At 36.4% G+C, this 72,089-nt stretch overlaps 1 protein-coding gene across 3 annotated transcripts; it reads right to left on the reverse strand.

Annotated features, from left to right (window-relative positions):
• Positions 1–11,385: 11,385 nt before the first annotated feature.
• LOC122478837 (UDP-glucuronosyltransferase 2A1-like) lies at positions 11,386–40,018 on the reverse strand. 3 transcript variants are annotated; one of them, XM_043572546.1, is made up of 6 exons: positions 39,217–40,016; positions 31,721–31,869; positions 26,644–26,775; positions 17,983–18,070; positions 15,971–16,190; positions 11,386–13,817 (listed from the first exon to the last, which is right to left on the reverse strand). In XM_043572546.1, the coding sequence occupies exons 1-6, from the start codon at positions 39,935–39,937 to the stop codon at positions 13,538–13,540; spliced, it is 1,590 nt and encodes a 529-aa protein (XP_043428481.1). In that variant the 5' UTR covers positions 39,938–40,016; the 3' UTR covers positions 11,386–13,537. The 3 variants fall into 3 exon arrangements, with proteins under 3 accessions (XP_043428481.1, XP_043428483.1, XP_043428482.1); XM_043572548.1 differs by having other exon boundaries at positions 39,782–39,891; XM_043572547.1 differs by having other exon boundaries at positions 13,784–13,817; positions 16,111–16,190; positions 39,217–40,018.
• Positions 40,019–72,089: the final 32,071 nt, after the last annotated feature.

The following is a 72,089-nucleotide window of genomic DNA, read 5'->3' on the forward strand; positions in this document are numbered from 1 at the left end:
CAATGAAGCAACAGAAAGACAAATAAAGAAACTGATCCCATTCACAATGGCACCAAGAAGCATAAAATACCTAGGAATAAATCTAACCAAAGATGTAAAGGATCTGTATGCTGAAAACTATAGAAAGCTTATGAAGGAAATTGAAGAAGATTTAAAGAAATGGAAAGACATTCCCTGCTCATGGATTGGAAAAATAAATATTGTCAAAATGTCAATACTACCCAAAGCTATCTACACATTCAATGCAATCCCAATCAAAATTGCACCAGCATTCTTCTCGAAACTAGAACAAGCAATCCTAAAATTCATATGGAACCACAAAAGGCCCTGGATAGCCAAAGGAATTTTGAAGAAGACCAAAGCAGGAGGCATCACAATCCCAGACTTTAGCCTCTACTACAAAGCTGTAATGATGAAGACAGCATGGTATTGGCACAAAAACAGACACATAGACCAATGGAATAGAATAGAAACTCCAGAACTAGACCCACAAACGTATGGCCAACTCATCTTTGACAAAGCAGGAAAGAACATCCAATGGAAAAAAGACAGCCTCTTTAACAAATGGTGCTGGGAGAACTGGACAGCAACATGCAGAAGGTTGAAACTAGACCACTTCCTCACACCATTCACAAAAATAAACTCAAAATGGATAAAGGACCTAAATGTGAGACAGGAAACCATCAAAACCTTAGAGGAGAAAGCAGGAAAAGACCTCTCTGACCTCAGCTGTAGCAATCTCTTACTCGACACATCCCCAAAGGCAAGGGAATTAAAAGCAAAAGTGAATTACTGGGACCTTATGAAGATAAAAAGCTTCTGCACAGCAAAGGAAACAACCAACAAAACTAAAAGGCAACCAACGGAATGGGAAAAGATATTTGCAAATGACATATCGGACAAAGGGCTAGTATCCAAAATCTATAAAGAGCTCACCAAACTCCACACCCGAAAAACAAATAACCCAGTGAAGAAATGGGCAGAAAACATGAATAGACACTTCTCTAAAGAAGACATCCGGATGGCCAACAGGCACATGAAAAGATGTTCAACGTCGCTCCTTATCAGGGAAATACAAATCAAAACCACACTCAGGTATCACCTCACGCCAGTCAGAGTGGCCAAAATGAACAACTCAGGAGACTATAGATGCTGGAGAGGATGTGGAGAAACGGGAACCCTCTTGCACTGTTGGTGGGAATGCAAATTGGTGCAGCCGCTCTGGAAAGCAGTGCGGAGGTTCCTCAGAAAATTAAAAATAGACCTACCCTATGACCCAGCAATAGCACTGCTAGGAATTTATCCAAGGGATACAGGAGTACTGATGCATAGGGACACTTGTACCCCAATGTTCATAGCAGCACTCTCAACAATAGCCAAATTATGGAAAGAGCCTAAATGTCCATCAACTGATGAATGGATAAAGAAATTGTGGTTTATATACACAATGGAATACTACGTGGCAATGAGAAAAAAATGAAATATGGCCTTTTGTAGCAACGTGGATGGAACTGGAGAGTGTGATGCTAAGTGACATAAGCCATACAGAGAAAGACAGATACCATATGGTTTCACTCTTATGTGGATCCTGAGAAACTTAACAGGAACCCATGGGGGAGGGGAAGGAAAAAAAAAAAAAAAAAGAGGTTAGAGTGCGAGAGAGCCAAAACATAAGAGACTGTTAAAAACTGAGAACAAACTGAGGGTTGATGGGGGGTGGGAGAGAGGAGAGGGTGGGTGATGGGTATTGAGGAGGGCACCTTTTGGGATGAGCACTGGGTGTTGTATGGAAACCAATTTGTCAATAAATTTCATAAAAAAAAACAGTAGAAAAGGGAAGACTCATGTCATGGAATAGGTTTGTTTTCTTGCTATCAATAATCTGTTGACTTGAAATGAGAGGAGATTCTCTCTTAAAAAGGATTTGGACAGAAGATTCTAAGCAAAGCATTGTCCACAGAGTTGCAACATCCTTTAATATGGCAATGCCCTTTGGTGGATGTTTGATGTGTTACCCAGATTCTCCTTTTGGGAATATAGAAGTTATTCCTCCGCTGATGAGAAGATTGACAGCTCTCGTCTATCAGCTTCCTTTAAGAGCTGCTTCTGCTGAACAGAACTGTGTAGTCTAAAGTGATGTCTTTTTCCTGGGGCAGCCCATATCCAATGCCTGCCTCTTTATTTCAATTTGGGGAAACTCTTAAAGGTGATCTTACTTTCAGATTGGGTTGGTTGAGACTTAGGCTGAAGCTTCATTGCAGTAGTCTCCCCACCCCTTATCTGCAAGGATATGTTCCAAGACCCTAAGTGGATGCCTGAAACCACAGATAGTACCAAACCCTGTATATGCTATGTTTCCATATCCATACATACCTAAGCTAAAGTTTTAATTTATAAATTAGGCAACAGTAACTAAATAACAGATAGAAAAATTAAAACAATATACTGTAATAAAAGTTCTGTCTTTTTCTCAAAATATTTTACTGTACTGTGCTCATCCTTCTTGTGATAACATGAGATGATAAAATGCCTATGTGATGAGATGAAGTGAAGTGAATGATGTAAGCATGGCGATATAGCACTAGACTACCTTTGATTTTCTGATGATATGTCAGAAGAATCATCTGCCTCTGAACCGCAGTTGACCAGGGGTAACTGAAACCACAGAAAACAAAACTGTGGATAAGGGGACGGATACTGTAAGTCTCTTTTTTTTCTTTCCATGTTTTTAAATTTTTTTTAAGTGTTTATTTTTGAGAGAGAGAGCACGAAAAGTGGAGGGGTAGCGAGAGAGAGGAAGACACAGAATCCAAAGCAGGATCCAGGCTCTGAGTTGTCAGTACAGAGCCCATTGCAGGGCTCAAACTCACAAACTGTGAGATCATGACCTGAGCCAAAGTCAGATGCTTAACCAACTGAGCCACCCAGGTGCCCTGTCTCTGTTTTTTCCACTGTTCAATCTTTCTTCAAATCCTTCATTTTCACAGACTTTGTTTCCAAGATCACTCCTTAATAATCTCCCTGTTAGCTTATCTTCAGCTTGATAATGGAATCAAGAATGGAATCAGAGTAGACACTGAGATTGGATTTTGGAGCTGGATCATTCACCGCCAGTTGTAACGAGGAAGATATTACTCAAACTCAAAAGAACTGGAGGACATAGGCAATATCTCCTAGTAGGAACTGGGAAATTATATAGAGAACTATATGCTGAGGGACTGGATTTAGGAAAGTGGAATATAAGCTTGCAGAAGGAAGCATAGTTTTATTTTGGAGCACTCTCTCTCAGGACATAGAATTCAATACCTTTGTTCACACTTCAGGAAGCGGTGGTAAGGAATGGCCCACACAAAGTGAAACTGACATGCTGGAAGTGCCATGGGAAACAGTGGAAGAAGGAATCAAAGGGCTTGGAGAAGTGCATATATTAAGATAGAGATGCTACATAAATCTGGAAAATCTGCCAGTGATTGTATACTGACTGAAGTTATGAGGAATGCTCAGTGTGGTGTCCTCTGATGGCCAGGTCTGTTTGTAGTTACAAAACAGCTCAAAAACAAGTTGATAGCACTCAATTGTTAGAAGCCAAGTGGTCACAATGATCACAATGAGCAGTAAGGTCAGAGTGGCAACCAGGCAGTCCTAACCCATGTAAAGCTATGGATATGGTTATATACAGCAGGCAGAGCTAAGGGTAAAATATATAGGCAGCCAAAAAGGCTTTGCACATTCTATATGTGTGGAATCTCTGGCAAGCCTAGGAGAATAACAGCACAGCCAGACGATGCCATCTGGACTGAAGAATTACATGCATTTGAAAAAAAGAAATCCTGGCATGTTTCAGGACCCTGTTAGAACCCTTGACCATGAGATGCCATGTTAATGCCCACCAGAGAACATCCATCATGGAATAGGTGCTAAACACTAAAGTAGGCAAAATCACTCAGCCAGTCTCTATAAACAGCCATCCCAGTGCTGGCCCCAATAACAAATTAATGAAGTGACCATCGTAGCAGACAGTAAGGCCATGTTTAGGCATGCATGTATGGACTTCTATTTACCAAAGCTGATCTAACTACTATTTAAACTGAGTGTCAAGAATATCAAATCTGCTAGCTATAGAGTCGAACACTGTATCCCTGATATGGAATAGTTGAGGGTGCCAGTTTCCCAAATTGGATCTTTTCCACTCTGGCTATTTTCCCTGACAGCAATAGCCACGTATACTGAGAATTACTTTATCTTTCTTATCTGCATGGGCTCTGTGGAAAGGTCACATTCCATTAACCTGGAATTTTAGCATTTAAAACAGTTGATAAGGCTGAAAGATATAAATTGGTATTAAAATCAAGATAGTTTAAGATCATGTGTGAAAACTGACTTTTGCGTGTCAAAACAAAGCCCTTTCTCAGTACCTTAATTTTCAGTAGAAAATAGTGTGGGCTATTTTGAATTTGCAAATTACATAGTGGCTATAGTCAGAAAACTGGAGAGACCTTAAGATTCACTTCATTAGTTTACCTTCTTTTAGTTATCATCTTCCTGTGATGCCTAATATTCAATGTCTGAAAATAATTGTTATATATAATTTTCGCATTTTCTATTTATTTACAGTAGAGGTCTAGTCTGCCCACAGTAACACCATAAGGACCAGAAATGGAAGTCCAAACCTATTTTTAAGCAGTGCAAACAACTAGGAATAGTCTTGAGTAGACAAATTAAAGCAGAAACTGAAGAAGCTTTGTGGCAAGGGAATATTCTTTTTTTTTTTTAAATATTTTTAATGTATATTTATTTTGCAGAGAGAGAGACAGAGCAAATGGGGAAGGGGCAGAGACAGCGGGAGACACAGAATCTGAAGCCCACTCCAGGCTTTGAGCTGTCATGAACCATGAACTGACTACATAAACCATGAACTCACGAACCATGAAATCATGACCTGAGCCGAAGTCGGATGTTCAACCTACTGAGCCACCCAGGCACCCCAGGAATATTCTTAATATAGATGTTTGGTGACTTACTGAACTGAGAGAGTGAACACCCTCTTATTTTTCCAGACTTCCTAAGATTAAGAAAACAAAGTAAGCACCCTTTTCCCCTAATAAAGAACAAAATAGTTTACAGTCATGCCAGGATGCACCTATTAACATTGCACAAATAATACTGATAACAGATTAAGTTCACTGGCTGTAGATCAGTGGTTTTTAGCAATTCTGTGGTGAATAACAGATATAATCAAAAGAATGTCTGATTTAGGGAATTAAAAAAAATGAACCAAAGCATAAAGTTAGAAAATAAAATTTGTGATTTGAAATGCCTCACTTTATTTGAGTAATGATTTCTTCACATTTTTAGCCCCAGTTTCAGAAAAAAGTGCTATGGTATGTTAGCTGGGGGCTGGTGAATTAGATACATGGTCATTTCCTCTAGAGCTCTCCAGATTATCTGAGGAAAAGAAAGAACATTGTGTGTGTGTGTGTGTGTGTGTGCCCGCGTGCGCGCGTGTGTGGTTGAAAAAGCTAATTACAGTGTTTTATTTTTCTATTTTATGCTTATTTGGTTGTCTCCTTGTTTAAGGAAACTCATGTCAGATGTCTTCAAGTGTAAGTATATTTTTCATTAAATATGCTGGTTCCTTTGAGTTGGGAGTTTATATTCTTAAACGGGATAAATACTTTTCCATATATTTCTCATTCAAAACTATTTTTTAAAGCATGGAATTAGAATTCCACTGAATGCCTAATTACTTTAAGAAGGGTAAGAAATGGGAAAGGACGTTTGGTTAAGAAATAATGACAAATTTGTAATTAGAAGATATTCTTAAGGACAATCATTGGAAAGATCTTTAATGATCTGAATTGCAAAGAAAATACTAAGTAACTGTAATCCTAAGGGTTTTGTTATAGTTTAAGTTGGAGTGAGATAATTTTTACTGATAATTTTAATTAGGAAATATACCAAACTTATATGTACCAGTTTAAAAATGTTATTATTTCCCTAAAATTACCTCATACTTTTTATATGAACTTAAAAAAATCCTGTTGTAAACTTTCCTGGCAGGAACATATCATTAGAGTTTTATTTTGAAATGAATTTAGGCTGTGAGACTATTTTGTTATTATAGATCTTAGATCATGAACTTCTTGATCAACTGAGATATTTACACGTCTCTCCTTATAGAAAACTCATCATTAAATAATTTTTGTGAGGAATTGTTAAATCTTTGTGAATTAGTTTCTAATTTTTCCCAATATCTTTATAATTTTTTATTTTTTCATTTATTAGAGATTTATGTTACTTAAAACACAGAGGAGTCATTTTTAATATCACCTCTGCTGAAAGACTCAGTGTTTATATGTTAAAGAGATGAGATGAAAAAAAGCTTTGAGAAAACATAGAAAGAATGAGAAAAGAGAACCTAAATTTTGTTTATGGGGAAAATAGCTTTATATACAACTTATTCATAAAAATACTTTCAATAACACAATATAGCCTACAATTTTGAAAGAATAATTATTCAAAGACTTTAACTTCATTAGATGAATTGCCTTTGAGAACTTTCACTATTGAAGGATATGTATAGAGGGAGAAGATCTAAGTAAAATATCTTTAAAGCCACAAGGAAAAATTACTGTAAGTTGTGAAAGAAACAACTTTCCTAAATAGCTCCATATACCATAATAAAATTTAAAATCTAATGTAATCTAATTTCTTTTTGAGGTGATTTATTTTTGAAACACAAAATTCTGGCCATTCCCTTTGGAGGAATTTGCCTTCATGAGGAGGGATTCTAAGGATGTATGTAGCACTATTGATCTCTCCAAACCTGATCAAAGCTGGACTCTAAGATTCAAATCTAGAATTTCTGTTTTCAGTGAGTGATGAAGCTGTAGGAAGTAAATCACATTTAATTAAAATATGGTGAGCATTTGCCAACAAATATTCTTTAAACTAGTTTGAGCACTTACACTTCAATAATCAAAGTACGTTTAGCACTTGAAATGATTTTTATTTATTTTTAATTTTTTTTCAGTGCTCAAAGGCCAAACTCACTCTTCCCCCAACTCTGTGAATGGCTACTTGGACATACATCTGAGATTGGCAGTAAAAGTAAGCTCTGTTAGAAAAGGATTGTGCACAGAAAATTAGCCAAGGTCTATGGGCAAGGGAGAAACCACAAACTTGAACTGTAGTGTCTCTTTAGGAAAACAAAAGCAAAGTTTCAAGCAACTGGCCTGATGAGTTTTAAGATCTGGAAAAGACATAAGAAACTTAAGGTTTCTGCCACAAAAGGGGGCAAGAAGCATGAAACAAGTGTATCCATACAACACTGAGAAAGCCCCAGATATAAGCAAAACCAATGTAATGTATCTCTCAGTTGTTAGCAGCTGTAAAAATTGGAGGAGGTGACCGATAACCTCAAATGCAAAACTCCAAGGAACATCAAAAATCAAGGAAACATGGCATGACCAAAAGGTCAAAAAATTGTCCACTAACTATCACAAAGACTCAAAATTATGCAACTTACCCAATCAAGAATTCAAAATAGCCATTTTAAGGAAACTTTACTGGCTCCAAAAAAAACATAAATAATTCAATAAAATCAGAAAAATGATACATGAAGAAAATAACACATTTAACAAAAGGTGGAAATAAAAAAGAATAAAATAGAAACTGTAGATCTGGAGATCTGGAGATCACCAAACAGAAGATAGAATTAGTGAGTTAGAAGATAGGAATTTGGACATAAGCCAATCAGAGGAGAATTAAAAAAAAAAAATACAGTAGAAAAAGTCTATAGAACATCAGTAAAAAGAAAACTTATCTACATATAAATGAATCATTGGAATTCCAGAAAGAGAAGAGTGGGAGAAGGAGGCAGAAAGTTCATTTAAAGAAATACTAGCTGAGACCTGCTCAAACCAGAGAGAGACTTGGATATCCAACTTAACAAAATAGATCACCCATAACTACAATTCAAAATAATCTTCTCAAAGACATATTACAATGAAGCTGTCAAAAATCAAAGACAAAGAGAGAATCCTGAAAGCAAGGGAAAAGAAGATTGTAATCTATAAAGGAACCTCCATTAGGCTACCAGCAAAATTTTTTCAGCAAAACCCTTTCAGGCCAGGAGGAAGTGAAAGGATATATTGAAAGTGGTAGAACAAAAAACTGCCAGCCAAGAATCCCCTATCGGGCAACGTTATCCTTCAGAAATGAAGAAGAAATAAAGACTTTACCAGACAAATAAAAGCTGAGGGAGTTCATTATTCCATATTTGCTTTGTAAGAAATGCTGAGAGGAGTTCTTTAGCTGAAATGAAAGGAGTTCTTTAAAATAAAAATTACTACACATCCACATTACAAGAATAGTGAAAAGGAGTACTTTAGCTGAAATTAAATGAAAAAGTCCTTTACCCGGCATGTTTTCAATGAAAACATATGAAAATATACAACACAGTAGTCCAATAGTAAATATACATATAAAGGTTAAAGGAAAAGAGAATTAAAAATAAATATGACAACTATAATTTGTTAATGAATACACAATATAAAAAGAGGTAAATTGTGACATCAAAATAAAAGGGGTGAGTAAAGGGAAGAACTTTTTATGCAATTGACTTTAAGTTGTTATCAGTTTAAATAAATTGTTTTTATTTATCAGATGTTTTATGTAAGCCTAATAGTAACAACAAGGCAGAAACCTATAGCAGATTCACAAAAGATAAAGAGAAGTGAATCAGAGCACACAACCATGGAAAATCACCTATCCACAAAGGTAGGCAGAAAGAAAGTAAAAGGAGGACAATAAAACTACAGAACAGCCAGAAAGCAATTAATAACATGGCATTACCAAATCATTACAAATTAATGATTATAATAAATATAAAGGGATTGTTCTCCAATCAAAACACACAGGGTGGCCTGATGGATAAAAAAAAAAAAAAGACCCAGCTAACTATACGGTGCCTAAAAGCTTCTTACTTCCACTTTAAGGATACACATAGGTTCAAAGTGAAGGGATGGAAAAAGATATTCCATGCAAGTAGAAACCAAAATAATAATAATAATAATAATTTAAAAAGAGAGAGGGGGGACAACTACACTTATATTAGACAAAATACACTTTAAGCCAAAACTGATAACAAGAGGCAAAGAAGGTCATTATATAATGATAAACGGGTGAGCTCATCAAGAAGATATCACCGTCCTATACACATATGCACCCGAGAGAGAGAGAGAGAGAGAGAGAGAGAGAGAGAGAGAGAGATGGAACGCTAGCAGAGAAGGCCAGAGACAGAGGGAGACACAGAATCTGAAGCAGGCTCCAGGCTCTGAGCTGTCAGCAGAGCCCGATGCGGGGGTCGAACCCACTAAGGGCGAGATCATGACCTGAGCTGAAGTTGACGCTTAATCGACTGAGCTACTCCGGTGCCCCTAGGGCATTTTTTAAAATTACAAGTTGTTATGTACTATATGCTAGGTCATTTCTAAAATACACTGTGATAAAAGTAGTGTAGGTTTCTTGGAAGTAGTTTAGACCAGGCATGAGCCTGGCATGTAGTTCAAAAACAATGAGAAAGCTGATCTTATAATTTTAGAAAAACACTAAGATTGCAGAGGGAGAAGAGTGTTTGTTTCTTTTTCCTAGGTTAGACATAATTCTGCCCACTTATTTTTTAACCAAGTGTATATCTGTACACTCTTACCCCAGCTAAGAATGTTCGAGTTGTTAACCTTATTTTTTAGAAGAAATTGGATTGATTGGCTTGATCACATTCTGGATGGGCAAGTGAGGAAACATTAAATTCAGGAACCTATGTCCCAACATTTTTGTTGCCATATCCCACCTGAAACTAGAAAAAGGACTAGCGATTTTGGACTGGCTTTGGTTTTCTCCTCTACTGGCTTTTGGTTTTAGTGGACTCATCATGGCCTATGAATCTCTCTCAGGAGATAAAATAAGTATGCTATTCCCAAATTTTACACTGCATTTGGTTTGGCAAAAGAGGGAATATGAGCAAAGGCAGGAGTTAGAGGTCATTTTAATCTAGAGTTAGAGCTTGTAAACTCAACACTTTGCCAATTCTACACTGGTTAACAGGTAGTGGGAGTAACATGACTCCCTCTGAAACTTCTTGCAGGTTTCACACTTTATCTAGAAACTGCCCCACCCCCTCCAATGGGAATAAAGCCTGCCTGATGGATGAATTTAGAAATTCTTTTGCTCCTAGCCATACTGCCCACATTTTATCCTTAATTTATAACATATAACTTCCTGAAAGCAATCCAAAGCAAGATTTGCAGAATTTAAGCAAATGAGTAAAAAGATATCTGGTTACACGTGCATTTTGAAATATTACCTCCTTTTGTAGAAAGCAATGTATATAGTATGATAGAGTTTAAAGTTTATTTAACTTTCCATAAGATCTGGGCAAGGGCCACTGATTATGTTTGTGTTTTCTTCTGTGAGATTTTTGATTACTGATCTCAATGAAAGCATTGCAATACCATCTTCCCCAGAGCTCTGGGAAAATTCTTCCATTTCCTATAAAGAAAGAATTTCCTCATCTGTGAAAGAAAGTCAACATAGGATTTTTTTCAAAAAAGAAATGGGAGCATATACTTGGAAATAAAGTGTTAATACAAACTCTTATGTCTAGGAGTTCTTGGAAAGGAGACAGGAACTAAAATGAGGCATGCTAATCAGCATAAAGGATCCCCAGGACAGAGGGGGTAGCTTCCCTTAATCACAGAATCATGATTTGGTAATCTGACAATCACTTTAAAAGTAAAAAGTAAGTGTTTGCATTTCATGGTATCATACGGATTCCTGGTATCATATGTGAAGGGAGTTCAACTGAGCGGATGAAAGGACCGTCTCTGGGAAAAATAATTGACAGAAATTAAAGTGAGAGATTAAGATTTCAGTCTCTAGCTGCATTTAGAGCCAGAATCAGAACAATGGCAGAACTGAAGTGGGATTGAGAAGCAAAGAACCCAGGGAGAAAATAAAAGTGAGATTAGAAGGCACGTAGTGATTCAGTGTAAATTGTGGAACTTACATTTTTCTGTTCCATAGGCACCAGACACATTTTAGTCTTAACTATAACAGTTTAAAATATCATAAATATAGAGGTGCCTGGGTGGCTCAGTCAGTTAAGCCTCTGACTTCAGCTCAGGTCATGATCTTATGCTTCCTGAATTCAAGCCCAGCCTCAGGCTCTGTACTGACAGCTCAGAGCCTGGAGTCTGCTTTGAATTTTCTGTCTGCCTCTCTTTCTGCCCCTCCCCTGCTTGTGCTCTCTCTCTCTCTCTTTCTCTCTCAAAAAGAAGCATTAATTTCTTTAAAAAATAAAACACCACAAATACCAAAAAGAAATTCACAAATACTATTCCCTTTAATGTAGGGAGTATGGTAGATCTGAGCCTGCAGGTGAATCATTACTTTTGGTAAAATATGTAGAATATAACAGAAACAAATCCCTCATTGAAAAAGCCAAACAAGTTTAAAAATCAAAACATACAATATGAATGAATTTTTATTCACAACATGTAGAACATTCTTTGTGTTAACATATGTGCTCATGTACAAAACAATTACATCTACCTATTAGCATTTTCAATTAAATTATGATCTACGTTTTAATTGACTAGAAAAGCCAGAAGTCATTCAACTCCTGAAAAATGTGTTCTTATTAAAACTTAAACTGGAAAAAATATAATGCTTCAGTGGTTTTATTTAGCCTTTGTATACCTAAAATTATTATCAGAGTTTATATATTTAATATTATGCTTTATAGATTATTTAAATAGGCAAATATTTCTTTTTAAGAAAAGCTTTCATCTCCACAAGGTAGAATATATTCCTTTAATTGTTAAGGTAGTTGTTTTGAATAAACTCGGGAATTGCTAACAAGGCATGCAAATCTTTACTTTAACTCCTTTATATTATGTCATTTTATAACAAAAAAGAGAAGGAATATCTTTAAACTATGATTTTAAAGACTATTATAGGAAAGCACATTATCTAATTGCCAGATAAAATAATTCAGCACTATGATACATTGCTTTGATAGATCTTAAACCAAGCAGCATTACGGTTTACATTTTGAAACTTTATTCTTCAAAGCATCATAATTATTTTCAAACCTCATCAAATTGAGAAAATATGTTGTTTCTTTATATTTCTTTATTGTTAATTTAACACCTAAGAATTGTTTGCCTTGCTGTTATTTAGGCCACTATTCCTGTAAAACACAGATAATCCTCCAAATGATTTATATTGTTCTAAGATGCAGCTATAATTTTAGGTCTATTAAACTTGGATTATAAATATCAAACTGTGGTAAATCATTTACTGAGCTTGTTTAATACATAATTCCAGTTGGATTAAATAATTCTTCAACCTCAAGGGTAAAGAATTGGCAGATGTACTGGAAGATGGTTTTTTTTAGAAAAGAAAGAGAGAGAGAATCCTTACTTCTATTGAAATTCAATGTATATCCTCATGCTTACTGCAGATTTCTGGCGAATGCTAGTTATCAAGAAGCCTAAGTATTTGTGCTTGGTATAGTGGTCACAGTACAGTTTTTGAGAGGACCAGGAGAAGTGCTGGGGCAAGGGAAAGGATGAAATGGGAAAACCCACTGCATTTCTGTTAGATGGAGAAATCATCCCCACAGCAGACAGAATTCCGAGAAATGCATATCCCCCCCCCTCAAATTATCTGCAGTGCAGTTAAAGAGTTATAGTTTTGTCTCTTCTTTCCAAACATGGATATTATAAGTAAAATTGGTGGGAAGAGTAAAGGGCAGGTATTAAATTATAATTGTTTGGTTTTGTTCCACCATACCATCTATAATTCTAAGTAATCAAAATCAACTAGTTCTCTAAAGTCACAAAGTATTACGGTACAAATCTGGTACTATTATTATTAATTTTTAAATCAAGGGCAATCTTCAAATCAAAGACAAAAAATAGTGTTTTGTACTCCGAGGGGAACAAAGACCGATGTGTCATATGAAATGAAATTAATGGTTTTAAAACATGATTCACAGCAGTAGAAACTTTGAATCTCCTAATATTTCTATTAGAAGGGAACCTCTGGCTATAGCATGCTTTTTTCTACTTTGTCTAGTTTAGAGAATATGCAGTAATTATAACATACTGGATGCAAAATGATGTTAAGTATTTAGAAAACGTTTAATATGATTGGTACTGAAAATAGAATTTATTATTGCATTCCTGAGTTCTCAAACACCATCCTAATTTGTTGAGCTAAAACAAGTGAATAAAGTACTAGGATTTTAGTAGTAGGAACCTGCATGTGTTTATCTTCTCTTTTTAAAGAATAAGGTATTATACATCTTAACTCCAAATCATGTGGTGAAATCCTTGGGTGATTCTTTGATCTTTGACTTCATAAGCTGAGGAATGGACAAGAACTGGGAAAACTAGGAAAGGAATCTGTTCAAATCACTGGCTGGTTAATTCAGATGGGCCCTGTTTTCTATCTAAACTATTAAAGAAAACTATTCTCTCTTGTTCTTCTTCCCTGTCTTACCACATTTCCAGCAACAAAACAGGCAACATTTTGTGACCAGGAATATAGTAGTAGCCACACAGGCCAGCAGGAACCCAATCACATCCAACGAGTGGTACTGGACCCAGGTGAGGTCATGGGAGGTTGGCCGAAGGTGTTTGGCTCCTTTGTGGCGCATGACAAACTCAATCCAGAAGACTGCTCGATCCAAGGGCTTTGTAGGCTGATCATGGTGAATTCTTGATAACCTCATAGCGTTCTCTTTATAGCTAAAGATTGGATACATAGATAGCAATTTGAAAAAATTCATTAAGAACATGAGATACCTAAAATTATGTTTCTATCATTAAAAGGATATTACATAATTATATAAGAAATTGTCATAAATGATATCGAGTACAGAATGCCTATGACAATTTATTTCCTCTTGAGAGATTACTAGATACGTTGGCCCTATCAGCTGAATTGTTTGTAGTTTAAGTAATAATTGGAAGTAAGGGAGAAAAGACTTGCTAATTGGAAATACCATTAAAAAGTTTAGAAATAGAAATGTAGAGGGACACCTGGTTGGCTCAGTGGGTTAAGCCTCTGGCTCCTGGTTTTGGCTCTGGTCATGATCTCACGGTTTGTGAGTTCAACCCTGAATGGGGCTCCTTGCTGACAGTGTGGAGCCTGCTTGGATTCTCTCTCCCTCCCTCTCTCTGCCCCTCCCCTATTCATGTGCACTCACGAGCTATCTCTCACTCTCTCAAAATAAATGAAACTTAAAAAAAAAAAAGAAATATAGAATATGTAGGTTGAGAATACAGACTTTTGATCTCATTTGCTAAGCAAGGTATTAGGAATGAGCTAGTGATAGGAAGCAGTATTGAGGGGCAGGCCAATGATAAGGGGCCCCCTCTCCCCCTGCCTGAGTTTGAGCTGGAGTGTTAGTGGGATGATGCAAGCAAAATGAATCTGTGTTCCTTTTCCTCTTGGGATGTTATTTTCAGTTTGTTGTTGTTGTTGTTGTTCTGACGTGTTGCTAAAATTTGTTAAGTGGACTCTAGTTCTTTTCTGGAGCTGTTTTCTTTCCTGGAGGGCTCTATAAGGTTGACCTTTGCCAGGCAACAGAGAGGCTAGGGTCTTCTATCTTGCTGTTTGGATCTCTCAATTGTATTGCATCTTCTTTCTCTTGTTTTAAGTTAGTATATACCAATATAGGATTTAAAGAAAAATTTTAATGTTTATTTATTTTTGAGAGAGACAGACAGAATGCGAATGTGGGAAGGGCAGAGAGAGAGGGAGCCACAGAATCTGAAGCAGGCTCCAGGCTCTGAGCTGTCAGCACAGAGCCGAACACAGGGCTCAAACTCACAAACTGTGAGATCATGACCTGCGCTGAAGTCAAGACGCTTGACTTACTGAGCTACCCAGGCACCCCAATATAGAATTTTTTTTAATTTTTTTTTCAACGTTTATTTATTTTTGGGACAGAGAGAGACAGAGCATGAATGGGGGAGGGGCAGAGAGAGAGGGAGACAGAGAATCGGAAACAGGCTCCAGGCTCTGAGCCATCAGCCCAGAGCCTGACGCGGGGCTCGAACTCACGGACCGCGAGATCGTGACCTGGCTGAAGTCGGGCGCTTAACCGACTGCGCCACCCAGGCGCCCCTAGAATTTTTTTAATCAAAAAGTAGCATGATCCAATTTTTATAAAATTATTTCTTTTTCTTCCCTATTTATAGATTAGCAAAAGGAAATATCTGAAGTAATATTTCTCTACTGCTAACTAGTTATATCTGCATCAGGAAAGTTATTTTTTATTTTTATTTCTCTATTTTTTTGTTATATTGCCTAATTCTTTATACTGGTAATATTTGCAATTTTTAAGAAATAAACAATAAAATTGTTAGGAAAAAATAAAGATCTGCATCTCTTCAACAATAACTTATTTTCTTTAAATAAACAGTATTTCTTTGAGGTTGTAATCTATTACCTATTAACAGTAGGTGAATCAAAGGGCCTACATAAAATTTGAGGAGTATAAAACAATTGAATCTGATACTAGTTATTTGCTGTTGATTACCTAAAAGTGTCAGCTTAGGGCACCTGGGTGACTCAGTCATTAAGCATGGGACTTCGGCTTAGGTCATGATCTCACGGTAAGTTTGAGTCCCACATCCAGTGAGCTCCAGCCCCACTTTTGGTGAACACGAGCCCTGTTTCAGGTGAGCCCTGCTTCTCTCTCTCTCTCTCTGTCTCTCTCTCACCCCCTCCTTTCTCTCCCTCTTTCCTTCCTGAGATTCTCTCTCTCCCTGCCCCCTGCTCACTTGCACCCTCTCTCCATCTCAAAAAAGTGTCAGTTTAAAAATTGAATGAAACAATTTACTCCTTTTAAAACACCAGATGCTTCTCAGGAAAGAATATATTCTATACTCACGAAGGGTTGTTAATAACTGCCTTCAAAGCATTAAGTAGATCGGAACTTGTCATTGTATGTAAGTCTACTTTAAGAGCTGCCCCTTTGGCTTTCATACGAGCAATATTATCATACTGATCACCAAATATGGGAATTCCCACCATAGGGACCCCATGGTAAATAGCTTCATAGATCCCATTGGTTCCACAGTGAGTGATAAAAGCTCTGGTCTTGGGATGACCTAAGAGGAAAAAACATATCATTATTCAAAGTTGTGAGAGTTTCAGAAACAGAAAATCGTGACACCTATAAACCATTGATTCAATTAGGTAACATATACTTAAATTCAAGTTAGTTAACATGCCATGTAGTATTGGTTTCAGGAGTAGAATCCAGTGATTCATCACTTTCATATAAAACCCAGTGCTCATCCCACAAGCATCCTCCTTAATGCCCATCACTCATTTAGCCCCCTCCCTCCCTCCCTCCCTCCCTCCCTCCAGGAACCCTCAGTTTGTTCCATTTTTTTATGGTTATTTATTTTTGAGAGAGAGAGAGAGAGAGAAAGAGAGAGCATGAGCTGGGGAGGGACAGAGAGAGAGGGAAACACAGGATCCAAAGAAGGCTCCAGGCTCCAAGCTGTCAGCACAGACCCCTTACATGGGGCTTGAACTCACCAAGCGTGAGAACATGACCTGAGCCAAAGTCGGATGCTTAACTGACTGAACCACCTAGGCACCCATTCTATGTCTTTAAAAGTCTCTTATGATTTAGGCAGCATCTTCTACACAATTCTGTGCCATGAGACTATATATAAATTCCTATAAGATCTAAAGAAAGCAGCAATTCGTTATTCCAGGCTAAGCAGCAATTACTTACTCTAGCAAGTAAGTCATTTCACAAACCTCTAAGAAGGTCTGTGTGGACTTTAAATGATGGAGAGTAGTTGCCAGTTGGACAAATTGGGGTGAGGAATTAATAAAAAAAAAGGATGGAGGGATTTAAAAAATGAAATTCTTGTATGGATAAGGGAAGGAGTGGTGGGAGGTACAGGGTTTCAGTGGGAGAATGTTGGCATAACAGTCTAGGAAGATAAATTAGGGAAAGTTCATGAAGCACTCTGTTTAATAAAATGGGATTTTACATTTGATTTTATAGTAGTATAGAGACATTTATAATATTAGAGATGGTGAATAGGATTCTCACTTTTTTTTTTTTTCAAACAGAGGAGGAAAGAAGAGAGGTGGGAGTAAGTGGATATAGAGAACCAGGAGGCTGCTGCAGTATTTTATGCAAGAGTTAATGAGAGCCTGATCTAAAAGTGTGTTGACTCTGACTCTGAGGAGTCATAAATGGGAGAATTATATTTTGATTGTAATTTAGAGCTCGGGAAAGATTTGCTCCTTGACCAAACTCTAGTCAAATTTCTTTGAACTCTCTTCTCAACTAGGCTCTGATTTTGGAGCTTCTGAATTTCTCTCTGCATTGCCCAATTTTAGCAAGAATCCTACTAAATCAGTTTAGCTAGACTCCCCCAGTTTGGTATCTGATCACCCATATTTATATCTGATTTGTTTCCTCATCCTTCACTTTCCCCAGGTGGTGTCTGATGACCCTGGTCTGTTTTCAGCAAGAATCTGCTTAGGTTGGTGTAGCCAGAATCCCTCCCTTGCCCTGATGTTTCCTCTTAGTATTTTTCTACCCAGTGACCCCCACTCTGCTCCTTGGCTATAAGATCCCCACTTTGTTTTATTGTATTCAGAGTTGACTCCAGTCTCTCTGCTTCACTGCAAAAGTCCATGAACTAGTATCTATATTCATCATAATGGTCTTGAATAAAGTGTGCCTCACAGTTTTTAACAAGTATCATGAAGAATTTTTTCTTTAACAAGTTCCAGAAGAAATGCGAAGAAGAAATTAAGGAGTTTTTTGCTTGTTTTTAACACAAATTTGTTGGATTGATCCGTTACTAAATTATCATTCAGAGGATCCCTCATTCAGCTCTGTTGAGTTTTGCTTCTCTTTGGTCTTACCAAGAAGATCATTCTGGGGAATCCATTCATATAGCCGGGTATTGGGTCCTAACGTGTCTGGTTTCTTTCCTGTGTATCTCCACAGAACCTGTTAAAATAAATACCTTTAATCTATTAGAAGATTTTCAGAAGCACATCCTTTCAAAATGAGACACTTACTCAGAATTAGCCTAGTTCAATGCCTCCCTGTAACAAATGAACAAAATAAGGCCTTAAATGATTAAGTAATGAACGTTTAAAGCACTGAAACGGCAACTATGTTTTCAAATGCTTGCAATAATCCTAATAGACTGTCATCATCAGGGCCATTCTCAGTAGGTGAAGAAACAAAAACAGACAATCTGTATATGGAATAACTACATATTGGTGTTATTAGGCCTTTGTGGTTAAGGGAATTTTTTTAAACAATGTTTCCAGAGGCAAAGGAGAAGGATGTTACATTCCCTTTAGGAATTTGTAAGTGTTTTGAACTTTTGTTATACACTTGACAGTGACATAGAAGCAAATATTGTTGGGGTGCCTGGGTGGCTTAGTTGGCTAACCGTCTGACATCAGCTCAGGTCATGATCTCATGGTTCGTGAGACTGAGCCCCACGTTGGGCTCTGTGCTGACAGCTTGGAGCCTGGGGCCTTCTTCGGATCCTGTGCTTCCCTTTCTCTCTCTGCCCCTCCTCTGCTTGTGCTCTCTCTCTCTCAAAAATAAATAAATAAAACATTTTTTAAAAAAGAAGCAATGTCTTTTTTATTGTGGTCGAATATATGTAATGATATTTAGCATTTTAATGTATTATAAGTATATAATACAGTGGCATTAAATACATTCACAATATTGTAGAACCATTACTACTATTTTTAACTCAAATGTGTCTGTCCATCATCTCCAACATGAACTCTGTATCATTAAACAATTAACTCCCTATTCCTCCCACTTGGCAGACTTTGGTTACCTTTATTCTACTTTCTGTCTCTATGAATTTGACTGCTCTAGGTACCTCATCTAAGTGTAGTCATACAGTATTTGTCTTTTTCTGACTGCCTTATTTCACTTAGCATTATGTCCTCAAGGTTCATTCATGTTATATCATATCAGAATTTCCTTCCTTTTTAAGGCTGAATAATACTCCATTGTGTGTATATACCACATTTTGTTTATCCATTTATTTGGTGGTTGTGAATAATGCTGCTATGACCATTGGTGTACAAATATCTCGTTGAGTCCCTGATTTCATTTGTTTGGGGTTTTTTTTTGGATATGTAGGTAGGATTGTAAACACTGGGTCATATGAGAGTTTTATGTTTAATTCTTTGAAAAACAAAACTGTTTTTCATAGCTACTACATTATTTTGCACTCCTACCAACAATGTGCAAGAGTTCCAATTTCTCCACATTTTCACTAACACTTGTTATTTCCCAATTTTTAAATAATAGCTATACTAATGGATTTGAAGTGTTATATCTTTTGTGCTTTTGATTGCAATTTCCTTAATGATTAATGATGTTGAGCACCTTTTCATGTACTTATTGGCCATTGTATATATTCTTTGGAGAAATATCTGTTCAAGTCCTTTTCCATTTTTGAATTGGGTTTTTGTTGTTGAGTTTTAGGTGTCCTTTATGTATTGTAGACATTAATCCCTTATCAGATACATGATTTACAAAGCTTTTCTCCAAATCTGTATGTTGTGTTACTTTCTTGGTAGTATCTTTTGATGCACAAAAGTTCTTAATTTGATGAAGTCCATTTTCTTCTTTTGTTGCCTATGCCTCTGGTGTCATATCTGTGAAATCAAAGCCAAATCCAATGTGATGAAGTGTTCCTCCAATATTGTCTTCTATAAGTTTTATAGTTTTTCTTCTAAAGTTTAGGTTTCTGATCCATTTTGAGTTAGTTTTTGTATACGGTGTAAGATAGGGTTTTAACTTCCTTCTTTGGCATGTAGATATCAGGATTTTACCAGCACTTTTTCAGAGACTCTCCTTTCCCCACTGGTCTTGTACCTTTGTTGAAAATCAACTGATCATATATGTGAGGGTTAACTTTTATTCTGTCTTTCATGCCACTGGTTTATATGTCTCTTCTGCCAGTTCCACATTGTTTAATTTACTGTGGTTTTATAGTAAATTTCAAATTTCAGAGTTGAAAAATGGGAGTCCTCTAACTTTATCCTTTTTCATAGATTGTTTTGTCAATTTATGGCTCTTGCAGTTCTATATGAAATTGAGGATTGGATTTTCATTTGTACAAAAAAGTCTGTGAGAATTTTGATAGGCATTGCATTAAATCTGTACATTGCTTTCGATCATGTTGACAACTTAACCATGTTAAGTTTTTCTATCCATGCACATGGTATGACTTTACTTATTTAGATATTCTCTGGTTTCTTGAAGAAATGATGTTTTGTTGTTTTCAACATACAAATATTTCACCTCCTTGGTTAGATTTATTCCTAAGTATTTGATTTGTTTGGTTGCTCTTGGGAATGGAATTGTTTTCTTAATTTTATGCTCAGATTGTTCAAATATGTGTGTATAAACACAGCTGATTTTTGTGTATTGATTCCACAATTTTGTTGAGTTTGATTATTAGCTCTATTAGCTCTTTGTGGATTTTTGGGGATTTTCTATGTATAGGATGATGTCCTCTGCAAATAAACATTATTTTACTCTTTTGTTCCAATTTGGATGCTTTTTCATTTCTTTTTCTAGTGTAATATGCCCAGACCATAACTTCTGGTACAATGCTAAATAGCAGCAATGAGATTAGGCATCCTTGTATTGTTCTTGATTTTAGGGAGAAAACTTTTAGTTTCTGCCATTAAGTGTGATGTTAGCTATGGGTTTTCGGAGTTTACTCTTTATCATATATTGAGGAATTTACCCTCTATTCCTAGATTTTTGAGATTTTTTTATTATTAAAGAATGTTGCATTTTATCAAATTCCATTTTTGGGTAAGTTGAAATAATCATGTGATTTTTTTTTCCTTCATAAATATTAATGTGATGTATTGCACTGATTAATTTATTTCGGCTGAACTACTCTGGCATTCCTGGGATAAATCCCATTTATGGTGAAACACCTTTCAATATTATAGTGGATATCATTTTTTTAAATAATTAATTTTTTTCTAGTGGATTTTATTTGCAAATATTTTATTGAGTATTTTTACATCTATATTTACAAGGGATCTTGGTCTGTAATTTTATTTTCTTTTACTGTCTTTATCTGGTTTTTGTATAAGGGCAGATTTGGCCTCAGAACCATTTAGGAAGTGATCCCTCCTCTTCAATTTTTTTGAAGAATTTGAAAAGTATTAGTTTATTTAATTATTTCTTAACTGTTTGGTAGTATTTACCAGTGAAGCTATATGTCCAGGACCTTTTGTCATTGAGAGGTTTTTGATTACCAATTCAATGTTTTGAGTTGGTATAGGTTTGTTGAAATATTTGTTTCTTTTTTAAAGTAAATTGTGTTTTTCAAGGAATTTATCCATTTCTTTTAGGTTGTCTAATTAGTTGATGTACAATTGTTCCTAATAAGCTCTTATAATCCTTTTTATCTCTGTGAAGTCAGTAATCTGCCCAGGTTCATTTCTGATATTAATTATTTGCATCTTCTTTTTCTTTTTTTTAATTCCCCTTTGCCAGCCTGGCTAGAAGTTTCAGAAATTTGTTGATATTTTCAAAGAACCAACTTTTGGTTTCATTGATTTTCTTTATTATTTTTCTATTCTGTCTTATTTCTGCTCTAATGTTATTTCATTCCTTCTGGTACCTTTGGGTTTAGTTAGCTTTCTTTTTAGGTGTTCTTTTTAGGTGGTTCTTTAAGGTGTAAAATTAGGTGTTGACTTTAGATCTTGCCTCTTTTTCAATGTAGACATTTATAGCTATAAACTTTCCTCTGAGCACTGCTTTCATTGCATCTCATAAATTTTGGTGTATTGTCTTCATTCATTTTCAAAGTATTTGTAATTACTCTTGTGATTTATTTTCTGGCTTATAAGTTGTAAAGTACAATAGGATACGTTAACTCTGCTCCTTCATAGCTACATCCCCCACTCTCTGTTCCTGATGACACAAGATACACATTTATACATTATGTTTATAAAAATAGATTAGATTAATAATGGCTATTTATGCATTTTAAAAAAATCTTTGAGAAGGTTTTAAAAAGTAGAATACAATTAAATTTTTGAGAAGATTTTAAAAAGAGGAATACAGTGGCACAAAAACAGACACTCAGATCAATGGAACAGAATACATAACACAGAACTGGACCCACAAACGTATGGCCAACTAATCTTTGACAAAGCAGGAAAGAATACACAATGGAACAAAGACGGTCTCTTCAGCAAATGGTGCTGGGAAAACTGGATGGCGACATGCAAAAAAATGAACTTGGACTGCTTTCTTACACCATACAGAAATATAAACTTAAAATGGATGAAAGACCTAAATGTGACAGGAAGCCATCAAAATCCTCAAGAAGAAAGCAGGCAAAAACCTCTTTGACCTTGGCCACAGCAACTTCTTACTCAACACATCGTCTCCCGAGGCAAGGGAAACAAAAGCAAAAATGAACTATTGGTACCTCATCAAAATAAAAAGCTTATGCACAGGGAAGGAAACAATCATCAAAACTAAAAGGCAACCGACCAGAATCAGAGAAGATATTTGCAAACGACATATCAGATAAAGGGTTAGTATCCAAAATCTATAAAGAACTGATCAAACTCAACACCCAAAAAACAAATAATCCAGTGAAGAAATGGGCAAAAGACATGAATAGACACTTCTCCACAGAAGACATCCAGATGGCCAACAGACACATGAACAAATGCTCCACATCATTCACCATCAGGGAAATACAAATCAAAACCACAATGAGATACCACCTCACACCAGTCAGAATGGCTAACATTAATAACTCAGGCAACAACAGATGTTGGCAAGGATGCGGAGAAACAGGATCTCTTTTGCATTGTTGGTAGGAATGCAAACTGGTGCAGCCACTCTGGAAAACAGTGTGGAGGTTCCTCAAAAAACTAAAAATAGAACTACCCTATGACTCAGCAATTGCACTACTAGGCATTTATCCAAGGGATACAGGTGTGCTGTTTCAAAGGGACATATGCACCCCAATGTTCATAGCAGCACTATCAACAATAGCCAAAGTATGCAAAGAGCCCAAATGTCCATCAATGGATGAATGGATAAAGAAGAGGTGGTATATATATACAATGGAGTATTATTTGGCAATCAAAAATAATGAAATATTGCCATCTGCAACTATGTGGGTGGAACTAGAGGGTATTGTGCTAAGCGAATTTAGTTGGTCAGAGAAAGACAAAAATCATATGACTTCACTCATATGAGGACTTTAAGAGACAAAACAGATGAACATAAGGGAAGGAAAGCAAAAAATAATATAAAAACGGGGAGGGGGACAAAACATAAGAGATTCTTAAATATGGAGATCAAACAAAGGGTTACTGGAGGGATTGTGGGAGGGGGGATGGGCTAAATGGGTAAGGGACTTTGAGGAATCTACTCCTGAAATCACTGTTGCACTATATGCTGACTAACTTGGATGTGAATTTAAAAAATGAATTAAATTTAAAAAAATAAATAAGAAAAAAAGTAAAAAGTCGAATACAATTACAACTACAATAATACTAGCTTTTGTAATTGCCTTAGTTTTTACCTTTGCTGCACATCTTTATTTTTTCACGATTTTGTGTTACTGTCTAGTAGCCTTTCATTTCCACCATAAAGACCTTTCATTTCTTGCAGGGGAGGTCTAGTGGTAATGATCTCCCTTGCTTTTGTTTATTTGTTAATGTTTTAATTTCTGACCTCATATATGAAAGAAATGTGCCTGAAATGAAATTCTCAGTTGGCAGTTTTTTCTTTCAGCACTTTGAATATATCAACCCATTACCTTTTGGCCTCAAGGTTTCTGTTGAGAAATCGTCTAGTCACCTTTTATGTGTTGAGTTGCTTCCCAAGATTCTCTCATTGTCTTTGTCTTTCAACAACTTGATTATGTATCTTAGTGTGGATCCCTTTGAGTTTATTCTACTTTAAATTCATTAAGCTTCTGGGATTTTTAGATTTGTGTCTTTCATTGAATTTGGGACCTTTTAAGCCATTATTTCCTCAAATTATTTTTGCGCATTACTCTCAGGGACTCTCAGAGTGTGTTTGTTCTTCCACTTTATACTATCCCATAAGTCCTTTAGGCTTTGTTCACTTTTGTTTTTCTTTTTGTCCTTCTGTCTTGATAATTTCAATTATTCTTTCTTCAAGTTTGTTGATTCTTCTGCTGGCTCATATCTGATTTTGAATCCCTGAAGTGAATTTTTTATTTTAGTTATTGTAATTTTTAGCTGCAGAATTTCTTTTTGGTCATTCTTATGATATCCTTCTCTTTACTGATATTCTTATTTTGTTCCTACATCATTTTCTTCTCTTTATCAGGGTCTTCCTTTAACTATTTGAGCATCTTTAGGGCAATTGCATCTTTAGGGCAATTGTTTTCTTTATCTAGTACTTCCAACAGCTAGGCTTCTTCAGGAATGGTTTCTCTCAGGGTGCCTGGGTGGCTCAGTTGGTTAAACATCTGATTGGGCTCAGGTCATGATCTCACGGTTCATAGGTTTGAGCTCTGTGTTGGGCTCCACACTGCTGGTGTGGAGACTGCTTAGGATTCTCTCTCTCTCTCAAAATAAGTAAATAAACTTAAAAAAAAGGAACGGTTTCTCTCAATATATTTTGGTCCTTTTGATAGGCCATAGTTTTACATACCTTTGTATGCCTTGTCACTTTTTTTGTTGTTGAGAACTGGACAAACGATTTTTGTAATCAATATAATAACTTTGGAAATCAGATTTTTTTAGGCAATTTTTTTTTTTAATTTTAGAGAGAGAGCATACAGGCAGGGTATTGGGCAGAGGGGGAGAGGGAGAGGAAGAGAGAGAGAGAGAGAGAGAGAGAGAGAGAGAGAGAGAGAGAGAATCTTAAACAGGCTCCATGTTCAGCATGGAGCACAATGCAGGGCTTGATTCCATGACCTTGGAACACGACCTGACCTGAAATCAAGAGTGGGATGCTCAACCAACTGAACCACCCAGTGCCCCTGGAAATAGGATTCTCTCTTTCCTTAGGGTTTGAGGCTTATTTATTTTCATTATTGAAAAGTGTCTCTTTGCTAGGAATCAGACTGAGGTGAATGCTTTAGATCTTCTATATCTAAAGCATTTTTTTTGAACCTGTATCTTTCCCTTGACATGGACATTGCTTTCTAAATTCCATTGTATGTCAGGTTGTTTTGAATGGCCTCATTCCTTAATGTCTGGCTCACAGGCAGAGAAAAGAGGGAAAAAGAAAAAAAAAAACAGTGCTGCTTCAACTAATGGGTGTTGAAATAATTATGACCAACTTTTGTTTCTACATATCAGTGGATGGAAGGCAGTAGTTAGCAATCAGAATGCAGAATCATAATATTTAGAGGATAAGATCCTTTTTGTCCATCTTGGCTCCACCAAATCACACAGTAATACAGGCAGGTTAGCTGCCATGAGGCTGGGTGATACAGGATCTGAAGCTCCTGCAATGCCAAAATTAACTACAATTGACCAAAATTAATTACAATTGATCAGCCAATATTTCTCCGCAAACTGCAAGTGCTCAGATAGACTGTAGAGTTCTAATATAGTTACTTCAGAGTTTTTGCTAGTATAATTGCTGTTTAGGTGCTTCCTTGGTGCTTCCTACTTTACCTTGATGTCACCTCTAAACATATTTCAATACAATTAAAAATTTAATACTTTTATGAAGATTTTTAAAAATTAAATATTTAAATGGGTACTGCTTCCACAAACAATTTTCCAAAGGAATTTAGTTATGAATTTAAGCACTGTCATGATTGTTTGGAACTTAAAAATACATGTAATTGTCTATTTTGACTAAAGCTAGAAAACAAAAAAATATCCCTGGTAGTTTAAGAACATTATTAAGTTATAACCTAGAATGTTATTAACTTAAAAATCAGATTTTGCTAGGAACATCATAGAGTGAACTGCACAAATTTTTTACTGTATTACTAAAATTTTTAACTGTTTAAGAGAATCCTTATTTAGGAGTATTCTAGGAAGCTAAGTTGTCAGTTCCAGGCTAAACCAGGATCTGGTTCAAAACCATCAATTAAAAGTCCCAATTATATATAGTCCCAATTATGAATTAAGTTCATATTTTTAAAATATCTTTTCCTTTACTATCATATTCATTATAACTGGCATGTGTGCCTCAGACTTAAAAATAAACAAGAACAACAAAATAAGATTAGATTACATAGAAGCCTTAAATCCTAGACATAGAGCCAACAGATTGCTTCAGATTAGTGAATGATTTATTTTATCCTATTAGTAAAAATAAAAATACTACAATATATGTTCCTGATAGTAATGCCAAGTTTAAAGCAAGATAATAATCAAATGTTTTTAGTGGCCCTCTCTAGCATTTAATGCTTTTTCCTCAGAGTTCAGTTAAATTGATATTAACAATACTAATAGCTTTTCTTAACATTCGTTAAGTAGATTTTTAAGGAGAACTTCATGGATTTTAAAATGGCTGCCCCTCAAAAAAAGATAAGATTATCTGACCTTCTGTGGAATCTGGGCAAGGGCTGATGCAATTAGATTAGACTTTTCTTCTGTGAGGTTTTTGATCATTGAACCCAGAGTAAATACCACAACTCCATCCTTTCCAGAGCTTTGGACAAACTCTTCTAACTCCTGTAAAGAAAACAGTCTTTGTAATAATGAAAATTTAGAGCTTACAAGAACAAGAAAGCCATATAACTTTAGCACTGTGTTTGAATTACTGAACAGTTCTGTCTTTCCATGTTAACCATTTTGGAGTATGAAATATGATCACTGGTTATCAGGCAAATAAAAATAATTTACTTTGGAGGTTCCCTTCCAATGTGTTCTAAACACTTTTGAGGTATGTTTGTGTGTGCCTGTGTTTACAAATTATTGACTATGTGTTATCTCCTGCCATGTGCTGAGGTCTTTGGATGCATTATTTAACTTAGATATATATGGTGAACTTAAGAGATACGTATACATTTCCACATGGGAGAGCTGTTTCAGAGAGGTTAAGTAATTTGTCCAACGCTACACAGCAGTAGCCGGCAGAACCAAATTTCTAAGTGAAGCTTGTTGACTGTACAGCCAGTGACCATACTTAGTACTCTCGACTGCCTCTAACATCCTCTCCATAATGCCCCAAATGTGGCATTTGATTACTGCTTTAAGTTAAATTCTTCTGGTACTTCACTTTATATTTAGCCTTGGATGCTAAGAAGATTATCATGAACCTTTATTTTCATTCACAGCCAGAATAATGATATGCTAATGGCATACTTACTTTTTTTCTGTTTCTAAATTTAAATTTTCTTTTGGTTACATTTGTACTTTATATAAGCTTCCAGTACCACATTTAGAAATCAGGTAGCCATTCAACTTATCAGATAAGTAACACAGAAATACCTATAATATAATACCTATAAGTGACAATAATATTATGGAAATATATGGCTTTGCATTAAAGATAAAAATGGCATATTTAATCATGTTGAAGTCAAAAGCAATCTTTTTATCCCATTTTCAAGTACTAAATAAACTAAGCCAATCAAGTAAGACAAGAAAAAAAAATGTATGATGATTGAAAGGGGAAGACAGGAAAGAGATTCATTTTAAGGAATTGGATCACATGATTATGGAGGCCGACAGGTCCAAAATCTGCAGGATAGGCTATCAGTCTGGAGACTCAGAGAAAAGCCAATACTGTCTTTCAGGTCTGAAGGCTGTCTGCTGTCAGAATTCTCTTTTGCTTCAGAATGGTCAGACTTTTGTTTCATTCAAGCCTTCAGAGGTTCACCAACATAATGGAGAGCAATTTGCTTTACTGAAAATCCACCTATTTAAATGTTAATTTTATCCAAAAATTACCTTGCAGAAACACCCAGAATAACAGTTGACAAAATATTTAAGTATTTGGCCCAGGCAAGCTGACACATAAAATTAACTATCACACTGTGATGATAGATGGATTGACTTAATATGTAAACCCAACAGTCTCTTTAATTTTCAATTACAGCAAAATCTTCTTGAGAAATCGGCAAATATTCTATAATGTATGTAGAAGAATATCTTTCATAAATAATTAATGAACTTTGGAAAATAAAAGGAAATACTTGGGAGTACCTCAGATAATAACACGTAATATGTAACATGAAATATGTAAAATGATTGCTCTGATCTCCTACTAGATGATGTGAACAATAGAACAAAATAGTAAGACCAGAAAAAGAACTGAGTATATGAAAGCCTTCCATGGGATAAGAGTGATGTCAGAAGTTAGTGAGACAATCAGTGAGAAAAAAAATCACACTGAGTAGATTATTAGGAGTGGTGTAATAATATATATATTATTGAGACAAAAAAGGGAAGTGAATATTTATCTCCTACATATATTTATATGATATTGTAATAATAATTTAAAATCTAAATAAGCCTGTTCAAGCCTTTAACTGACTAGATCACCCACATGATGGAGAGCAATTTGTTTCACTCAGAATCCACCTATTTGTTAATTCTTTAATATGCAAGCATTTTCACAAAATTTCATTCCCTGGATAATTCAGGTGTTTAGTTTTGGTATTAGAATATTGCAGGATTTTCAGCAATATCCCTAATTATAAAAAGCAGATTAAGGACACTAAATGTATGTTACCTACAAATAGAAGAGTCAATGTGAATGTACAAAGTAACCCATAATGAGGATGAAAAGTGAAGTAATCATGAGGTTTGAGGCTCTAACAGAAAGAAACATGACAAAATCTGATAAAACTTGATTCTTTCCACAAATAATAACCACATTTGTGTGCTGTTTTTGAGTTAGTGTTTGTACACTTTTGTAGTGTCCCTGGGGTCCTACTATGCTCTGGTGGGAAGAGATAGGGGAAATAAGATTGCATTGGAGAAACATATATTACTGATGAAATAAATAATTATGTAAATACACACAAACATAGATTATGTAAACACATATGGTATGTTATGGTATCAGTAATAAGGCAATAGGAGGGTTCTGAATAGTACTGAATTATTAAGATATAGCAAATATGCCTATAAGTAAATCTTACACTATCCTGACAGTTTTTTCTTTGCCTTTAGAATTGAATCTATACAGTGCATGGGTATTTTATCAAAAACTATGAAATAACATAAAGAAGGCTCAGAATATTTAAGTGATTACTTATTTTTTAATGTTTGTTTATTTTGAGAGAGCAAGTAGGGGAGGGACAGAGAGAAAGGAAGAAAGAAAATCCCAAGCAGATTCCACAAGGTCAGCACAGAGCCCAAAATGGACCTTGATCTCATAAACTGTGAGATCATGACCTGAGATAAAATCAATAGTTGGAGCTTAATAGGCTGAGCCACCCAGATGCCCCTAAGTGATTACTTTCTGAGCAAAAGCAATAGTTTAGAATAATATAGAATGGATTTCCAATATTATTTAAGTTGTCAAAATATTAATTTATATAATAAAATAAAGTAAAACTTCCTGTTACACGGTTTAAAAAATTCCCAAATATTCTGTCTCTTTGATGAGTATTCCATATACTTTCTGGTCTTACTGAAAATTGGATTTTGCCCTATAATCCTTTAAGTATACTCTATTCATTCTACCATACTTATATCAGTCAGGGTCCAGATAGACACTTGATCTGTGTTCTCCTCTCTTCTGACTGTATTTCCAACAGTTTCCTCTACTATGCCTTAAAAAAGTATCTTCATCTTTATGTTTTTAATCATAAAAACATATCAATATCAATAACCCATGATTCCTAATGCCAATTGTCAATCTTTTAGGAACAGCCCCCGTTCACAGAGGCATCTAGTTCATAGTCTTATGCTCCACCCCAACTTCTGTTTTTACTCTGGGTAACTTAATGTTCACGATAAGCACCCAATATGAAATCATGTTTTTTTTATCCCTTGACATCCCTAATTTAAGACCATTGCTTATTTAAAAGGCAAAACCATGGAGGCAGTAAAAAAGTGGTGATCCCAGGGATTTAGGGATAGGATAGATGAATAAGTGGAGAATAGGAGATTTTTAGGGCAGTGAAACTGTTCCGTATGATACTATAAGGGCCGATACATGACATTATACATGTATCAAAACCTATAATATATATAACATAAAGAATTAACTTTAAGTTATGGAAATTGGTTGATATTGATTGTAACAACTGTGCCCCACTAGTGTGGGATATTTATGGTGGAAGAAGCTGTGTGTAGGAAAGAGGCAGGAAAGGGTGGGAATTCTCTATATTTGCTGCTAAATTTTGCTGTGAATGTAAATGGCTCTAAAAACAGTGTATTAAAATTAAAAGAAGAAAAACACAAATACTGCCTATCCCCTGAGATTAAGACACTGTATTCAACAGCTGCTTACTTAACATCGCACTGGTACCTCAAATTTAGCATGCCCAAATATGAACACATTATTTTCCCTCACAGCTGCTCCCCTTTAATTCTTCACTTTAGTAAATGCCACTATTCTCTGCTAAATTGCCTGTAAGAAACCAACAAAGACATATACACAGAAACAACAAGCCAAGGATTCATTCTCGAACTCCCTCCCTTAATCCCCACCTCCAGCCAATCACCAAATCATAATGATTTTTTTTTGTAAGTACTTCTTAAATCTCTCTACTTCTACTCAAAAATTACTATCATATTATAGTTTGGATCTCTATAGTCTCTTGCAGGAATTATTGCAACTGTATCTCAGCTCATTTCCCTGTGTTAAATCTTGCTTCATTCCAAACAATAGTCAATGTTTATGAAAAGGTAAGCTGTATCACATTGCTGTTTAAAAATTATACACTGATCTTTCATTGATCTTAAATTTGAAGAATACTTAGTATTGCCCATTTGTTGTTTTTTTTTTTTAATAAACTATCTCCTGATAACCTTTTCAGTCTAATTTCTCTTCTTTGTTAAAACCAAACAGTTCATCATTGTTGAACTTTTGCCAGGTTTTGTGGATGGGCCATTATAGCTCTATATGAAATATTCTCAGAGTATTATAATTTCCCCACTATTATCCATTTCTAAGACTAGGTTATGCTATATAACATGCAGCTACAAAATCTCAGTGGCCTAAGACAACAATTTATTTTTTTCTTATGTTGAATCCTTATCTATTGAGCTGCAGCTGGTTTATCCATTCTTTAATCGGGAACTCGGGTTGATATATTATCTAGAACATTACCTGTAGCTACTATCTGTAGCCCTTTGACATAACAAAGGAAAAGAGAACTCTGTAGTAACCAGATCTGACAATTAAATAGTGGGCCTAGAAGGGATACATACCACTTTAGCTCAGTCTCATTGTGCAGAGTACTCCATGGTTCCACTATACTCAGGGGCTAGGAATCTCATCCTTAGCAAATATGTGGCATAGCTGATGAACAACATCACTAGTGGTTGCCATGATAATGTTATAAGATACCTATGGTAGTATAATAGTCTAAGAAAATAATGTCCATTAACTGCTGTGTCTATGTTTTCAGTTTAGGGATTAAACATTATAAATAATAAACTAGAAATAATTCCAGGAGATAAAAAGTTAAACAATCAAAAATAAACACTTATTTACCTTCGGCAGGGGCTTTGCAGGTTTGCAGTGCAGTCCTCCAACAAATTCAATGTTAGGTAAATAAGGGTAAGGAAATTCAATATCCCAGTAAGTTCGAATCAACCACATTTCAGCTTTCCCCATAATCTCACATAATGTGGCAGGTTTTCCTGAATAGAAATGAAGGATAATGGAAAACTGGTATATTAAATAGGAAATGTTTGACCATCTAATTTTCTAAGAAAAACCTTTAAAGAACCAATATTGGGCCCATGCAAACCACACAAAATCAATTCACCTTTTCCCCCTGAAGGCACATAATAGTGAGATTTTGAATAACCAAGCAAGGATTTAAGTCTAGAACAAGACCAAAAGCCTGCTGCTTTCTCCTGCCAACGGAGTCTCTCTTCAGCTAAGCCTGAGCCCTACTTCATGCTCAGAATTGGCAAATACTCTCAGCAAAGGATAAGAAACAAGCAGTGATCCTTGGCTCATTGTAGTAGGGTCTCTGACTCTTCTGGAATTACAATTTGTCTCATTCTTGTTGCTCCAAAAGCCTTTTGATTTCTTTAAAAACTGACCTTTGAAATTCATCTGTCTTCTCGTGTTTTCGAGTGTGCTGTAAACACCTACTCACACCCAGCCAGGAATAGAAATCTTTTAATACATTTTTGAAAAGTCTTATCTCCCTTGCTATGCAAAATTAAAGTTCCTGTTTCACAAGAGTTTGTCCTCTTTGATAGCAAAATATTAGCTATTCTGACATATTTAGTTGACTGACAGCAACAAAGGAGTGCCTTTCAACTGATGTGGCAACCAATTGAACATTAACAGAATAAAAACTCAAATTAGTGGCTGAATTAAATGATTTTCCTTATTTAGGAGCCAGAGCTTTATTTCTGAATTCTAGTCAATTACTATGGTATAAGGAAACTTACCCAGAGGTTTTGTGTCCTTTTGAAATATATATTCAGTATTGCTGATATGAGGAAATTGTAACTATATAGTTTTCCACCATAAGGCCTTTTAAATATTCTCCTTGATAATTCTAAATATGCTAAAATTTTGATCAGAAAATATGAGGGATTTTGAATTGACCAGGACAATCTATCTGTATAAGCAATCACAAACAAATCTCAGTAATTTATGGGTTTGATTCTGGTAATGGCAATGGTATTGAAAATCCAACTTCATACTCAGTACATACTCCATTTTAGTGACTTCCTGGTGTCAGCCATGGATGTAATCTTCTTCTCTTTGTGTAATGCTTCACTCGCCCCACCTTTTTTATAACAGTTTTGCAATTTATATGCCATACAATACTTCTTTCTAAAATACACAGTTCGGTAGTTTTTAGTATATCCATAAAGTTATGCAGCCATCACCATTATTTAATTTTAGAATATTTTCATTACCGCCTCTAAAAAACCCTGTATCCATTGGCAGTCATTCTGTTTCCCCTTCTTCGCAGCCTCTGACAACCACTACTCTACTTTCAGTCTGTATTGGTCTGTTCCAGAATAATCTCACTCATTTCATATAAATAAATTACAAATGGTCTTTTGTGCTCCCATTTTTCACTTAGCATAATGTTTTCAAGGTTCACCCATGTTGTAGTCTGTATCAGTTCTTCATTACTTTTTATCACTTAATAAGATTTCTTCATATGGATATGCTTCATTTTCTTTATCCATTTATCAGTTGATGATCATTTAGGTTGTTTTCATTTTGGGCTACTATGAATAATGCTGCTATGAGCATTCATGTATATGTTTGTGTGGGCATATGTTTTTATTTATTGTGGATACACAGCTAAGAGTAGAACTGCTGGGTCATAATGGTTGATTCACTTCTTCATGACAAGATAATATCTTTTTGCTGTTGAATTTCCATTCCTGAGAGATTAATTTAGGACACTTAATGCAATTTATTGAAATGAAGTCAATATAGTACAAGGGAAGTAAAAATAATTGATTTGGATAAAGAGATTTTTAGAAACCATTGTCTCAAATTTGGAAGTCAAAAGAAACCACAGCATGCCTTTTTGATGTCATACTGAGACACTCTTAAACAATAAATGATGGAAGAATTATTTAATTCTTTAGAAGAATGTGCCTATATTTTACTTTTTTATTACTGATTCCCTATTTACTTTTGAGTCCACATATAGTTAGGTTAAATGTTAGCTTGCATATTTCTGTCTGGTAGAAAATATCATTCCCCAAATTATGATTTTATTGCTCTATATGACATTAAGCAGTTTTGTGTCTAACTTTAGTAGTATTACCCTAACATTACTTTTTTCCCCCAGTTGTTTACAAGTAGCTCCTCAAAATATATTTGAACCACACTTGCATTCTTAACTGGTTTCCTCCTCAATGATTGAATATATATATATATATACACATATATATATATGTATATATATGTATGTATGTATATATATATGTATGTATATGTATATATATGTATGTGTATGTATATATATGCATACATATACATATATATATTTATGATTCATTTAATGATTGTATAAGAATTATGGGTTGTATTTTTTTCAAAAATAATTCAAAAAATACTTGGAATACATTACATAATGAAGATCCTAAATTCTGAATAACCTAAATAAAAAATAACTTTATTCTACTAAAGTAATAGAATTTTTAAACTTCTGAGTCAAAGAAATGTTTTCCATCTACCTATCAAGCCTTCACATTCTTCTTTCTCAGATTACTGATATATTCCCAAAAAGAATATTCTAGGGTGCCAAGAGCTAAGAATCAGAGACAGTCATGTTCCATCAATGATGGTTCACTATAAAATTTTTTTTTCAACGTTTATTTATTTTTGGGACAGAGAGAGACAGAGCATGAATGGGGGAGGGGCAGAGAGAGAGGGAGACACAGAATCGGAAACAGGCTCCAGCCTCTGAGCCATCAGCCCAGAGCCCCACGCGGGGCTCGAACTCTCGGACCACGAGATCGTGACCTGGCTGAAGTCGGACGCTTAACCGACTGCGCCACCCAGGCGCCCCAATGATGGTTCACTATAAAAGAGGTTCCAAAACTTCATGTTAAGTTTCTGGAACCAGAAATAAACAGACAACTTAGATCCAGCAACAGATCACTCACCGCTTTATTCATGACTCAGAAAATGTCTCCAAGATGAGATACTGTTACCTTTGCTCAGTTTTGCCTTTTGCTGTTTGGCCCCTGACCATGGGTAAGTGATGGGCATAGCAGTTTCTGTCCACATGTTTTTAGGGCCAAATCTAGAAGAAATAAGCACCTGCTTCCATCCACAGAAGGCCCAGAAAAAGTCACAGTGCTGTGTGTTAGATCTTATACTATCCTGAACTAATCACTGGCATATCTTGGGCAGCATACTTCATCAGCAAAGGCAAATGCTGTTTGATATCGATTATATGCAGAATCTAGAAAAATCAAACTCATGATAAGAGAGATCTGATTCGTGGTTGCCAGAGGCAGAGTGTAGAGTGGATGAATGGGACGAAGGTTGTCAAAAGATGTCCATTTCCAGTTATAAGATCATAAATACTGGGGAATATAGTGTACAACATAATCATTATAGATAAGAATACTATTTTGTTTATTTGCAAGTTTCTAAGAGAGTAGATCTTAAAAGTTCTCACCATAAGGAAAACAATTATAAGTATGTGAGGTCATGGGTGCAAACTTATTATGGTAATCATTTCACAGTAATACATCTCTCAAATCATTGCGATGAGTATCTTATAAAATGTTATACCTGAACTGTATCTCAGTAAAAGTGCAAAAATTCATAACAAGAAAAGAGTTTTGGTTATCACCTATTACTCATGATCTTACTGGAGCAGTCAGTCAATGGAATACGCAGCACACACACATACACATACACACACACACACACACACACACACACACTCTCTCTCTCTCACAAAATCACACAAAAACAAAAAACAACCCTCCAAAACAAACCAAAAAGTGAGATCAACTTCTGAAACAAAAAAAAATGACTGTCATTACTTACTGACTTTTTATGAATTGTCAGTCTAATCTAAATCTAATTTAAATACTAGTAGAGTTGCTAAGGGATTATATTTAGGTTGCTGAATTCAAGAGTGAAATACAAAAGCACCAACAGATCTCCTTTATCTTTATAACTATAAAAAAGAGATATTAATGGTAACTAGACTATAAAAATAATGCTAGAAATAAGAGTTTTAGCAAAGAATGGTAAAATATTACTGATTGTTATAAAAAAGATCTGAATAAAAATTTGTTTTGAAAAACTTTAGATGTGCAAGAGGTCAGTTTTCCCCTGATTGATCTCTGAATTCAGTGTAAACTTAACTCAGTAAACACATAGAGCTTCATAAACTTTCCGTAAAGTTCATTTGAGAGGAAAGATGCAAAAGGCTATCTACAAACATTTTATAATAAACAAACATAGTAGGAATTTATACTCTTAAGCTCCAGAGATATAACTTAAGAATCTTATGTGGGAGTTTTTTTCCTGACATTATTTTGTTCTGGCATTGAGAAGAATGAATAGAGAGAAACCTAAAAGCAAAGTGAAACTAATATGTATAATGTGAAAATGTCTCCCATCACAAGGAAGTGTGATTCAACGGTAATAGTTGATAAGTTATTTGGCCATGTTAAAATTTACACTTAAGGTATTAATATTCTAAATCTTTAGGGTTACATAGAAAAACTTCATAGGGAGGGTAAGTGATTATTTTGTTACTGTTAATATGCCAGTAGTAATGCCCAGGGACCAAGTTGTTGAGAAGAGTGATTTTGCTTTTAAAATATACTTTACAGAGAAAGACAAGGATGTAAGATGTCCAAAATATGCAGACTTGTAAATTGGAAGACTAGGCAAGCATAAAATAATAATGAAGATACTTTCTATCCTTATAGCTTTTTTTTTTTTTTATGTTTATTTTTGAGAGAGAGAGAGAATGAGCGCGCAAGTTGGGAAGGGGCAGATGCAGAGGGAGACACAGAATCCGAAGCAGGCTCCACACAGAATCCGAAGCAGGCTCCAGGCTCCTAGCTGTCAGCACAAAGCCCAATAAGGAGCTTGAACCCACAGGCTGTGGTATCATGACCTGAGCTGAAGTTGGAACACCTTAACCAACTGAGCCACCTAGGCGCCCCTGGAAAAAGAATTATAATGGAACTTCCCATTGAACTAATCTATAGTATGGGAATGTAGAATATAAAGAGGTAAAAGGAATTGCTGAAATAAGAGAGAAACAGTGTGCTCAGGGTCAAAGCTCACAATTTGACCTCTAATGCAATTTTGAAAAGAACAAAAAAAAAACAAAACAGTGGGATTTAAAAATCTGGAAACATGGTCTTTTAGGGGAAAAAAAATGACATTTTGCCATTGGGAGAGAACTGCATATGAAACCAATATATATTTATTTATTTTCTAGTTTTGTGCTTATCACATGCTAAACCCTGCAACCAGCAATAAAATCTAAATTGGATGCAAACAGAAAGCCTGAGAAAAAGCAAGTCGATCAGGAAAAAAAAAAAAAAAAAAACCCAAAAACCAGACTGTATAAAAGCAAAACTAAACAAGAGAGGAATAGTCCAGAATTATGTCAAATTCAGCACACAGTTTTCTAGATATTCCAAAAACATTAGTAGCAGCAACCAGGATTTATGTGTATACATAGAGAATATTCTTCCTGTGATAATTTGTAAAAAATCAATCATCCAAAACCAAAAAAAAATTTTTTTTTTGTTTTTTACTTAAAAAGCTTGGGTCCTCACTTAAAAATATTTTTTTGACTGGCGTGAGGTGATACCTGAGTGTGGTTTTGATTTGTATTTCCCTGATAAGGAGCGACGCTGAACATCTTTTCATGTGCCTGTTGGCCATCTGGATGTCTTTAGAGAAGTGTCTATTCATGTTTTCTGCCCATTTCTTCACTGGGTTATTTGTTTTTCGGGTGTGGAGTTTGGTGAGCTCTTTATAGATTTTAGATACTAGCCCTTTGTCCGATATGTCATTTGCAAATATCTTTTCCCATTCCGTTGGTTGCCTTTTAGTTTTGTTGGTTGTTTCCTTTGCTGTGCAGAAGCTTTTTATCTTCATAAGGTCCCAGTAATTCACTTTTGCTTTTAATTCCCTTGCCTTTGGGGATGTGTCGAGTAAAAAAAATTGCTACGGCTGAGGTCAGAGAGGTCTTTTCCTGCTTTCTCCTCTAAGGTTTTGATGGTTTCCTGTCTCACATTTAGGTCCTTTATCCATTTTGAGTTTATTTTTGTGAATGGTGTGAGAAAGTGGCCAAAATGAACAAATCAGGAGACTATAGATGCTGGAGAGGATATGGAGAAACAGGAACCCTCTTGTACTGTTGGTTGGAATGCAAATTGGTGCAGCCGCTCTGGAAAGCAGTGTGGAGGTTCCTCAGAAAATTAAAAATAGACCTACCCTATGACCCAGCAATAGCACTGCTAGGAATTTATCCAAGGGATACAGGAGTACTGATGCACAGGGGCACTTGTACCCCAATGTTCATAGCAAGCACTCTCAACAATAGCCAAATTATGGAAAGAGCCTAAATGTCCATCAACTGATGAATGGATAAAGAAATTGTGGTTTATATACACAATGGAATACTACGTGGCAATGAGAAAAAATGAAATATGGCCTTTTGTAGCAACGCGGATGGAACTGGAGAGTGTGATGCTAAGTGAAATAAGCCATACAGAGAAAGACAGATACCATATGGTTTCACTCTTATGTGGATCCTGAGAAACTGAACAGGAACCCATGGGGGAGGGGAAGGAAAAAAAAAAGAGGTTAGAGTGGGAGAGAGCCAAAGCATAAGAGACTGTTAAAAACTGAGAACAAACTGAGGGTTGATGGGGGGTGGGAGGTAGGGGAGGGTGGGTGATGGGTATTGAGGAGGGCACCTTTTGGGATGAGCACTGGGTGTTGTATGGAAACCAATTTGTCAAAAAATTTCATATTAAAAAAATATATATTTTTTTAAGGGACACCTGAGTGGCTCAATCAGTTAAATGTCTGACTTGGTCTCAGATCATGATCTCACAGTTTGTGGGTTCAATCCCTGCATCAAGCTCTGTGCTGACAACTAGCTCAGAGCCTGGAGCCTGTCTTTAGATTCTAACCCTCTCTCTCTGTCCTTCTGCTACTTGCACTCTATCAAAAATAAATAAAACACATACAAAAAATTTTTTTAAATACCTTTTTTAAGATTTTATATCGTCAGGTAAATATTTACATTTTATTTTATTTTTTAAGTGCTTATTTTGAGAGAGAAAGCACACAGGTGTGAGTGCATGAGTGGGGGGAGAAGCAAAGAGCGAGGAGAGAGAGAGAGACTCCCAAGCAGGCCTCGGGCTTGATCTCATGATCACAAGATCATGACCTGAGTCACAATCAAGAGTCAGATGTTTAACCAACTCCGCCACCCAGGCACCCTTTTTCTTATGAAGTAAGAATCTTTAATGCATGCAAATATATCTTACCTAAAGCCTTGCTGTAATAGCCATCCCATTCCGGAAATACAAAATATAAAAACATAATATCAGTCACTATGTACAGTAACCAATTCTCTAGTCTCTGTACAAAAGTCATGCGGTCTGTCAATCCTGATGTGATGCCAGGAACATATGAAGAAGGGATAGGAAGCTGAGCACACAGTCTCTCAATGACATTCCCATAAGAAAATCGAAAAGAGTATATAAATGGAATATTGAGGAGCTCAGCCAACAATTCCCCACAAAAGCTTAAGGGATCAGCTAAACAGATATCAAACTTAGCTGCTTGTAGCCTGCTGAGTAACTCCTTATTTGTGACAGCACTCTCACACATTCTTTTGGCTGTCCTAGAAAACCTGTAGACAAGTTCTGTCAGTTTTCCTTGCATGCTCCACCATGAAAGTTTTGGCAGTTCAAAGGAAACATCATAGAGAATACCATTGAGCTCTTCCATGAGAGTTTCTTTAGTTACTGGAAGTTGAAGGATCTCCACATTAAAGGGAATCTTGGTATGATCAAACAGATAACTTGGTGAAGGTACCAGGACAGTTACCTCATGCCCATGAAGCTGGAGTTGATCCAGGATAACTTTTAAATTAATCCAGTGACTAAAATCCAAGGGCCACACAAGTATTTTCCCAGTCCTTCCAGAGTCGAAGAAATATAGATGTAGCATGAAAAGAACCCAGAAACCTTTTATAGTCCTCATGATCAACTCTTGCTCTAACTAAACCGAGGCTTAAACCAAGTTCATGAAGTTCACAATCCCACAGATCTCTTTCATGACTTTCTCAATTTATAGTAGGTTGAGCTGAACTTTGGAGTACATAGTTGGTTTTACCAAATGCAGCTGTTTTGTTTTAAAAAAAAAAAAATCAATACAGTTGGGGCGCCTGGGTCACTCAGTCGGTTAGGCATCCAACTTTGGCTCAGGTCATGATCTAGTGATTCGTGAATTTGAGCCATCCGTCAGGCTCTGTGCTGACCCCTCAGAGCCTGGAGCCCACTTCAGATTCTGTGTCTCCCTCTCTCTGCCCCTCCTCCACTCGTGCGAGCGCGTGTTCTCTCTCTCCCTCCCCCTCAAAAATAAACAAACATTAAAAAAATGTTCTTAATCAGTACAAACAACGAAATGAGTTAGGAAGAAAATAGAATGAGAGTTTTAAAACTTCTTTTAGAGGATATGAAAACAAAAAGGCTTAAACAAATTGAGAATAAATTCTAAATGATGTTAAAATCCATCACCATGTGAAGCATATTCAATTAAGACTGGGTATTTTGGTAACTTTTTCTCTGGTATCTTAAGTTCCTTTGAACAGAATGGTCTGTGTAGTATTTTTCTTACGGACAACTCTGCTAGGAATTCTAGAGGAAAGAGGTTATCACCTACTTCCAGAAGCAGAGTATATGTGCCAGAGGCATTAGGGCAGGGAGAAAATTTAAATCCAAATGTTCTCATGCTGAATTCAGTGCCCTTTCTGCCAAATCACATCTATCTTTAAGAGAAAAAAATATTTTTTTTCTTTTGCTATTACTTCATATATGAATTCAAGTTCTGATTCTAGATCAGATTCATATTATGTTGAAAAGAAACAGAATAAAGGCAAGTCATGAAGAAGATACCTTAATAATCTTATTCTTCCTTCCAGCACATTCAATTCTATTTTCTTTACTTTCTTGTTCTAACAAACTTTTTATAATGTAAAATTCTATTTTCTTTTTTTTTGCTTGGATCCCTACACCTGGAAACCACCACCCCATGTAGAAATGGGTCCAATGATATTTAGGACAATAAATTTATCAATAATCCTTTTGCTTAAAAAGTTGATTTTAGGGGCGCCTGTGTGGCTCAGTCGGTTGTCTGACCTCGGCTCAGGTCATGATTTCACAGCCCATGGATTCGAGCCCCACATGGGACCCTGTGCTGACAGCTCAGAGCCTGAGACTGCTTTCGATTCTGTGTCTCCCTCTCTCTCTGCCCCTTCCCTACTTGTGCTCTCTCTTTCTCTCCCTCTCAAAAAAATAAAAAAATTTTTTCTTAAAAAAAAATTGATTTTATACAAGGAATTAGTCAGTAAGAAATATATCATAATAACATTATCATTTCCAATATCATATCTGACTAATAAAAAACAGGATTGAACAATTATTCAATTGATCACCATATCTATAAGTTCTACTCCCAAGTTATATATTGATCTGTTCTTCTCTGTCAGTTGTTACTATCACTTTAAACCTAGACATTTTCATATCCAACTTGGATTTACTGTAATAGTTTTCTAACATCCCTACTTTCATTTTTACACTCTCATTACCCACTTTATACAAAGAAACTTTCCTGACTTTCAAAAAGTTTATTTCAGAGAATGTCAGTCTTGGGTAAAATATGTTAACTCTCTTTTTCGTATATGTTAAAATCTGTATTCTCTGAAATGGACCCATGAATCCTGACTGATATTCTAATCTTATGTTATCCACATCAGCTTTCTTTGAGCTTTTTGATTATTAGCAATTGTTTTCTGAAGTGATATCAGCAAGAATTATGGACTCCATCAGGAAGCCTGCCTACCAGCTTTTGGGGACATCTCATCTTCACACCTCCCTTCCCCAGCTAGGCCCACAGTTGTCCCCAACACTGCATGTACCTCACTCCTATTAGCTTGATAGCTCAAGGTGCATGACCCCATTGTGGTGAGACTAAGCCTTTGTAGACAGCTTTTGGGCAAGTGAAAAAGGCTGGCCTGAATCTGTGGGATTGGGAGAGTTTACACAAATTTAAACATTTCAGGGCTCTGTCCTAGGGAAAATGAATGGGAAGCTCTCAACACTAGGTCTGTTTTTGTGGGTTAGGATAAGTCATACAATCTGAAGACATCCCCTCAAGAGGGAACAAGAAGTAAGGAGCAGACATATCCATAGAAAAGGACTGAGAAAGCTAGTTGGACTGACTGGTGAAGGTGTTTTTTTTTTCCCCCAGAGCCAGTCAGCAAACCCTGGAGGGAATGATCACTTCTTTAATGTGAAAACTGACACAAGACTTCAAGGAACAAGAAAAGTCAAGGAAATATGACACCACCAAAGAACACAAAGAAATGCAAATCTGTGAATTGCCTGGAAAAATTACAAATTAGATTGTTCTAAGGAAGCAGAGTAAGCTTAAGAGAACACAGAAAAATCAATGAAATCAGAAAAACAATTTATGTACACAATGGGAGTTTCAATACAGATAGAAATCATAAAAAAATGAGCCAAAGATAAAGTTAGAAAAAAATTAAAGAGGATATTTTGCTTATATGAGGACCAAACAAACAGAAATATTGGGTCTGAAGAATATAATGAATGAAATGAAAAAATGAATACAGATCATCAACAGCATATTCTATGAAGCAGAAGAATCTGTGAACTCAAATACAAGTTATTGAGATATTGGAGGAGCCAAGATGGCAGAACAGCATGAAAGTTTTTTGTGTGTCTCGCATCCATGAAATACAGCCAGACCAACACTAAACCATCCTATACACCTAAAAAACTAATTGGAGGATTAACACAACAATCTGCACAACCTGAACCACAGAATTCAGCAGGTATGTGGCACGAAGAGGTGAACTTGGGGGAGAGAGAAGCCGGTAGAGGGCAGGGAGCCACTTTTGCAGGCATAGAGAGGATGGCGACTTGGGAGGGGGAGGAATACGGGAAAAGTACCCCTCCCCAAAAGCAGCTGGAGAGAAAGTGGAAAATTAGAAACAGCCGCAGGGACTAAACTAAAAAGGGAAAAGGAGAAAGGAGAAAGGAGAGGGTTTAAATTCCATCAAGACTGTAAACAAGGGGAGCGCAAAGTCTGCAACTCCATAGCTCAATACCTGGAGGTGCTCTGGTGAGAAGGGTGAATCGCCAGGAACAGAGTGGGGTCCGGGAGGTTCTCAGGCCACACGGGGAAAATCAGTTCCACTGCTGGAAGGACATTTGGTGGAGACTACTGAAGCCACCGGTCGCAGCAGACCCCAGAAAACAGCCACATTCGCTGGTGCTGGAACAAGGTCGTTATGGGTGAAGCCTGGTGCCAGATATGTGTTGTGATTTTCCATAATCCCTGAAAAGCTGCTGCTACACTATCTCGCAAAATTTTATGGGGCAGGCAGGCAGGCACCTGGCCACAGTCTCGGGGCACGGGCAGCAGGGTCCCACAAGCGTTCCTGGGTGCAGCCAGCTTTTGGCCATTGCTCAGTGAGACCCTCCCACAGAGGGGCAGAACGGGTCAAAACCACAGTCCTTCAGAAGTAAGAGACCAGGGTAAAAAGCCGCATTTGATACAAAACTTGGGAGAGAGGTAGTGCCTGGGTGGGGCCTGGTCATGAACAGTGAAAAAGCAGGGAGCAGATGAAAGCTGAAGACAGAGGACAAGTGCGCGATTGCCGATCAGGGAGAACACAGATCCGATACTAGAGACTGGGTAGCTGTGTGATGGCATTTTCACCTCTCCCACACATGCGCATACACACCTACGAGCACCACAACAATCCACCCCCGTGGACTAGCAGTGCCATCTAGTGGAGAACGGAGCCGTTACAATGAGCCCCGCCCAACGAGGCCACCTCATTCTTCAAGAACACAAGTCTCACCACCTACTTAGTTTATGGACTATAAAGCGCTACATAGTCTGATTTCTATGGGAAAACGAAGTAATTTCACTCCTATTTCAATCTGTAGGTCCATCTATTCAATTTTCTTTTTTTTTTCTCTTTACACTATTTTTCTTTTTCTTGAATACAGAAAAATTCATTTTTATTTTCAATTTTTAATATTTTTAATTTCTTTACTATATTTTTTACTTTTGTGTAAATTTTTTCAAACTCTCTTACTTCCATCATTTTATTTTAGTCTACTTTAGTGTATTCACCTTTTCAAATTTTCAAACGATTTCCTTTTTTTTGTTTCTATTCTTTTTCTTGAATGCAGAAAGAGAAAAACTTCATTTCTATGTTCAATTTCTATTAAAAATATTTTCCTTTAATTTTTTTACTATATTTTGCTTTTATGTAAATTTTTTCAAATTCTATTTTACTTCCATTATTTTATTTTAGTCAACCTCAGTGTATTCATTCTTTCAAACTCTCAAATGATTTCCTTCCAACTACAGTGTATTCACTTTTTCAAATTTTCAATCATTTCTTTCTTTTCTTTTTTTGAATACAAAAAGAAAAAATTCATTTTTATTTTTAGTTTTTATTAAAAATATTTTTCTTTAATTTTTTTCTACTATATTCTTCACTTTTGTGTAATTTTTTTCAAATTCTATTTTACTCCCATCATCTCATTTTAGTCTACTTCAGTGTATCACTCTTTCAAACTCTCAAATGATTTCCTTCCCCCCCCCTTTTTTCTGTCTAACCACTATCAACACCCAGACCAAAACACACCTAGGATCTAGCACCATTTATTAGATTTTCTGTGTGTGTGTGAGTGTTTATTTTTTAACTTTCATATTTTTTTAATTTTTTCATTTTAATTTTTCTACCTCATTAATTCCTTTTCTCCCTTCAAAATGACAAAACAAAGGAAGTCACCCCAAAAGAAAGAGCAGGAAGAAACGACAGCCAGGGATTTAACCAACACAGATACAAGCAAGATGTCTGAACCAGAATTTAGAATTGCGATAATAAGAATACTAGCTGGAGTCAAAAATAGATTAGAATCCCTTTCTACAGAGATAAAAGAAGTAAAAAATAGCCAGAATGAAATTAAAAATGCTGTAACTGAGCTGCAATCATGGACGGATGCAGCAGCAGAAAGGATGGATGAGGCAGAACAGAGAATCAGCAATATAGGACAAACTTATAGAGAATAATGAAGCAGAAAAAAAGAGGGAGATTAAGGCAAAAGAGCACGATTTAAGAATTAGAGAAATCAGTGACTCATTAAAAAGGAACAACATCAGAATCATCAGGGTCCCAAAGGAGGAAGAGGAGAAATAGGGGTAGAAGGATTATGTGAGCAAATCATAGTGGAAAACTTTCCTAACCTGGGGAAAGACACAGACATCAAAATCCAGGAAACACAGAGGACTCCCATGAGATTCAACAAAAACCAAACATGAACAAGGCATATTATAGTCAATTAAACAAAAAACTCAGGCAAGGAGAGATTCATGAAAGCAAAAAGGGATAATAAAATCCCTAAATAACAAGGGAAGACAAATCAGATTTACAGCAGACCTATCCACAGAAACTTGGCAGGCCAGAAAGGAGTGGCAGGATATATTCAATGTGCTGTATCAGAAAAATATGTACTCAAGAATTATCCAGCAAGGCTGTCATTCAAAATAGGAGAGATAAAAAGTTTCCCAAACAAAAATTGAAGGATTTAGTTTGTGACCACTAAACCAGCCCTGCAAGAAATTTTAAGGGAGACTCTCTGAAGGGAGAAAAGATGAATATATATAGAAAATACATACATACATACATACATACATACATACATACATAAATACCAAAAGCAACAAAGATTAGAAAGGACCAGAGAACACCACCAGAAACTCCAACTCTACAAGCATCATAATGGCAATAAGTTCATATCTTTCAGTACTCACTCTAAACATCAATGGACTAAATGCTCAATCAAAAGATGCAGGGTAATAAAACGGTAAGAAAACAAGATCCATCTATATGCTGTTTACAAGAGACCCACCTTAGACCTAAAGACACCTTCACATTGAAAATAAGGGGATGGAGAACCATCTATCATGCTAATGGTCAATAAAAGAAAGCCGAAGATAGCCATACTTCTATCAGACAATCTAGACTTTAAAATAAAGACGGTATCAAGAGATGCAGAAGGGCATTATATCATAATCAAGGGCTCTATAACTAAGAAGACCTAACAACTGTAAACATTTATGCACCAAATGTGAGAGCACCCAAAGATATACATCAATTAATCACAAACATAAAGAAACTCATTAGTAATACCATAATAGTAGGAGACTTCAACACCCCACTCACAGCAATGGACAGATCATCTAACCAAAAAGTCAACAAGGAAACAATGACTTTGAATGACACACTGGACCAGATGGACTTAACAGATATATTCAGAACATTTCATCCTAAAGCAGCATAATATACATTCTTCTCCAGTGCACATGGAACGTTCTCCAGAATAGACCATGTACTGGGACATAACTCAGCCCTCAGCAAGCACAAAAAGATCGAGATCATACCATGCATATTTTCAGACCACAACACCCTGAAACTTGAAATCAACAACAAGAAAAAATTTGGAAAGGTAACAAACACTTGGAGACTAAAGAACATCTTCTAAAGTATGAATGGGCCATCCAAGAAATTAAAGAGGAAATTAAAAAGTATATGGAAGCCAATGAAAATGATAACACCACAACCCAAAACCTCTGGGACGCAGTACAGGCGGTGATAAGAGAAAAGTATATAGCAATCCAGGCCTTCCTAAAGAAGGAAGAAATATCTCAGATATACAACCTAACCTTACGCGTAAGGAGCTGCAAAAAGAACAGCAAATAAAACCCAAAACCAGCAGAACACATGAAATAATAAAGATTACAGCAGAAATTAATGCTATCAATACCAAAAAAATAGCAGAACCGATCAATGAAATGAGAAGCTGGTTCTTTGAAAGAATTAACAAAATTGGTAAACCACCTGCCAGTTTGATCAAAAAGAAAAAGAACCCAAATAAATAAAATCAAGAATGAAAAAGGAGAGATCACAACCAACACAGCAGAAATACAAACAATAATAACAGAATATTATGAGCAATTATATGTCAATACAATGGGCAAACTGGAAGAAATGGACAAATTCCTAGAAACAGATACACTACCAAAACTGAAACAGGAAGAAATAGAAAATTTGAACAGACCCATAACCAATAAGGAAATTGAATTAGTAATCAAAAATCTGCCAAAAAACAAGAGTCCAGGGCCAGATGGCTTTCCAGGGGAATTCTACCAAAGATTTAAGGAAGAGTTAACACCTATTCTCTTGAAGCTGTTCTAAAAAATAGAAATGGAAGGAAAAATTCCAAACTCTTGCTATAAGGCCAGCATTACCATGATTCCAAAAGGAGACAGAAACCCCCACTAAAAAGCACTAGAGATCAATTTCCCTGATGAACATGGATGCAAAAATACTCAACAAGATATTAGCCAACCGGATCCAACAATACATTAAAAAAATTATTCACCACGACCAAGTGGGATTTATACCTGGGATGCAGGGCTGGTTCAATATCCACAAAACAATTAAAGTGATTCATCACATCAATAAAAGAAAGGACAAAAACCATATGACCCTCTCAATAGATGCAGAGAAAGCATTTGACAAAATACAGCATCCTTTCTTGATAAAAACCCTCAAGAAAGTAGGGACAGAAGGATCATACCTTGAGATCATAAAAGCCATATATGAACGACCCAACACTAATATCATCCTCAATGGGGAAAAACTGAGAGCTTTCCCCCTAAGGTTAGGAACAAGACAGTGATGTCTACTCTTGCCACTGTTATTCAACATGGTATTGGAAGTCTTAGCCTCTGCAATCAGACAACACAAAGAAATAAAGGGCATCCAAATCGGCCAGGAGGAGGTCAACCTTTCACTCTTCGCAGATGATATGATACTCTATATGGAAAACCCAAAAGATGCCACCAAAAAACTGCTAGAATTGATTCATGAATTCAGCAACGTTGCAGGATATAAAATCAATGCACAGAGATCAGTTGCATTCCTATTCACGAACAATGAAGCAACAGAAAGAGAAATCAAGGAATTGATCCCATTTACAGTTGCACCAAAACCCATAAAATACCTAGGAATAAATCTAACCAAAGGGGTGAAAAAGCTATACACTGAAAACTACAGAAAGCTTATGAAAGAAATTGAAGACACACACAAAAAAAGGAAAAAGATTCCATGCTCCTAGATAGGAAGAACAAACATTGTTAAAATGTCGATACTACCCAAAGCAATCTACATATTCAATGCAATCCCTATGAAAGTAACACCAGAATTCTTCACAGAGCTAGAACAAACAATCCTAAAATTTCTATGGAACCAGAAAAGACCCTGAATAGCCCAAGCAATCTTGAAAAAGAAAACCAAAGCAGGAGGCATCACAATCCCAGACTTCAAGCTATACTACAAAGCTGTAATCATCAAGAGAGTATGGTACTGGCACAAAAACAGACACTCAGACCAACGAAACAGAATAGAGAACCCAAAAATGGACCCAAAAATGTATGGGCAACTAATCTTTGACAAAGAAGGAAAGAATATCCAATGGAATAAAGACAGTCTCTTCAGCAAGTGGTGCTGGGAAAACTGGACAGCGACATGCAGAAGAATGAACCTGGACCACTTTCTTACACCATACACAAAAATAAACTCAAAATGGATGAAAGACCTCAATGTAAGACAGGAAGCCATCAAAATCCTTGAGGAGAAAGCGGGCAAAAACCTCTTTGACCTTGGCCGCAGTAACTTCTTCCTCAACACGTCTCCGGAGGCAAGGGAAACAAAAGCAAAAATGAACTACTGGGACCTCATCAAAATAAAAACCTTCTGCACAGCCAAGGAAACAATCAGCAAAACTAAAAGGCAACTGACAGAATGGGAGAAGATATTTGCAAATGACATATCAGATAAAGGGTTAGTATCCAAAATCTATAAAGAACTCAACCCAAAATCTATAAACAACCTCAACACCGAAAAAACAAATAATCCAGTGAAGAAATGGGCAAAAGACATGAATAGCACTTCTCCAAAGAAGACATCCAGATGGCCAACTGACACATGAAAAAATGCTCAACATCACTCATCAGTGAAATACAAATCAAAATCACGATGAGATACCACCTCATACCTGTCAGAATGGCTAACATTAACATCTCAGGCAACAACAGATGTTGGGGATGCTGAGAAAGAGGATCTCTTTTGCACTGCTGGTGGGAATGCAAAGTGGCATAGCCACTCTGGAAAACAGTATGGAGGTTTCTCAAAAAATTATAGAACTATCCTATGACCCAGCAATTGCACTACTATTTATCCAAGGGATACAGGGGTGCTGTTTCAAAGGGGCATATGCACCCCAATGTTCACAGCAGCACTATCAACAATAGCCAAAGTATGCAAAGAGCCCAAATGTCCATCGATGGATGAATGGATAAAGAAGAGTTGGTATATATATATATATATATATATATATATATATATATACACACACACACACACACACACATATACACACATATATACACACATATATACATATATATACACATATATACATATATATACACACATATATACATATATATATATACACATACAATGGAGTATTATTTGGCTCAAAATGAATGAAATCTTGCCATTTGCAACTGCATGGATGGAACTGGAGGGTATTATGCTAAGTGAAATTAGAGAAAGACAAAAATCATATGACTTCACTCATATGAGGACTTTAAGAAACTAAACAGATGAACATAAGAGAGGGGAAAAAATAATATAAAAACAGGAGGGGGACAAAACAGAAAAGACTCTAAATATGGAGAACAAACAGGGTTACTGGAGGGGTTGCGGGAGGGGGGATGGGCTAAATGGGTAAGGTGCACTAAGGAATCTACTCTGAAATCACTGCTGCACTATATGCTAATTTGGATGTAAATTTTATTTTTTTTTCAACGTTTATTTATTTTTGGGACAGAGAGAGACAGAGCATGAATGGGGGAGGGGCAGAGAGAGAGGGAGACACAGAATCGGAAACAGGCTCCAGCCTCTGAGCCATCAGCCCAGAGCCCCACGCGGGGCTCGAACTCACGGACTGCGAGATCGTGACCTGGCTGAAGTCGGACGCTTAACCGACTGCGCCACCCAGGCGCCCCTTGGATGTAAATTTTAAAAAATAAAATTAGGGGCGCCTGGGTGGCGCAGTCGGTTAAGCGTCCGACTTCGGCTCAGGTCACCATCTCGCGGTCCGTGAGTTGGAGCCCCGCGTCGGGCTCTGGGCCGACAGCTCAGAGCCTGGAGCCTGTTTCGGATTCTGTGTCTCCCTCTATCTCTCTGACCCTCCCCTGTTCATGCTCTGTCTGTCTCTGTCTCAAAAATAAATAAACGTTAAAAAAAAAAATTTTTTTTTAAATAAAATTAAAAAATATAAAAATACGGTTTTTTGTTGCAAAGTAACTACTATAATTGAGAAATTGTGTGTGAAAAGATTTCCCCCCACTCTAGTAGACATAATTTCAAGGCCCCCTCTATATTGCCTCACTCATGGTATAATACCCAACATTTTTTTCTCAGGCCTTTTTGCTTATATGGAAATGACAGGTACTTTGAAACATACTGGATGTTAGAGTTTGCTTACAGATTGTTGAGAAACTACATGAATATGAACTATCTCAATAAAAATGCAGATTATGTATAGAACACCGTATCTTAGGTGTTTTCTGTTTCAAGTAGAAGTACTTTCTCTTAGATTTTTCTTTTTACTTCGTAACATTTGTCATTGTCTTTCAGGTGGAAATGAGGTATAGTCAGCATTGTTGCAAATGCACCTACATTCCTGTATATATTATGCATTTGTGCATAATTAACCTCATTATAAACTAAAAGCCACATAAATAATGCAAACTGTCCCTGTGATAACTGTGCATATCATAATGTATCTAAGTGCTGGATGTAAATGTGGATAAAAGCATCAGTGAAACTGAAAATATTTTAATGTTTTCTGCTCTGCAACAACAATTTTCAAAGCTTTAATCACTTAGAAATTAAATACCAGAAAGGTAGGTATTTAATAATACCAGGTTTCCTCGGAGCCTTCTCTGGTAAGATAAGCTAGTATTTTATAGACCAATTTGGATGCCTTTAACATAACATAATTTCTAAAAGATCCAGTTTTATAAATCTAGAATAATGGTTAAATACAAGGCTTTACCAACAGTTTTGTTCAAATAAAAATAAAAGTGCAAACAGTCAAAATCTAAATTAACTGTAATTATTTTCTCCTAAGTGTTGTAACCCTTGTGGGAAACAGCATTTCTGGCAGTGTTCCCACAGGACTTGATATAAAGCAAACCTAAAGCACAAGCAAAATTGCTTTTATTTACATTGTCCTTGAGTTAAGCACCTATTCTTTATATTTGCATACATATTAATAATTTGTGTTAAGGGAATTAAGTGTAATTTTATTCCACTGTATTTTAGCTTGATAAGTAATTTTTATAAGTTGACTACAGTGGCTTAAAAACATGGAATTTAAGTAAAATCTACACTGAAAATAATACCTGTAAACCACACCAAAAATAACAGAAAATGGGTTAGGTAGTATATTTGGTATACAAGGTAAAGTTTTAACAATATATTCATCATACAGTGTATAATGTTATTACCAAAAATCATTTTAACAATAAAATAATTTTATGTCACTTATAATTGCATTCAGAAATTAAAAATGTTTTTAATTGTGTAATTTTAAACATGTGTTTTGACTATATTAAAATGTAATAAATACAGTTTTATTCTAAAAAAATTGATCTTTGCAATTCTTAGACCATATAATCAGATACATAAACCTATGTCCAATCATACATGATCAAAGAATCCTCTTATTCACTTTAATTTTGCAGTTTCACATAAAGCAATATATATACATAGAGTTAGGAAAAGAGGCAAACATAAAGATACATTGAACAGAGTCACAAAAATCCCATTATACATTGCAAAAACTACAATACTATCCATGTGGTTGTTTCTTCAAGATCAATCCTAACAGCTTTCAAATGTCTAAGTTGTCCAAAAAAATTTAAACACAAAAACTCCAAGCGGTTACACAGAATGACAGGATTGATGTAACTTTTTTCATCTTTATAATCTCTGTGTTAATACTGTTTATTTCAAATATACAGCTTACAGTCAGAATTTTGTAAGCAACATAGAGGTCAAAGACAAAAATCAAGTGATTATGAAGTTAATCTTGAAAATAACACAGGGAAGATGGGTCCATCTACATCAGGAACTGTGTAGGAGTTTTGATTTCCATATAGAATGCAGTATCTATTAAAGGATAAGTAATACAAATAAGTAATACAAATATTAAGATTTCTTATATTTTTAAAAGTATCTTTAGAACTTTTAAGTACATTTTTAAAAATATATGTTCTTAAAATCCAATAATATTCACAAAAATTACCAGATAATAATAAAAGTCACTCCAGGGACCTCTACTGGTGAAGCTTGACATTTATCCAGTTAGCAAAGAAGAAATGTTTACAGGGTCCAGATTCAAGATCACAAAGCTGAATCTGAAGCTGAGACACAATAAACTGAAAACTGGCACGGCAGATATTTCAAATTTCTCATTTTTTAGCATCCCAAAGATTCTGTACCTTTGGGTACTGCACCATGATACAACTCAGATGAATAATTTTAAAGTGAAGTCTGTGAAATGGGGGTTATATGAAGCCCTGACAAAGATAAGCATGAAGGAGGCCCACCGAATCTTCAGCCCCATTGATCTCCAGAAGTATAATCCAAGTAGACATACGAGCAGGCTAGATTCTTTGTATCAGTAGTAGTAGCCCAGTCATAGTTAGAGGGAGTCATTCTGGTAGGCCATGTGTAAACCTTCATCTCTGCACCCATCACCAATCTGTCGAAAGAGCCATCAGACCAGCTCTAGAGTCATCAGTTATTTGGTGCCTCTCCTATGGTGGATATTTATTTTACCAATGCAAAACATATGGAAATGCAGTTTATTGGGTTTAATTGGCCATCTTTTTGTATGTTTTTTTTCTCTTCAGGTTTGTTGTTGTTTGCATGTACTGCACACATTGTCTACTGTGGTGTTTTTTCTACTGACTCTTCTTTGGTGAAGACAAGCTGCAAAGGGTAAACTTATTATCTAAAAAATATAGAATTCTGGGGTCATGGATGACAGGGCCCAGAGTGGCAAAAAAACAAAGATTGATTATAACGATCAAAAATAAGATCATATAAACTAGCAACAATTAATTAGAAATACTAAGTCAGAGATGAACTTCGGAGCTATGACTGATCAATCATGAGGACATGCAGGTTTTGAGAGTCAGAATGGAATGAAATAAAAACTGGGGCAAGGGGACACCTGGGTCGCTCAGTTAATTTACTGTCTGACTCTGTTTTGGCTCAGGTCACAATCCCAGGGTTGTGTGATCAAGCACCACATCAGGGAGCTCCACGCACTGAGTGTGGAGCCTGCTTAAGATTCTCTCTCTCTCTCTCTCTCTCTCTCTCTCTCTCTCTCTCTCCCCCACTTGTACACTCAATCTCTCTCTCTCTTTCTTAAAAAAAAAAAAAAAATGAGGGCGGCTCGGTCTACTGAGTGTCCGACTTTGGCTCAGGTCATGATCTCATGGCTGAGTTCGAGCCCCACATCAGGCTCGCTGCTGTCAGTGCAGAGCCCACTTCAGATCCTCTGTCTGTCTTGCTCTGCCCTTCCCCCACTTGTGCTCTCTGTCTCTCAACAATAAATAAAACATTAAAAAAATTATTTAAAAAAAATTTTTAATTGAGGCAAAGACATTGAAATCAATCCCAGATGCTGCAATAAAATATAGGATAGGTGATCAATGCCAGGAGAACAATTAGAAACAAAAAAGCCTTCGAAGTACAACAGGTAACCATCAGAGCTCTAATGTAGGCAGTCAGCATGTAACACCTCTATTTTAATCAGTTTACTGTAAATTCCTAGAGCCTTTAGGTCTAGGGGGCTCTATCAGTCAAGGTTCAGTCAGGAAAACAGAAAATTCACTAATTCCATCTACAGCTGATCTTGTTCGCTCTTCTATTCATCCATTCAGTTCAGTTTCACTTCATATAATATTAAATTTCATATAATAAATGAATTTCTGATTTCTAGAATTTTGGAATGGTTATTTTATGTATCTTTCTCAACTCATTCCATTCTTATATTAACTTACCCTTTCATGTCTAAACACTTTTTTTCCTCTGTCTACAATCTTTAGGTGCAAATCATCCTATTTTGTATAGTTGTTATCTCATGTGGTTTTCATGAATTAATCTTCAATAGGTACTGATCTCTGCAAACACTGCACATGTCCTGGATTGTGAAAGCATCCATTCAGAATGTTTTTTTCTGACCTCCTTTGCTGCAGCTTAACGTGATCACCAATTTCATTATAATTTAACTTTTTTGGCCTGAAGTCACTGCACTCTACAGATAGTGTAAATTTTGATGCCTATTGTTAAGGCACTTACCTTTTAAAAAATTTTTTTTTAATTTTTTTTTTAATGTTTATTTATTTTTGAGACAGAGAGAGACACAGCATGAGCAGGGAAGGGGCAGAGAGAGAGACACAGAATGTGAACCAGGCTCCAGGCTCTGAGCTGTTAGCACAGAGCCTGACACGGGGCTCGAACTCACGAACTGTGAGATCTTGACCTGAGCCGAAGTCAGACGCTTAACCGACTGAGCCACCCAGGTGCCCCAAAGTTTTTTTTATTCTCCCCCAAAACCACTTTTTTATACTTCCTACAAGCATCTATTCATGGAATTTCCTTTTATTAAACCTAACAATCGGTGGATATCCTTTCGTGGTTTCAGACTTGGCTGTGTATGTTGTTCTATGTTGTCTTTTCTTCAGGATGTATATGCATGCAACTGAAGCAGAAGTGGAAAAGCGTGGAGTCCATTAAAATCAACTCAGTCCACTACACTGAATAGAACTCTTAATGTACATGTTTGGGGGAAGGGTATTCCTTTTAATCAATGATTTTTTAAAATTTTCTTGCACTATAGTCAAGAGTTGTTTTACATAGATACGTTAGAATTTGTTGAGGTTTTATCTGTGACCATGTCTAAGTTCAATTGTACAAAATTTTTCATCTGCAATTGAAAAGAATGTACATACTTCCTTTGAGCTACCGAATTCAACTGATGAATCTTGTTACTTGTTTTGCCAAAATACTCAACTTCCCGAGCGCCTGGGTGGTTCAGTAGGTTGAACATCTGACTCTATGTATCAGCTCAGGTCTTGATCTAGCAGTCAAAAGATCATGCTCCACGTTGGGCTCTGCACTAACAACATGGAGCCTGCTTGGGATTCTTTCTCTCCCTCACTCCCTGCCCCTGCCCCACCCCCCTCTCTCTCAAAATAAAAAAATGAACTTTTTTAAAAAAAATCAACTTTCAACTTTTGTTACAAAAACAATTTTCATACTAATTTATTGTTTGCTTGATTTACTGGTTTCCGAGGTATACTGAAATCTTACAATTTTTCTTATTTGTTAATTCTTAGTGAATTACTTCTATCCACAGAAATGTTTTTCTTTATTACATTTCATACTGTGCATCTTTTATTCTACTTTGATATTAACAGCATTACATTAATTTTCACTTAGTACTGGCTAAATACAGACACATATATAAAACAATTCAAGGTCATTCTGTATTAGTTATTTTCATTTTAAACAAAAATAAAAGGTGGATTAAATAATCTTTCTTAATAGATGAATTTACTTGATTCATACTTAAATTAATGTAAAAGTAATACATTAAATGAAAATGAAAGCAACTACATTAAAATACTAGTTTGCACTTATCTGTAACAATTTAACATTTAATTACCATGTTTTTTCTCACTGCATTCTCTTTTTCCTGCCTTTTTATTAGAATGATCAAAATGTTTCTATTCTCTTGAACTGCCAATAAAAGTTATACTGTACACATATTTTTCTCAACTCTAAGAAGGGCCTAGAAACAGTAACATCCCAACAACAATGAGCACACCTACAACCCAGATCTTAATTTCTGTATATTACTCCTCAAAAAGAGGAACCACGGCTTCCTGGACAAATGACTGATTTTAGTTCAAGGCAAGACAAACTACAAGATGAGCATGAATCATCTTGAAGTACATTAAATGATGGGAACACATCAAAAGGGTAGTGAGCAACTGGAGAGGGCTCCAATGAATCAAATCTGGAATAATTTGAGCGTAAAAAATTAATAATGATAGTTTTGGATTAAACTCCATAGGATAAATCAAATATCCATAAACCTATACTGACAGACACAGAAATAAATAAATAAAGGAAAGGGGAAGCTCTTCCTTATGTTCTAATTCCAATTAAATTAATGGATACTAAAAATAGAGGGCAAAAGTATGATGACAAACAGGGTATTTACACAGTTTCAAGGTATCTCCTCACAAAATACTTAACTTCAAAAGGAAAAATTGTAACTTTATAGTGCAGAAACCTGCAAACATCATCTTAATCAAGTGATCAGAGTTAATTTTACCATTAATGAGATACATTAACATCATATGAGTCATGAAAATCATAATGAAAAGAGCATATCACTTCTGTCATATTCTTGCCAAAAATGCACAACTGGAATTTAATCATAAAGAAACATCCAACAAACCTAAGCTGGAAGTCATTCTATACAATAACTGGCCAATAATTCATCAATAGTGTTAAAATTAAGAAAGATAAAAACAAAACAAAACAACAACAACAAACACCCCAAAGGATTATCTCAGATTAAAAGAGACTAAGGAGGTATGATAACTAAATGCAACATATGATCCAGGACTAGATACTGGTACAGGAAAAAATGTATATACATATCAGCTTCTAGACACTTACACTTGTGGTCCATACACTTCTACCCTCCTTAATCCCCCCCCTCCCCGCACTGACCACAAAAAATTTAAGAGTCCTTTTCTAAAGGAAATGAAATAAAGATGAAATAAAGTAACCAGAATCAATGTACCACATCCAAGTAAAGCCTTTTTCATTTTGACATTTATAGTACTTAGTAATGTCTAGTAATATACACATACTTAGCATAAAAGTCAACATCAGTCAAAAATAAAAATCTCAAATTAAAAAAAAAAAAAAAAAACTAGCCAGTTAACAAGTCCTTCACTGGTGCAGAGATCCCTGTGAGTCAAAATGCATGCGCGCGCGCGCGCACACACACACACACACACACACACACACACACACACACACTCCCTCAGGACACAGTGAAAAAGGATAACTTTAAAAAGTGAAAGGTTAACTGTTTTAGCAAATATAGATATCCAAAATATTCATCCATATAAGTAATATACTGTAAAACAGAACAGAAAAAAGGGAGGACTCATATATTTCACACCTCTTATGCCCCACCTCGTATCTCTTCAGCCCATTTTTCTCCTCCAGTTTTTGCTGTAGCAAGGAGCTTCTGCACAGTTGTAACCTAACAGCATAGATCTCTCAGCTTCTGCACTATGACTTCTTTGGCACCACTGCATACTGCTGAAGAACCTCACCTAGCACTCACATGTATATAATTGCAGTATGTTCAGTAGGAGTGCTCGCCTATACTTCAGGTAGTCAGGTCCCGGCTGGATTAAGTCCCAATTGTTCACAGTGATGATCAGCTTGGTAATGTACTTTCCTCCTTTCTCTGGACTTTCCTGGTTTACCTTTTCCTGTTCCCTACTCCTGTAACCCTTGGGTTTCTTAAAATAAACTACTACATTCTGATCCTCATTTCAGGCTCTGTTTTTGAGGAGAACACAGACTGAGACAGTCTGTAACAGAACTGGAAATAAGAGCAGAGCCACAAAATAAGACTTGGGAATTGGACAATTAACTTGTAACTGGCAATAACAATCTCATTGCTGAGGACATGAGCAATAACTATAACATGAGTGATAACTTCTAGAATTCAATGAAATCAACAACTTATGATTCACACAGGGGAGTAAAGAATTGGGAGATGGTAAAGTACTGATTTATGGACAGTATGGACACAATGGTAATTAAATAATATATAGAGTGAAATGGCTTTTGTTTACAGTTTTCTATGCCTTGTAAAAAAAATGACAGTGTCAGTTTAAATAAACATCAAATCAAAACATGCTGTCAAAGTCAGAAGTTCTCATTGGCAGTGTTTAGACTCTTTTCTTCTGAAGCAGCAGAAAAGCAGGTTTAGAACTGCAAAGGTAGCAGAGCTACAAAAGAGACTCAACTCACAACTTCAACAGGCCTCCTGTGCGAGAGTCAGGGCCTAGACAGAAAAAGAATGAAACCCTGGGAGTCTTGGGGTGAGGGGAAAAAGCCTGAAAATCCTGAATCTCCCAGATTCTTCTGGGTTCTGCTTCTGGGGGTAGGTTGGTAGAGAAATTTCTATCAGGGGACACAGTAAGGTTTCCACTCACCTAAAGCTATGACTTGCTCATTTTGGACTCCTCGTATCAGTGGGACAATGGGCAAAGAAAATAGTTATTATTAGTGGGAACAACTAACTTTGACAATTACCCTGATCAGGATCACAGTTACATGGTAGGAAAAACAGATTTTTCCAAGACCCAGGAGATGTAGAGGAGTGCCTAAAATTCAGAGTGGTAGAAATCATTGCCTAATGATAACTCTTACAAGTTTACCTGCAGCAACCATGATCGAAGAATGCTAAGGTAACTTGGGGATGAAGGCTCATGTCATCCCATCAGACTAATAGTTCAGAACAGCCAAACTGCAGGCCCAGAGAGAAGGAAACAAGAAATTTGTAAAAGGGGAGGAGGATGATAGATACTTTATTATTCCTTCAGGGCCAGCTGCAGTAGCTAGGACCAAAGCCTGTTCCCACTAATTCCCTTTGGTAAAGGGGAATGAACTTGGCCACCATATTGAAAACACTGTAACTAACTGTACTCAATAGAGGGCACCAAGGGATATGAGCATTGCAAAATGTGGACTATAGTTATCACTCATTTTGCCCTACCTCACCTCTCCACTGCTTTCTACTCCCCAACCATCCTTCAGCCACTGCCATAGTCAAACCAACTTCCTTAAAGAGATAACCAGACACTAGCCAGCGGTCCTGAACAATCTTGCTTTCTGCCCCGGAGTTTCTCTGATGCGACTGTGGGACGTCTATGAGCAGCTATGTTGACCACATGCATCCAAATACGGCAGAGAGTTACTGGCACCTTACACCAACCTTGACAAATGGGGGACAAGAGCCAATAATACATTCTCTCCTTCCTCTACTATTTTTTAGGTGGCCTAATTAATCTAAGAAGCATTCTACATACCACCTGAAATGGTCCCAGGAGGATAGAAACCAACGCTCCACAGTACTGACCAGGCTGGTAACATACCCTGGTACTGGTTTTCCCTCCTTCTTTATGTCACTTTCCTTGTCCTACACTCCTATTTCATGGAATCAGTTCTAGAAACAAAACCCTAACATGCAAGTCCTTTTCTTAACTGCAGCTTTCTGGGGTAACTAAGCTAAGAGACACATTCTTATAAGAGAAAAAAACACAGTGGCTGAAATTGAAATAGGTGAAAACAAAAGGTATGTTGGAACATAATATAAGGAAATCTCTTAGAATATATAAACAAAAAACAAAGATGACAGAAAATGTGAGAAATGAGATAAAGTGAGTTATTAATAAAGTAGAGGTCCAACTAAGATCAAATGAAGAAAAAAAGAACTGAGAAAATAAAAAGCAGCAAATTATTAGCAAACCAATGCAATGAAGTTTCCCAGAACACAGACATGCATGTAATCTTCAAAAAGAAACAGCCAATGGAGAGCCAAGCTGGATGCATAAAATATTCATTACTACGACATTTTAAACGAGGATAAATGGAAGATCCTAAAAGATTTGAGAGGAGGAAAATTTTGATGACCAGCAAAGGAATAGGAATTACACTGCCACCAGCATATCATCAGCAACAAGAAATGCAAGAGGACAACATAACAATGTCTTTATATTCCAGAAGGAAATGGATTTTTAATATAGAATTTTACATCTCTCCAAATTAACTATCAAGTATTCAGAAAATAATATAATTTGAAATATTTTAGGAGTTACACTCATATCTTTCCGATGTCCATCAGGATATACTAGGTTATGCTGCAATAATCACTCAAAACTCTTCCAGGCTTAAAACAATAAAGGTGTATTTCTCTCTCATGTTATATGTCCACTGCAGTTACATTGAGAGTTCTGTGTCAAATAACCCTCATTCTAGAAACCAGACTGACAGAACTGCCACTATCTGGAACACTTCTAGTGACTCTCAGACAGGAAAAGAGGCTTTTCACTGAAAAGTTAAACTTGAAAGCAAGTTAACTTTTAGGCAGCAGAACTATACAAACCTACAGTGTGCCTAGAAGTTGGGTGGTATGTGCAGGGGAGAAAAATACATGCTATACAGCACTAATGACTATTATACTTTCTCAGGCAGTTATGTGAATTTACTTCAATAAAACAAAACTCTAAACCAAGGAACAAAAAAGAAACTGGAGGGGCGCCTGGGTGGCGCAGTCGGTTAAGCGTCCGACTTCAGCCAGGTCACGATCTCGCGGTCCATGAGTTCGAGCCCCGTGTCAGGCTCTGGGCTGATGGCTCAGAGCCTGGAGCCTGTTTCCGATTCTGTGTCTCCCTCTCTCTCTGCCCCTCCCCCATTCATGCTCTGTCTCTCTCTGTCCCAAAAATGAATAAACGTTGAAAAAAAAAAAATTAAAAAAAAAAAAAAAAAAAGAAACTGGAACCACCGAACAGTGGACTCACAGGGGAACTGCTGTGCCAAGTGTAGGCACCATCAAGTTGGAAAAGGATGACACATGGCTCGCAGAAGACTTAGTTAAAAATGAGTGAGTGAAAAAGACGACTGAGAAACTGGAAAAAAGTGAGGACATGATGATGAAAATTATGGGGTGGGGGTGCTGAGGAGGAGGAGGAAGAAAAGAGGTGAAGAAAGAGGAAAAAGGAAGAAGGGAGAAAGATGGGGGTGGGGAAAGAAAATAAATCCAATTAAAATTTACCCTAGGAATATTAACCATTCAGTAGCATGGGTGTCACAACATGGAACATGTAAAGAAGTAAACGGTATTATTTGGCTTTGGAGTAATAGTTGCAATAAAGAAAGCAAAGAAAACTGTATTTATTGACTGTTAAGAATCAAACTATAAAGACAGAAACTTTATGCTTACAAAGCAATACAAATGTCACTAACCTTGAAAATGTAAAAGCAGCAGTGTATTTCAGAGTAGTTAGGTAAAGGCAGGAGGTTAATGGAGGTAGAGAGGTAGGTGGAAGGATAGAAGAACCAATGTCCTGATCTTAAAAATGAAGAGACAAGTGACGCTGTCTCTTAAAAAAAAAAAACAAAAAACAAAACAAAACAGTGGTTGCAGTTTCTCAGTGGAAAAATGAGACTAAAAAACTGGAAGGATTTGAAAGGAAGTAAAAAGTTTTACAAGGGTTAGGTAAATTTATTCAACACACATACATTATCTAAACTTTGGAAGTCTTCTTGTTTTTCTTTTTAAGTTTGTTTATTTTGAAAGAGTGCCCCAGTGAGCAAGCAAGGGAGGGGCAGAGAGAGCGAATCCCAAGCAGGCTCCGCACTGTCAGCGCATCCAGAGCTGGACTTAGGGCCTGAACCCATGAACCGAGAGGTCATGACTTGAGCTGAAACCAAGAGCCAGACATTTAACCGACTTAGCCACCCAGGCACCCCTAAACTTTATAAATCTTCAAAGAGCTACATACCATTATCTAGAGATGTGATAACCATCAGTAGAAACCAAAACTGAAATGGTTAAATAAGGCAGATTATCAGAAGATACTTCTTTTTCTTTTTTTTAATGTTTTTTTTTTTTTTTTTTATGTTTTTGAGAAAGAGAGACAGAGAGTGAGCGGGAGAGGGGCGAGGAGAGAGGGAGACACAAAATCCGAAGCAGGTTCCAGGCTCTAAGCTGTCAGCACAGAGCCCCATGCGGGGTTCAAACCCACGAACCATGAGATCACAACCTGAGCTGAAGTCAGGCTTAGCCAACTGAGCCACCCAGATGCCCCACTTCTTTTTCAATAAGCCCATATATACCATTTGATCTATCTAATCACAATTATAAATTCCCAGGATTTTGCTAAGGTGTGTTTATTTTTTTCCTTTCCCCAGTGAAATATTATCCTTGAAGTACTGGACAAGAATGTTTAGTTGTTAATCTGAACTATTCACTATGGTACTGGAAGTCCTAGCCAATAAGAAAATAATGTAAAAAAATAAATAAAATTTGGAACACAGGAGGAGAATTTGTCATCATTTGTGAGCAATGTGGTATTGAAGAAAATCAAACACAACAAATAAAAAATTATCACAGATTATTTTAAATTCTCTAGGATAACCAAATATAAGATCAGTATTAAAAATCTAAATATTTCCTGAGAAAAAAAATCATAAGGTATTGTAGAATTTGCCACAATAAACAGAAACACAAAATAAAGGATGATTTCTCAATGATAAATCATGTTGGAACAATTATGCAGTGAGATCTCAATACCATATTCTCACAAAAACAAATTTCAAATTGAATATTACATCTTTAAATGCAAAAAACAAAAAAAAACAAAACTTTAAAATTTAAAAATATGTAAAAAAAACTTGAGATGAAAGCAGTAGAAAATCAAGAACTCATAAATAAACTACTTACATATTTAACTATATGAAAGATTTTAAACATTTATATGAAGGAACCATAAACAAACAGAAAGCCTATCATTGGTAGAGAATACATACCACAAACCATTAATATTCATGTGTATTATTCATATGCATAAAGCAAAATAAAAAAGTAAACTCATAAATATATGAGCAGAGACTGCAAAAAGACAATTGCCACAAAAAGAAATATAAACGGTTAAATGAATTATGAAAAGATGCTCAAACTTATAAATAATTACAGAAATACAAATTAATACAAAAATGAAAATAGTGTTTTTCTCTTATTAGAATGGCAGGAATTTAATGGCTCTATATTTTCCAGTACTGATAAGAAAATATAGTAAATGGGCAAGTCTCAGAGACTGTGTAAACTGTACAACTATTTGGAGAATGACTTGACAATACCTACGAAAATGTAAAATGACCAAATTGTATCATTCAGTATTTTATGAAAAATAGTATAAGTGTTAAAATATATGTGCAAGAATATCCATTACAGCACAGATGCAACAGCAACATTTAGAAGTTCTCTGCCCAAGGATAAGTAAATAGATAAAGACATTTTGGTTCATCTATACACTAGAAAATATGAAGCTACTAAAAAGAAAAAGGGATGGCTGGGTGGCTCAGTCAGTTGAGCGTCTGACTTCTGATTTCAGCTCGGTCATGATCCCAGGGTAGTAGGATCAAGTCCTGAGTCGGACGCCATGCTGAGCATGGCCCCTGCTTAGGATTCTGTCTCTCTCTTTTCCCCTCTCCCCCACTCACTCCTCTCTCATTTTCTAAAATAAAATTTAAAAAAAAAATTTTTTTTTAAAGAAAAAAGGCAGTCAATATGCACTAACTCAGAAGTATGTTCATGATATACTGTTGAGTGCAAAGAAGCTATCTACAGAAGTATTTATTATTCTCTGACACAATAATCTTAAAACATAAGTATACAGATGATTACAGAAATATAGGGGAAAAAAGCCTGGAATAATAAATAACAAACTGATAACACACTACCCATGGAAATGAGATTCGACTGGAAAGTGAGACTCCCATTTTATGTATTTTAATTTAGTATTTGTTCAAGGGTCATGCACTACTCTTGTAATTTCAAGAGATAATTACAGTACTTTTTCTACAGTTATTACTTTACATAAAAAAACCATTCCCAGCAAATAATTCCTGGCAATCTAGCTCTAACATAGCTTTTGAATACACTTTCAACTATAGTCCTCTCTCATGTTCCAACACTCCACCTTACATGTAGCATTTCTAAATCTCACCCATTTTCCCCAAACAATCCTGCTTCATCATTTGAATTTGTACTCATATTCTTCTTGCTTATATACTTTATCTCCATATAAGATTTAATCTCGGGGCGCCTGGGTGGCTCAGTCAGTTGAATGTCCGACTTTGGCTCAGGTCATGATATCACCATTGGTAGGTTCGAGCCCCCGGTCAGACTCTGTGCTGACAGCCCAGAACCTGGAGGCTGCTTTGGATTCTGTGTCTCCCTCTCTCTCTGCTCCTCCCCGCTCATGCTGTCTCTCTCTCTCAAAAATGAATAAACATTAAAAAAAAAATTAAAAAAAAAAAAGATTTAATCTCCTTGAGGGCAGAGATTGTCCTTTTATCTCCCAAAGTGTCCCACTGAAAATGTTTAATATGTTGTTAAATTGAATTAATGTAAATTTACAGATATGCTATACTGAACATACTTTGAAAATCTGCACTAGTTCATATTTGTTCACCATTTTTTAAGGGAAGCTCTAAGAAAACTAGATAGAAGTGTTTTTATAGGAGATAGTTCAAGACAGTGACACAGAAAAGATCCTGAATTTGCCTCCTCCCACAGACAAACCAAGTCTACGGCTACGTATGTAATAATTTCCTCCGAGAAAGACCTGAAAACTACCTGAGTAACTCCTTCACATTGGGCAAATGAGAAAGAAGCGACATTAAGGCAGAGTGCAGAGCCTAAGACCCAAGCTCACCATAAGCCCCACCCCCAGTGCAGTGAACCACAACTGGGAGGGAATGCACAACCCTGAAGCTTCTTCCTGAGAAGCAAAGGGTTAGTCCCCCAAATTAGACACACCAACTTTTAAGACCCCCAAAACATATGCCTTGAAAGCTAATGGGACTCCCATCCACAAGCCTCAAAGGACTGTAACGAACTAGAAACGGCTCTTAAAGGACTTATGTGCAGACTCACTCACCACAGGGCCTAGCGCAGAAACAGCCACAAAGCACAGAAGCAGCCATCTGAGAAAAGGTACCAGACCTTATGTGGAAGAAATTCATTTGCTGACCTTAAAAGCACTGGCCAGAAGGGCAGGGGCTTTTGGGGATCTCTCAGGGGATGGAGTCTGCTGGGATCCACTTTTGACATTTTCCTCCCTCTCTTCTTGTCATCTTCACACTCTCCCTCTACCACTCCCCAGAGTGCCAGTATCTCCCAGAGGGAAGTTTTTACATTCATCTGGTGCCCCGGTTTTTACATCTGCTTTTACATCTGATTTTACAGCTGCAATTCAGGTGAAACCCCTGGCTCACTTGGCCCTGGGAGGCCTGTGGGGCTTGCATTCCTGGGTACCATGGGACTAAAATAACTGGGAAGGTGGTTGTTAGCAGATTCCAGTCCCCATAGTACTGCACAGATAGCAGACAGAAAGACATCTGTGGACTTTCTGAGAAAGAAGCCTATGTACATAGGAGCTTTTGCCTGAGGACTAGGCTTCTGGTCTGGCACACTTCTAGAGGCCTATGGAGATGTTCTCAGGGTACTGTTAAAACTAATAAATTCAGTGAAGAGTATACAAAATCAATATAAAAAAAATCTGTTGCATTTATATACACTAATAATGAACTACCAGAAAGAGAAATTAAGAAAACAATCGCATTTATAATGCATCAAACAGAATAAAATACCTAGCAATAAATTTAACCAAGGAAATGAAAGAGCAGTGTACTGAACACTATAGACACTGCTGAAAGAAACTGAAGATCCAAATAAATGGGAAAGATATTCTGTACTCACAGATGGGAACTGTTAAAATGTCCACACTACCCAAAGCAATGCATAGACTCAATGCAATTCTTATCAAAATTACAATGACATTTATCACAGAAATAGAAAAATAATCATAAAATTTATATGGAAACACAAAAGACCCTGAACAGTCAAAGCAATCTTGAGAAACAATAACAAACCTGGAGGCATCAACTCCCTGATTTCAAACTACATTACAAAGCTATAATAATTAAAATTGTAAGGTACTGGCATTAAAAAAAACAAAAACAAACAAACACAGAATAATGGAACACAATCCAGAATTCAGAAATAAACCCATGCATATACGGTCAATTAATTTACAACAGAGAAGCCAAGAATACACAATGAGGAAAGAACAGTCTCTTCAATAAATGATGCTGGGGAAACTGGACAGCCACATATAAAAGAATGAAACTAAAATCACTATTTTACATCATACACAAGTTAAGTCAAAATGGATTAAAGACCTGAACTTAAGACCTGAAACGACAGAACGCCTAAAAGAAAACACAGGTGGCAAGCTCCTTGACATTGGTCTTGGTGATTTTTTGATAGGACTCTAAAAGGAAAGGCAACAAAAGCAAAAATAAACAAGTGGGACTATACCAAAGTAAAAAGCCTCTGCACAGAAAGGAAACCACCAACAAAATGCAAAGTCAACATACAGAATAGTAGAAAGTATCTCTACGTACAGAAAGTAGAAAGAAATCATGTATCTGATAAAGGGCTAATATCCAAATAAAGAATTCATACAGAGCTCCTGGATGGCCAGTTGGTTGAGGGTCTGACTCTTGACATTGACTTAGGTTATCATCTCAGTGTCCCAGGGTTGAGCCCTACATTGGGCGCCATGCTGAGCCATGGAACCAGACCGCTTGGAATTCTCTCTCCCGCTGCCCCTCTCCCCTGATCACACTTTCTCTCTCCAAAAAACCAAACAAAACAACAAAAACAAAAACAATCTAATTTAAAAATGGGCAAAAGATCTGAACAGACATTTTCCCAAAAAAGGCATACAGGTAGGCAACAGGTACATGAAAAAGTACTAACATCACTAATGATCAGAACCACAAGGTATTAGTCACTCCTGTTAGAATGACTATTATCAAAAAAGACAAGCAATAGTAAGTGTTGGTTAGGATATGGAGAAAAAGGAACCCTTGTGACTGTTGGTGGGAATGTAAATTGGTTATAGCCATTGCGGAAAACAGTGTAGAGGTTCCTCAAAAAATTATATAGCTACCATGTGACCCAGCAATTCCACTACTGGGTATCTATCCTAATAAAACGAAAATACCAGTTCAAAGATATATATATGCACCCCCATTTTCGCTGAAGCATTATTCACAATAGTCAAGATATGGAAACAACCCAAGTATCAATCAAAGATAAACAGATGAAGATATGATATATACACACAAAAAGGACTACTACTCAGCCATAAAAGGAATATTTATCTTGTCATTTGCAACAACATGGAGAAACCTTGAATGTATTATGCTAAGTGAAACAAGTCTAACAGAAAAGAACAAATACCATAGGATTTCATTTATATGTGGAATCTAAAAAAACAATCAAACAAAACCTAGACTCACAGATGCAGGAAACAGACTGGTGGCTGCCAGAGGTGAAGGGGGTGAAGGTGGGAGATGACAGGGGTGAAGGCGATTAAGAAGTACAAAAAACAATGTCCAACTCTTGACTCCGGCTCAGGTCATGATCTCATGGTTCATGGGTTCAAGCCCTAAAACTGGCTCCTTGAAGAGCCGGCTTGAGATTTGGTGCAGACCCTGCTTGAGATTCTCTCTCTCTCGTGCCTCTGCCCCTCTCTCTCAAAATAAATAAAAAATAAACTTAAAAACAAAAGAAGTACAAAGGTCCAGTTATAAAAGTAGTCATGGAGATACAGTGTATAGCATGGGGAATATAGTTACTAACAATGTATTAACTTTGTAAAGTGCCAGTGACTAGACTTTGGTGGTAACCATTTCGCAATACACACAAATGACAAATCACTATGTTGTACACTTGAAACTAATATATGTCAATTTACCTCAATAAATTTTTAAAAATATGATTGTGGGCTACTGAGTTAAAACAATGAGGCTCAAAGCCTGACTTTACTGCATGCTGGCAATAAAGTCTGAGGCACCTACCAGAGATGATGTGAGAATTAAATGTGACATCATAAAAGCTCTCTTTTGCTTTTCCTCCTTTACCTTATTTTTTACTATGCAACTCCAATGTGCTCTGAGCACCTTTCTGCCCCCATCCACGCTTGAGTCTCATGAATCCAGTCGTAAAACCTATCCCTGTGTGATTTCTAGACGAGCAGAAATGTACTTTAACAAAATCTATTTGTCCCTATTAATCCTGCACCCTCACCCTCTACTTTATTCAGATGATCTCTTCCCAAATAGTTTTTGTTTCTGTAAGTCTCTGATCATGTTTAAAGGATCTTTAGGGGGCGCCTGGGTGGCTCAGTCGGTTGAGCATCCGACTTCGGCTCAGGTCATGATCTTGAGGTCCGCGAGTTCAAGCCCCGCATCAGTATCTGTGCTGACAGCTCAGAGCCTGGAGCTTGCTTCTGATTCTGTGTCTCCCTCTCCCTGCCCCTCCCCCGCTCATGCTCTGTCTCTGTCAAAAATAAACTTTAAAAATAAAAAATTAAAAAATAAAAAATAAAGGATCTTTAGGTCAAGGTCCAGTGGAAAAAAAAAAAAAATTCCTCAAAGATTAAAGAAAGTTCTATTCTATGGGGGGCCTGGGTGGCACAGTCGGTAAACTGTCCGACTTCAGCTCAGGTCATGATCTCACGGTTCCTAAGTTCGACCTCCATATCAGGATCTCTATCAGCGCACAGCCTGCTTCAGATCTTCTGTCTTCCTCTCTCTCTCACTGCCCCCCTCCCGCTCGCAAACACTCTCTCTCAAAAATAAACAAACATTAAAAAAAAAAAGTTCTATTCTATAACGCAAGATATTTCTGGCTTTGTCTTCTTGTTTGTTGGATTTATCTTAAACCAGTTTCCTGAAGCTGACAAAATAGTTCTAACAACTTCAGGCTTGTCACATAATTTAGTCCCCTAAGGTGAAAAAGTATCTATTCTACTGTCTCTTTCCTAAGAGCAAGTAAATCTCTTTTCCAGAAATCCTCAGAAAAACTCTCATAGCATTCATTGGCATATGTATGGTAAACTGCTCAGTTCTAAACCAAGTCTTGGGGAAAAGGAATGCCATGCCCAGACTGATTTAGGAGTTCCTGTGGGAAAAAACGAATACAAGGCAGAGCCAGTTATTTCTGATCCACATGGGTTATGGGGGGGGGGGGGGGGGGGGGGGAGGGATACTTCAGTGATAGTTCAAGAACTGTTAGGAAAACAGAGCCATACAGGAAACCAGTAACGTTCACCATAACCATTATTTAAAATTTATTAATAAAAGGAGTCAGTGGAATCTGTTCTCAAACTCTTCAACTGTGTGTCCTCATGGCAGTGGTAACAGACAGCTGCTATACTAAAGGTAATGTATGTTTCTAAAGATGTCTGCTTGCAAAGTATGAGAATAGCCCACTTTTGCATGAGGTTTTCTACACAGGACATGGGTGTGATTTTGAAATAAGATATGACAAAAATGGGATTTAATCATACCCAAAATCCCCCAAAGAAAGTCTGTATAAAGTACATATTTTATATGCATTTAAAGTTTGAAAACACACACACACAAAAAAAAACCACATTAAGTATTGTGAGCTGAAAATTAATCCCAGTAACATTCTATCTCCACAGATCTCAGTTAAAAACTCTCTCAAGTTAAACAGACAAAAAATACTTCATCTAGAGAATGTTCCCATAAAAACCACTTAAGTCTTAATTTGTACCATGATTCTCATACACTTCTGAAATACCACCACAAATGAACTGGGAGGTAGGCATGTTTGCATTCTATAAGCCAGTTATGTGCCAAGTGATCCAATATTTCCAGCCAAAAACTAAGCTTACATTTCAAATCAGAGTCCCCTGGAAACTTTGAGAGGCTAACTGTAGCCTCCTGTGTTCTGGCCATATAATTTAAAAATAAAGTTCCTTTCAGTGGCATCAGTGGAAGTCAAATCTAGAACAATAATTTACTGACCTGTTACACCCTGAGTACCGTTAGTAGGATTGAACAGTCTTTCAGATGCCACACAAGAGACAGAAAAAACTGAAAGGGAAACACAAAATGTAAGATTTAGGGTCACGGAAAGAGGCAAAAATATTAGATGACCTGTATTACTATAAATTAAACTCGTAAGATTCCTATCCCCACTACAATGAACTTGAGGTCTGAAAGTTTGCCCCTCCCCTCAAAAAAATAAAATTTTCCCCCCATAGTATCATATGCCTCATTTTTAATTTGTGTATCAAATTGCGTTAGGCATTTTCTATCCAAACCAACAATTCTAAAATTCAGGACAAAATGACTTACGTGTCACCCTTACCTTGAGGTCGGGGAACTCTAGCAAAGTCAGTGAAATGCTGGCAACAATTCTCATTTCCTTCTTTGTATTCCATACATCCGACATCCCTTGGGATCATTTACAATAGTATGGCAAAGCAGAATCTATGTCCTTCAGAAGAGTGACCAATGCATTCTACAGCAGGAAAAGAGATATCCAGGAAAAGGAAGCTATGCCTATGACAAAATACTCTCAGTGAGTGAAAAGTGAAGACATTCAGATGTTAGTTCTGTATGAGATCACACATTAAGTTTTATCAGATATGTTACTCTGTCCACCATTTGGAAGCCATCCTTCCTGACAGAATTCCTCTGGAGCTGACCATTATCATCTCCTGCCTCTTTTGCCTCCCACACTGGTTGGTCAAAGAACCCCACTTCCCTGGACAAACATTAGGTCAGAGCTGGCCCCATGAAACTAGCATGGCTATTCAGAGTCCTTTTGAGGAAATGCTATAGAAACATAGTGGAAAACTGCTCTCTTTCTGACATTGAGAAGTATATGGATAATGGAAGCCTGGAGATGGTGATGGACATTTATAGAACACTTAAGACTATGACTGGGGCACTTAGGTGGCTCAGTCAGTTAAGCACCCAACTCTTGATTTCTGCTCAGGTCATGATCTCACAGTTCATGAATTCAAGACCTGTGTCAGGATGTGTGCTGACAGGGCAGAGCCTGCATAGGATTCTCTCTCTCCCTCTCTCTCTCTGTCCCTCCTCCACTTGTACTGTCTTCCAAAATAAACTAAAAAAACTTTTTAAAAAAAAGACTAAGAATAAAGCATAGAGGGAAAGCAAAACCAAGAGAAGTGATACACCTGAATTCACACTCTTGAACTTTTGCTCTAGCCAATAAAATCCCAGACTGATTTTTAAACTTTGAATAACTGAAATTTCTTTTACTTGAACCTATGTTATATGTTACTGATTAGAGATTTTTAGAATTAACATCGTACACAGAAGAAACCATGCCTCTCCCAGTAAGAAAAATGATCATGTCTTCAACTATTTACTATTATGACTCCTTTGCAGAGGGGAAAAATTATAACGCCATCTTTCACACTATGTTCCTGTCAGTTTTTTCATCCAAACAAAAAAAAATTAGAAATCAATTCTTGTGAAGATTAAATGAGCTAACGTAAGTATACAGAATGCCTAATAATTAGTAAGAACTCAATAAATGTTAATTTTTTAGAATAAATTAACTGGATAGCAAGCTTATAAAGCATAGGTTAACATCTAAGTGACTACACACTCCAGAAATAACTTCTCCATAGTAAGAAAGCTTTAAGAAAATGTTTAATATCCTTAGGAGAACCTAGCACCCTGGTTTTAAACATGTATTAATTTATGTTCTCTTTCTTTCCAAAACAGATGAGGTGACTTCTTTGGAAAGACCAAATTAGATACAATATGGATGGACACTTGCTCCATCAACTGCTACCTTTGTACTCTTGGGCAAGTTTAATCTCTCTGGGCCTGTCTCCCCATCTATAAAAACAGTAAGTGAGATGTTACAGAAGGATGAAATAAGTAACGGAAGCACAAAGTGCCTTTTTACACTAAGCACTCGATGATTTACAATTTATTACTATTATTTCAGGAAAATTACTTTAGTATTACCTAATTTTGCATAACTGGTTATTTCTTAAAATAACATTTTTGGTGATTCCTCTAAATCTTAGAAATTTTCAGTTTAAATTTTTTTTTTTTTCAACATTTATTTATCTTTGGGACAGAGAGAGACAGAGCATGAACGGGGGAGGG

This window comes from Prionailurus bengalensis, chromosome B1 (genome assembly GCF_016509475.1).
Source record: "Prionailurus bengalensis isolate Pbe53 chromosome B1, Fcat_Pben_1.1_paternal_pri, whole genome shotgun sequence".
NCBI lineage: Eukaryota > Metazoa > Chordata > Mammalia > Carnivora > Felidae > Prionailurus > Prionailurus bengalensis.

What these genes read in the sequence shown, in the direction of transcription:
- LOC122478837 (XM_043572546.1), bottom strand. Translation starts at nt 39,937, where the DNA reads ATGAGGACTATAAAAGGTTTCTGGGTTCTTTTCATGCTACATCTATAT. An exon ending in CTGCAAAGCCCCTGCCGAAG is followed by an intron (nt 26,776 to 31,720) that starts GTAAATAAGTGT and finishes TTTTCTTTACAG; the next exon opens with GAGTTAGAAGAGTTTGTCCA. An exon ending in TTGCCCAGATTCCACAGAAG is followed by an intron (nt 18,071 to 26,643) that starts GTCAGATAATCT and finishes TTATTTTAACAG; the next exon opens with GTTCTGTGGAGATACACAGG.